Genomic DNA, 72,089 nt, shown 5'->3' with positions numbered 1-72,089 from the left:
ATTGTAGTAGCAATTCAAGCCGGTCTATCAGGGAGGGAGGAGGGAGAAACTTTGCAGGCGTTCAACACCTCACTGTGAGAGGAGGCAGAACAAGCAGAAGATGGCGGAGCTGCTCAGGCACTTCTGTCTTCTTGTGGCGCAGCACACAATGCCAGCAAGATGGCAGAGGACCAACAACTTCCGCCATCTCGTGACTCAGAGTGTCAGCCGGCTGTGCTTGCCATGCCACCTCCCCCACACTATCAATCCCAGGAAGTCCACCCAACTGCTTCTTTTGGCCGTTTAGGCCAGCCTGGGAATTCCCCACCGGAGACTTTATTTCCTTGGACAGACATATCCAATTTTACCCAGAACCAGCCCCCATAACTCCCCTATTTTTGTTATCCAAAAAAGAGCTCAAGGGAAATGGAGACTCCTCCATGACCTATGTTCCATTAATAGTCATATGAAAAAGATGGGAATGCTCCGACCTGGACTCCCACACCCTTCTGCAATACCCAAAGGCTGGCATGTTGCCATTATTGATATTAAGGACTGCTTCTTTTCTATCCCCTTACACCCTAATGATAAAGAGTATTTTGCCTTCTCGGTATGGGAACCTAACTGTCAGCTACCCACTCACCGATATCAATGGAAAGTTCTCCCTCAAGGAATAAAAAATTGCCCTACATTATGTCAAATGTATGTTGCCCATGCTATCAGGCCTTTACTTTCTAAATGCTTTTGCATCCATTATATGGATGACATTTTGTTGGCACATAAAGTTGTTGCCACCATGCAAGCCTGTTTAACACAACTCAAGGAAAACCTTGCAGTGCTGGCCCTCCATATTGCCCCTGGGAAAATTCAAATTAAAGCCCCTTACGCTTATCTTGGATACCATTTAGATCAAACAATTACCCCAAATTGGCCTAGTATTGTTATTAAACCCCAATATACTTTAACTGAACTACAACAATTAGGTGGGCATATTAATTGGGTGTGTGACTTTATGCGTCTCCCTACCCAGCAACTTCAACCTTTGTTTCAGTTACTTCAGGGACCCTCTGACCCAACTTCTCTTCGTGTACTTTCCCCTGATGCTATGCAAGTTCTACAACAGGTTGCTGACCAATTATGGTCAACCCCCTTGGTGTTTTTAGATGTCACTCAAGAAATCACCCTAATTATAATAAATAACAATGGCCTCTTGGTGGCCTTAAGGCAACCCCATGGTATATTACAATGGATACATCTAGCCACTTCCCAGTTACCAAAAATTAGCACGCCCATTACCATGCTATGCAATTTAACCATAAAGGGCGTGGAACGCTGCCATCAAACTTATGGCATATTCCTAGACCATTTTATCTGGCCCATAGAAAAAAACATCTTTAATTTCCTGACAACTAAAGAGAATTTAGCCTTACAGGTCATTCACTACTATTTTAGCATTGATAATCACATGCCCAAAAACCCTGTGTTAAGAGTTACCCAAGAGCTGCCACTTTTATGTCAGTACCCTTCCCGTCCAAAAGGGAAACCCATCACTCAGGCTGTTGTGCTTTTTATAGATGCTAGCAAAACTGTTTATGGATTTTATAATGCTGACGCTAAAAAATATGTGCTTCAACAGCATTCCCTGTCTGTTCAAGCTGCTGAATTACTAGCCATATTACTTGCCCTTGCATCCTTTCCCAATAAACCTCTTAATATTTTTTCTGATAGTCTATATGCTGTACAGACTGTTGCAATTCTTCCTGGAGCCTTATTAAGAGATAATGGTCATGATGTAACACAAATAATGTTCAAAATTCAGACTGTGCTGGACAATCGTGCCCAACCCTGGTACATTCAACACATTAGATCTCATACTAACCTCCGCGGACCCCTAGCTGCTGGTAACGAGGCTATTGACCATGCTGTCACCCCAGCCGTGTTACTCACCAATACATCCATGGACCAGGCCTGAGCATTGTATGGTCGCTTCCACTTACCAGCAACCACTATCAAACAGTTATTTCCTGATTTAACGCACCAACAATGCAAACACATGATTCGGTCCTGCTCCTCCTGTGCGCCTCTCTTGCCCTTAGGACCACTACAACCCATGGGAACAAATCCGCGGGGCCTTAGGCCCAATGGCACATAGGAAATGGACATAACCCATGTTCCCCAATTTGGCAGGCAAAAATACGTCCATGTGTGCATAGATACATTCTCAGGCTTTATAACAGCCTTAGCCCTAACTGGTGAAACAACAAAGTATGCCATCAAATCACTTTTACATGCCATTACAATTATGGGCATTCCTTGGGCCCTTAAAACAGACAATGGCCCTGCTTACATGTCTAGACAGTTTAGCGAATTTTGCGTCCTTTGGAACATTACACACCACACAGGTATCCCATATAATCCACAAGGCCAAGCTATTGTCGAACGCAGTCACAAGGAAATGAAGACCCTCCTTTTCAAAGAAAAGGGGGAAATGGAGGGGCTAGGACTCAAAGACCCCCAAATTTTTTAACATTTGCACCTACCATGCACGGGTCCCCGGCAGCCCTGCATTAGGGTCTCCTGAAGGCACCTACTCACAAGAAAATGGGAGGGCCCTGCTCCCCAAATGGCACAGGGGAGAGGATTTGCTTGTATCTTTCCAGACACGAGCGACAAACCTGTTTGGATTACAGCTCTAGATGTCCGACCAGCCATCACCACCCACATGCGATATGCATTGACTACGCTTGGACAGCCCACGGAGAAGAAGGCACAGACCTCGAGCTAGAGCCCATGCCATCACCTGGGGAAATTTAAAGGGATTGGTAGAACAGGCTCAAGCTATGGCCCCGGACCCAGACCAGGGACATGGTACTCTATTCCTCCTGATGTGTGCCATTATTACAGCCAATTCTAAATCTGCTGCAGGGCAGGGTAAGATAACGATAGTGCCCAGCCCTCCAATCTTGATGATGGTAGGAGAAGATACCACCATCTTCCCTCAAATGCTTTCTTCCAGTGGCACGGTTGGCCTCCCCTTTTCAGCAGATGCCTTCTGACATCAAAAGGCAAACCTCACCTTCGCATGGGGGGAGGCTATTTCTTTTTGCTTTTCAAGTGATTCAATTAGACAATTTGATGGCTGTACTATCCCCCTCGCCAAAGTGACTCATGGGACAGGATGGTGGAACTGCACAGGACCCTACCCTATTTGCCTCACTGGAAAAAATTGCACTCAGGCTACTTGTTGGGGACTCAGTTTTGGCCTTGGTGGGGGAAGGGCGACAAGAGCTCCTGAGAAGCTGCCTTTCCCCCAGCCCTGGGACAGTGTTGGGGCTAGCCACTCCCACCTTCCGGCCTCAACCGGAAGAGAAGACCCCACCCCTGGGGGAGGCAGACACGTGCGTGCCACCATGATGGGGGTTGTCCAGCCCACAAAGGAAGTTTCATGACATCACCTGATGGACACCGTCCTTTAGCTTATGAGTGGCCCTTTGGCCAGTCCCCCTCCTTTCCCGCCATTACCGCTATATAAACCCCCCTCCCAATTAAATCTTTTGAGATCCATTCAAACATCCAACCATCTCCCCGACATCTTTGTCCTGCGGCTCCTGACACATTATGGGGGGCCGAGGAAGGGATTTCGGCATCCCACTTCAGCTTAGAGCAGTCCGGTAAGGACACGCCTTACTCCTTCTGCCGGTATGAGGGGTAGGGCAGAGTTTCTTTCATAATTTGAGGTTCAGGCATTTCCCCGAGAAATAGGGGGGAAAGGGTACTCAGAGGCCCCAACAGCTACTGACATACCTTTCCATATGCGGTTATGTCCCCATAGGAAGTTTAATAGTTTTAGCAATGTTTCCACTCCTCTTGAGGAATTAGTGATTAGTTTTTGTGCCAGCTCCTGGCAAGGCAGGATGTTTGGAAGCCTCACTTCATCCCTACGCCCGGCTATATACAACTGGTCTGAGGCAAATCCCAAACCTCAAAATCTAAAGGAGTTTTATAACTCTTCAGGAGGGTGGTTGGGGGACCTAGGACCCCCCCATGCCAATCATTTGTTCATCACATTCCTGCCTGGACCTGTCTCCTTTTCTATTGGCCAACACTCATCGCTGCAACCTCTCTGCATGTGACCAAACGTCAGGGATGGTGGTATTTAGAGTCCCGTTCTTTTTTTGTCTAGGAGACAACTCTTCCGACACCTGCACCCTCAGTAATCACTGGCAACCAAGTGACACATATCCCTTTGCAGGATTGGTACGTGTTCCCCCGTTTATTGTTTTGACTACTAACAACTCTCAGTTTTCCCAGGTTCAACTGACTCATCCATGCCCTAGGAGAGGAATAGGACTGATCATCGCTATCGTGTCGGCAATCATCGCTTCAGTGGCTTCTGCTACCACCGCCGCTATATCGTTGTCCCAGAGCGTGTCCACCATGCATCAGATAAACCAACTCATCCCTCAGCTGTCATCCACAGAGCTGTAGCATCTGCAGGTTGCCAATCATCTTAAAGGAGGTCTTCTTGTGCTCCAACAACAAATAGACTTGCTCCAAGAACAGATTATGTTTCTTCGGCTGCAACAAGGAGGACTGTGAAATGCTATGACTACTTCTGTCTGTCAGCTTTCCACTCCCATGCCTAATGTCACTGAGCTTAGTGAATACATCCAAGGCCCTTGGTCCCTTAAGTATTTAAACTTTACCCAACGCTTGCTGCATGATATTACCCGCCAAAATCAGACCACTATACAGCTTATTCCCGCTGCCTCCTTTTTAGAAGATGTGCTTAAAAAGCTACAGCAATGGTTTTCGCCATCCTCTCTGGTTATCTGGGGAGGCCTTGTGCTATTAGGGCTTATTCTTCTGGGGATTGTTAAGTGCCTGCACTCCCGGCAGAAATGCCTCCAACAATGGGTCACCATAATGACAGTCCTTTTAAAAGAAAAGGGGGAATTTGTGGGTAGAGCTGGTCAGGTCTGGCTGAGCGAGCTGGAGTAGCAGTAAAAGAACACTTCCTGCTCATGGAGACGTAGCCCACAGGCACGTCTGCTCGGCTTGCCGGCCACGATCTGTCCACGCTCCCCACACTCCCCCGGGGGACCAATCAGTGCCGGCCACTAGTGCCTTACATCAACTCCCCGCTAGGTGATTGGCTGGAGAGGACTCAGGAGGTTGGGGTGCTGGGGGCTATATAATTCCTGATCTGCGCAACAATAAACGAGACCTGCTTCAAGCTTGTCCTCCCGGCATGTGTTCCTGTGCACGTCGTTCACGCTTACCTCCTGCCGGAGATCTAGCCCCGCATAGATTAGTAAAACTCCCTTTATAATAGGTGATATAATCATATAGAGAAAAATATTTAAGGATTCTCACAAAGGGGAAAAGTATCTCAAATGTTTAATAAATGAGTACAGTATAGCTTTGGTATCCAACATCAATAACAAAGAACTATATTCTACAAATTAACAACAAATGTTCAAAATAAGATTCATAAAGTAAATCATTTTATAAAAGCACCAACATATCTTAGAATAAACTGAGCAAAATATGTGCAAGACATATACCATGAAATTATCAGAAATTGCTGAAATAAAATAAGAAACCCTAAATAAATGAAAAGACACTGTGAATTAGGAGATTGGGTCAAATGAGAGGAGCATAATCTCCAGGGCAACATAAGTGCTCAATATTCAATGAGATACTTGTTAGGACCCATCCTGCCTTCTTTGTAAACTTGATATGATTTTTCTAAAATTCATGTAAAAATATTAGGAACGTAAGTACAGAAAAAAACTCTAAACTATGAGTAAGTGTCGTTGGTTCATACATGCAATCCTAGTTACTCAGAAGGTTGAGATCTGAGGATTGTGTTTTAAAGCCAGAACAGGCAGGAAAGTCCATGAGACAGTTAATTAACCACCAAAAATCTAATTGGAGCTGTAGCTCAATTGATAGATCACTAGCATTTAGGGGGCAAAAAAACTCAGAGAGACTGTCCGGGGTCTAAATTAAAAAAAAAAAAAAAACCTTACTGCAAAGCTACAGTACTGGCATCATGGGGAAAATATGAATTATGTTTTAGAGACAGAAACAAGCCATATGTCTCTTTAAGTTGACTACCATTCAGCTGAAAATGATATTTGGTGCAGAAAAGATTAATCACTTCAAAATTGGTGGTTGAATATGCCAAAAAAGGAATGTACATCCACTCACATTCTAAAAAATTACTCAAAGCCAGGAACCAATATCTTACAACAGTAATCCTAGCTATTCAAGAGTCTGAGATCTCAGAATCATGATTTGGAGCCAGGTCTGGCAGACAAGTCTGGCAAACAGCTATATCTAAATAACTAGCAAAAGACCGGAAGGGACATGGCTCAAGTGATAACAACACCAATCTAGAGAAAAAAAGGATGACTGAAATTGCAAGACTTGGAAAACACACACACACACACACACACACACACACACACACAAATTACTTAAGATGAATAACTAAACATAAGAATATGTTGGCTATTAAACAAAAGAAAATGAGGCAAACATTGTTGAATATGTACAAAAATGACTATTTCTGTACATATTTCTTATCTCAAGGGCACAAAAGGGTGCAACTATAATGAAAATAAATATTCACATATTTATTGATAGTGAAACACAAAGCTATCACAAGAATCAGGAAGTCCATTCTTTGATATAAACCAAAAAGAACTGAAATCAGGCATTTTAACAACAACAAAAACTCAAAAAGAAATGTTCGTGGAAATGCTTACAGACCAGATGTGGAAATCTCCAAATTGGATCAATGGACGACTGGATACAAAATTTCTAGAATACTATTCGTGCATATCCTGTATGTAAGGAATGCAATTCTGCTCTGAATTGTAGCAAGGGAGAACCATAAAAAAAACCATCACATCTGGGTGAATCGTGAGTTAATAATTGTAAGTGAAAGCAGGCATACAAAAAAAGCCAAAATTTCCTCTATGATTTGTTCTATTGTAATTTTTCAGCCCAGCCAATACTCCAAGGCAGAAATGAGACTAGTGGCTTCCAATAGATACAATGTGTGTGTGGTGATTAAGGGATGTGGAAAGACACTGCTTAATGGGTATGGGGGTTTGTTTTGGGTGTGGTGAATGTACTATGGAACCAAAGATTGTGACTATCTCAGGCTACACTGAACTTACTTGATACCACAGAGTTTGTGTGGTGTTCCTCAATCCTCTTTTCCTTTCTAGGATGCTCTGGTTACTGTAGAAAATGACAAGAGTTCTCTCTGTCAAGAGGAGTCAGAATTGATCCTCGCTGGGTTAAGGGTAGCTGCCACATAAGCATCCATCTTGGGGTGACATTATCTGAGCATGTGCTGATCTGCCCACCATTGACCAATAAGGGGTTGACTGGTGGTCTCTAGGATACCTAGTAGCACACAAAGCCAGAGCCATTACTGGAACAGCCAGCCTTCACCAACATCCAGGCAGGCAGAGTGGAGCCTCTTGAGCCACTTGGAGGGAGATGTCCCAACCACTGGCAGCAGAGAAAACCTGAAGGAACTTCATGTGCCAGGAAGCAGGCCCATTCCCCACCATAGCAGCTGTTCTCATGTTTTTTTTGTTTTTTTTGGGGGGGTGGGGCCAGTCCTGGGCCTTGAACTCAGGGCCTGAGCACTGTCCCTGGCTTCCTTTTGCTCAAGGCTAGCACTCTGCCACTTGAGCCACAGCGCCACTTCTGGCCGTTTTCTGTATATGTGGTGCTGGGGAATTGAACCCAGGGCTTCATGTATACGAGGCAAGCTCTCTTGCCACTAGACCATATCCCCAGCCCCTGTTCTCATCTTTTCTGTCTCTAAAGTGAAGAACAATCTGTAGGAGAGCTAGTGTGCCCAGTATCTGGTTTCTAGGACCTCTTGATATCTACTTGGCCACTATCCTAGAGTACACAACTCACACCTTGCTTTATGTAGCAGAACATGAAGCTCAATACAGCAACCTGAGGTGCATCACCCCTAAAGTCCTCGACAGAGCCATGCACAACAACTCGTTGCTTAACAAGTATTTTGTGAGTACCACAGTCTCCCATGTTGCCCCTGCCCAGAGCTAGCTGCACTTAATCTGGTACTGGGGCTTTGTCAGGACTGAACTCAGGTTCCTGTTTACAAAGATCCATCGTTCCTCTCACCCATCCACCTGCCCCAAGACAAACCCCTTCTTGAAGCTTCTTTTATTATTAAAATATTTCAGGAATGATTTTTTTTCATGTGAAGATGGTAAAGATGGTTTGAGGGGTCTAGAACTAGACAAATAGTAGGGGGGATTTGGAGTAGTAGAGAAAGAAGTAGTAGTGGGAATCAGAGATAACATGGCTCAGATAAGCGAGCTATCCAGGTGACAGAGCAAGGGATGGCCCTGGTTGGGTAGGATGGACTGGGATGGAGGTACCTTGTGGGTCTACTCTTTTGCTTCCTGAGTATGTGTTAAGAAATACAACATCTAATCTAACAGACCAAGGTTGATTCTTGAGATGACTCAAGGTTAAAGGAAATCTGGGTAGTGATGGAGATATGGATTAGGTTCTAAATGACTAGGGCTTTTGACAGGAAAATGGAGGTAAAATCAAGAATGATCCTGAAAAAAAAAAAAAACGCAAAGAAAAGAACAGCATCATGTAGTATCAGAAATGTAGTTTTGGTCACACTGGCATGACCAAGCTTTAAATCAGCAAAAGTTGTTGTCAGGCATTGAAGATTGTGATCAGGACTCTGGATATGTTTATGGGTGAATATAAGGACAGGCCCTATATCATAAACTGACCTTTGATGACTTAGCTAACAGCCTACCTCCTAGATTTGCATTTGATCCTGACATCAGGGAGGACTCTACCAACTACACTGATTGGCCTACACATCAAAGAGCTTGTCCATGTCCAGACACATGACTGTGTAGCTCAAGGCCCCTTAATGGTCTCTCAGTATATGACAGTACAGAGTGGAGCACTTCTGGTCAATGGTACAATTCAAGAAAAAATTATATACAGCTATCATTGGTTTAGGAATAAAACAACAGCAATATTCTGCTCAGAGGAATTACAATGTAAAATAGCTTTGTGATAAATTTTTCATAAGTACCCAAAATAGAAAGAAGTTCAGAGTTTTGATAACCAGAATCTTAGGACTTAGAAAGTTGATGTCAGTTTGTCAGCTTGCCAGCACCAAACAACAATGCACAACAGAAAAAGTGTGCATATTTTCGAAGAAAATTTATGAATGCTTGTGCTATACAAATAAATTTAGCCATTTTGATTCCTATAATTTGTGAGCATATTTATATGCAAATATTTGATAAAATTCTCTAGCAAACCACTCACTTAATTTCTCCTTACCTTCTCCAAAGAAAAGATCAAGATGACTGAGACAGGAATTAGGTAAGAGAGTTGCATTAAAATGATGAAGAAAAGTCACAGAGAAAATAGTTACACATTTTGGTTAGGAAATAAGCTGATGTCACCAAATACTTGATGATGGAATTTGGCTGACGTAGAACCACTGGATGACTTTAGGTAAATATTTTCTGAATTCTTCTGCCTTGAGATTTCTACTGCAAGAGGAACAATGACTTCAAATGCCTGAGGGTTCAAAGTAACTTAAGCAATTACAGAATAAATAAAAATCCTTCTGAATATCAATTTAGTATATTAGATTTAGATACTGTGGTTTCTAATATTAAAATGCAAAGTTTTTTAAAAATTTTGTTGCCTTGACTATATGAAGTTCAGATTACATTTTTTCTGCCAGAATAAACCTATCCTGTTAAAGTAAAAGTAGCAGAGTTCTCTATTGTTGTAAGCTTAAAATTGTCCTTGAGAACCTCTCAGGGTGGTGCATACCTATGTTTACCATGTTTATAACATTTCTCACATGGTCCAATATCAGTAAATTATATCTTCAACAAATCAACAAATTAATCAAAGTCCCTACATTTTTATACGTAATGTAAGGCATTCTAGAGCTACCAGATAATCAGCACCTTCAAGCCTGCATAGATATGTGCTGAGCCCTTCCCTCCCCATAGAAACTTATCTCTTAGGAGAGAAGAGGACACTATTCAGCACAGGGAAAATCCTGGCTTCTTCAATCACCTCTTGATTCATGGAATTACTGTGGAGCTAGTGTTAACTATTAAATAAAATATACCTGAGAAAAGAGAGAACAAATGAGGAAAGATAAATCAAATATTCTAATGTCTTGCTCCAATATGAGTTTTCAGAATAAGGGGAAAATTCCAAGCACATACTGTGTATTGGGTGCATTACAAAGATCAATGCACTAGGTTGTTACAATATATCTGGTAGCACTTTTGTAGGTTAGAAAATCTGAAGGTGGGTACTGGTGGCTCAGGCCTGTATTCCTACCTACTCAAGAAGCTAAGATCTGAGGATCATAGTACAAAGCCAGCCTCAGCAGGAGAGAACATGTAACTCTTATCTCCAAAGAAACACCAAACAACGAGAATAGGTGCTGTGGGTCAAAGTAGTAAAGTGCTAGCCTTGAACAAAAGACCTCAAGGACAGCACCCAGGCCCTAAGTTTAAGCCCCACAACTGATAAAAAAGACAAACAGGAAATCTGAGAACTAAACTAAAATTAAACCGTTATTCGAGAATGATGTTTGAATTGAGGTCTGCCTCCAAAGCCACTGAAGAGGCAATTTATAAAGTAACAGTAGTTAGAACTATGTAACATGGGTAGCAGAAAACAATAGCAAATACAGAAGATTTTTTTTTTTGGCCAGTCCTGGGCCTTGAACTCAGGGCCTGAGCACTGTCCCTGGCTTCTTTTTTGCTCAAGGCTAACACTCTGCCACTTGAGCCACAGCGCCACTTCTGGCCATTTTCTGTATATGTGGTGCTCAGGAATCAAACCCAGGGCCTCATGTATACGAGGCAAGCACTCTTGCCACTAGGCCATATTCCCAGCCCCCAGAAGATATTATTGACCAAGTCCTATGATTTGACTAGTGTAATGAACAGTGACTCTAGCCTGAATTGGGTCAAGAAAGCACATTTTTATACAAAGTGAAATATCAATTCAATGTACTGCATAACAATTAGAAGCTTGTACTTGTAAACTTTTTTTTAATTTATTTTTTTGTCATCAGTTGTGGTCTTGAACTCTGGGCTTGGGTGCTGTCCCTGAGCTCTTCAGTTCAAGGCTAGTGCTCTACCACTTGAACCACAGAGCTACTTCTGGTTTTCTGCTGTTTGATTGGAGATAAGATTCTCATGGACTTTCCTGCCCGGGCTTGCTTTGAACCATGATCTTCTGATCTCAGCCTCCTGAGTAGCTAGGATTACAGGTGTGAGCCATCAGCACTCTGCTTATGCTTCTAACCTTAAAAATGTAATAAAAGAAACTATACCGGGTGAACTTCAAGTAACATGATTCTGAAAAGCACTCTTACTGATAGAAAATTTCAGGAAGTAGAGCTATTTTTATTGAGGCTGAAGGTTAAAATTATTTTGGGGATTTGTTCAGGACAATAGCAATGTATAGCATGTAAACAGCACATTTCCCATGGTTGAATGCCTTCATTTAACCTTCAATAAACAAATCACCACCCCGAAATATTTTTTTCTAGAAAACAAAGGAAATTCTGAGAGTGCTAGTTAATTTGCAATTTCCAGACTTAGCAGCTAGAACATCCTGTTGAATGGTGTGCCATGCCAGCTTTCGTATAACCTAGGAGGAACAAAGAAGTACCTGAGAAAGCAAAGGGCAGTGAGCAATGTTAAGGCACATACTGCTGTGTCTGTTCTGTTCTATGCCAATTTTCCATTATGTGCTAATTATGAGAGCAAATTTCAGAATATTTACTGTATACTGGATGCTGAATGCATTACAAAGATTAAAATACTTGATTCTCAAAAATAACCCTAAAAAGACAATGATTTCCCTTTTAAAGATAATGAAAATACAGCCTCAGATAGTTCTTTTTCCCTTTGAGAGTTCTCACTTGGCTTTTTGCTCATGATTCAAGTTCTACCACTTGAGCCATGAGGGCACTTCTGGCATATTGGAGATAAGAGTCTGATGGATTTGTCCTAACAGGCTGACTTCCAACTGCAATTCTCAGATCTCAGTAGCTCAGATCTTAGGTCTAACTAGCTAGGATTAGAGGCAATGTGTAAACTTAGTTTAGATGAAACTACTTGGAAATTTGAAATTCCACTGAACTTAAAATCTTAAAGAGAAGCCACATTTTGGTAGGTCAAATCAGGAGTCTTTATTAGAAGACCAGTGACCACAGGCAAACTCCTGTAGCAAAAACCTGCAGCTCTGCAAATACACTTAACACTCTCAGAAAATCAAGCCATGAGGGCAGGAGAGGAAAGAAAGAGCAGAAAAACAATACCAACAAACAAAATCAGTTCCAATCGGGAGCTGAAGTAGGATGCCATATTGACCAGAGTAAAGTCAGGAAACAGAACATGAGCAGACAGGACACACATGGCATGGCCTATCCCAGCCTGAGCTGGGCCGGGGGCAGGGTCACAGGGAGCTTGAGATTTCATGACCTAAGACTATCAGGCCCAGTAACATATTGTCCAAGTCCCTGCCCCTGTCTCTAGGAATTCAGTCACGCCCATCACCTGAGAAGTGAGACTTCCCTGCCTCCATCATGAAGACAATATAGTGCCAGTTAAACCCAATGCCTTATCATCTACCATATGGCCAAGATGGCACTGATTCTATTCCACATCCCTACTTCAATACAAAGTTTCAAATACCAATAAAGTAACAGCAATGGTAAAATCAATTTAGATAGAGGGTTTCCACAATTTGAAAAAAGAAGTATATTGGATAACAAGATTTAGAAAAGAAAGCAGATAGAGAATACCTACCTAATCAATCTTTGTGGTTTGCAAGGTACATAGAACAGTGACACCTGGCCTGAGCAAGGATAAGAAAGAATATTTACTATAAAGAACAATCCATGTGCCTTAAGTTGGGGCCACATATTCTTGTGTGCGAGCTGCAAATAATCAAGTTTATACAAAAATTCAGTATTATCCAAATCAGCAAGCAATTCAGTCTGAAGGCTAGGGATAATGGGCGGCAGGTGCCCTTACATTATTTCAAAAGGAGTAAGGCCAAGCTGATAGGGAGAATTTCTTATTCTAAAAAGAGCAAAAGGAAGGAGTGACACAGTCTGCGCCAGTCTCTAAGGCCAATTTAGTTAAGGTCTCTTTTAGAGTCTGATTCATTTTTTCTACCTGTCCTAAACTCTGGGGTCTATAAGCACAATGCAATTTCCAATCCATCCCCAGTGCAGGGGCTATTCCCTGACTTACTTTTGAGATGAAGGCCGGTCCGTTGTCTGACCCAATGGTGGATGAGAAGCCATACCTGGGTAGGATTCGCGGTCTCATACTTTGTTGGATAAGCTTCATCCCATCCTGAAAAGGTCTACAAAAACTAGCAAATATTTGTATCCAAATTTTCCAGGTTTAATTTCTGTGAAATCTACTTCCCAATACACACCTGGCCTAATCCCATGGAGGCGAGCTCCTTTAGTAACTTGTTGATTGGGGGCATTGGTGAGCTGACAGGCCTTACAATTTTTAACAATATCTTCAATAAGTTTATTTCCTTGTCTAATTTTCACTTTGGAGTGTTGGAGCAAGTCCTGCATTCTTCGGGTTCCCATGTGAGAAGCTCGGTGGATTCTCTTAAGGATTTCCTTACTCAGCCCTTGTGGCAAGATAAGTTTCCCTTCACAAGTTTTTCACCAGTCATTGTTTCCTTCTCTGTCCGGGGATTTGTGGGCCATGGGAATTTTCTTTATCCACTCCAATTCTTCTTGGGAATACTGGGGCACAGGAGGTAAAGTTCGTGGCTCCAGGTCTACTAGAGTCAAACTTCTGCTCTGGACTGGAGGGCTGCCTCCTTGGCTGCCTGGTCGGCCAGATTATTCCCTCTAGTCACTGAATCAACTCCCTTTTGATGACCACGACAGTGCATAATGGCAATTTTTGCTGGTTCCCATAGGGCCCAGATGAGGCTTAAAAATCTCCTGTTTGTTTTTAATGGCCTTTCCTTCAGCTGTCAGTAGCCACCTCTCTTGGTAGATGACTCCATGGACGTGTACGGTGGCAAAAGCGAACTAGCTGTCCGTATAGATAGTCTCTTTCCTTTTCCCATCTGTAAGGCTTTTGTTAATGCTACTAGTTCTGCTCTTTGTGCAGATGTTCCCTGGGGGAGTGATTCTGCCCACATTATCTCAATGTCCATGGTGACCGCCGCACCCGCATACCTTTTTCCATCCTGAATGAAGCTGCTGCCATCGGTGAACCAGGTGTGCTCGGCATGTGGTAGCAGCGAATCCAGCAAGTCTGGCCTGAGGCTGTGTGCTTGGGCCAGGATCTGCTCACAATCATGCAGTGGTGCTTCCAGATCTGGATCCGGAAGCAGAGTAGCTGGGTTTAACGCTGTAGGTACGCAGATGCTGATACGTGCAGGGTTAAGTAACAAGGTCTGGTAATGGACCATGTGGGCATTGCTCATCCACCGGTCAGGCGGTTGTTTTAGCACCCACTCTGGGGCGTGTGGAGTGGCCACAGTCAAGTTCTGTCCCAGAGTCAATTTATCAGCATCTTTTACTAAGAGAACTACTGCATCTATTATTCTTAGACATGGGGGTCACCCAGCAGTGACAGGGTCTAATTTTTTTGACAAATAGCAACTGGCCGCTCCCAATGTCCAATTGGCTGAGTGAGCACTCTTTTTGCTATTCCTTTCCTTTCAGCCATGAATAATGTGAATGGGTTGTTCAAGTCAGGTAAACCCAAGGCAGGAGCCTCCAAAAGGCTTTTCTTGATTGCCTCAAAGGCTTTTTGCATCTGCTCAGTCCAATGAAACTCTGGGAGGTTTTGGGGGGCTTCATATAGAGGCTTGGCCATCTCAGGGAACCCAGGTATCCACAGCCGGCAAAATCCCGCTGTTCCCAGGAACTCTCTGACTGTCTGGCTGACTTAGGCACAGGGATTTTTAGCATGGTTTCTTTATGTGCATCCGACAGCCAACGCTTGCCCTCTTTTAATATGAAGCCCAGGTAGGTGATTTCAGGTTTACAGATTTGTGCCTTTTTAGTGGAGGCCCTATAGCCCAAGTTGCCAAGAGTCTTTAAGACCCTAGCTGTTCCCTTTAGACAGCTATTTTGGTCTGGAGCAGCTATTAACAAATCATCTACATATGGTAATAAACTTATTCTAGTATTTTTGGAGCAGTACTCACTCAGGTCTTCATGTAACGCCTTGTCAAAGATGGTAGGCGAATTCTTGAATCCTTGAGGCAGCCTGGTCCAGGTCAATTGACCGCTTCTCCCGATCTCAGGATCGTGCCAAGTGAATGCAAAGTAGCTTTGGCTCTGTGGGGCTAAGAGCAGGCTAAAGAAGGCATCCTTTAGATCCAACACAGTATACCACACATGGCTCGGTGACAGGGAGCTCAGCAGGGTATACAGGTTTGGGACTGTTAGGTGAATGTCCATTACTCTTGTTAACTTCTCTCAAATCTTTCACTGGTCTGTAATCATTAGAATTAGGCTTTTTGACAGGCAACAGTGGAGTATTCCAGGCTGACTGGATAGGCTTCAGGACTCCTAAATCTAACAATTTTCTGATGTGGGAAGTGATCCCCTTCTTTGCTTCTAGTGACATAGGGTACTGGCGACCTTTTACTTGGTCGGCCCTGGCTTTGAGTTCCACAAAGATGTTTTGCCAGTTCCATTCCCCTAGTTTCTGCCCATGCTTGGGGAAATGCCCGTAGCAACTCATTTTCCGGAGACTCAGGCTTGGGATACTGGTATAGCCTATACTCCTCTTCTAACTTACTAGTTATCAGTATACTAACAGGCTTTTCTCTTGAGTTCGTCACAGAAGCCCCACTGCCTGTGAACTGTATCTGAGCTTTCATTTTTGTTAAGAGGTCACATCCAAGGAATGGAAAAGGGCAGTCAGGGATGACTAAAAATGAGTGAGTTACCCGGCCCACTCCCAAGTCCACTGTTCTTTGGGTAGTCCATTTATAGGGTTTAGTGCCTGTCGCACCTTGGACCCATGTTGTTTTAGTGGACATCGGCCCTCTCGGGGCTAGTAATACTGAGTTTTCTGCTCCCATATCTTCCATGAACATGACTGGATTCCCCTCCACTTTCAATGTTATCCTGGGCTCAGGGAGGAGGTCTGAGCCCTGACTCCCTCAGTCACTGTCCTAAGCCAACTCTAAGGCTAGCAAAACTCTTGATCCTACTTTCTGTTTTTTCTGTTTTTTCTGCTTTTTCTTGACTAGCTCTGGGCAGTTTTTGATCCAATGCCCCTCCTCCTTGCAATAGGCACACTGATTCTTCCCCACTCTTGATTGGGGTTTGGGCCTCTGCTCCTTACTTGGAGAAGAGGACTGTCTAAAGTTTCCTGCCTGCACGGAGGTCAGGATTTCCCTGAGGTCCTTCTTGTGTTGTGCCTGTTGTTGCTCCAAAATTCTAGCCAAACTTATTTCCTTAGATCTGCCTCTCTTCTCTCACTTGATTTCACATTCTCTGTCCTTCCTTTCCTGTCTTTGTTCTTCTCTCTCTCTCTCGTCATAAACCTTTTCCTCCACTGCTACTAGATCCCTAACAGATTTTTCACCAAGCCTATCTAGAGCCTGTAACTTTGGCTTTATGTCCGGTGCAGCTTGATTTATGTAGGCAAACATAATCATCTGAGTAGATTCCTTGGCCTCAAGATCATACAGGATGTATTGACTAAAGGCTTCCATGAGCTGCTCAAGGTATGCTGCCGGACTTTCACTTTCTCCCTGTCTAATATCATAAACTTTGGCCATATTGGTAGGTCGGCGAGCCGCAGCCTTGAGACCTGCCAACAGAGCCTGGCAATAGACAAGGAGTCACTCCCTACCTTCAGCCATATTGTAGTCCCATGCTGGTCGGGTCTCGTGAAAATAGGTAGCCATCAAGGCACGATCCATGATGGGCGCTCTGGGGGGGCTGGGGACAAGTCTCCAGGCCGCTTTCTGGATACGATCTTTCTCCTCAGTAGTGAAAATGACCTGTAAAAGCTGGCTACAATCATCCCAAGTGGGCTGGTGAGTGAAAAGTATAGTTTCAAGCAAGTGAATTAAATCCTGGGGTTTCTCAGAAAAGGGGGCATTTTGGGTACATCAATTGTAAAGCACTAGTAGCAAATGGCCAGTATTGGAACTGTTGTGGACCATCTGCATCCACAAGACTTATAGGGCCAAGGGGAAGGGCAACAGAATTAATTCCTTGGCACCGGTGAGTTGACTGGGCGAACCCTCCGGAGCGGAGGGCACAGCTGAAACATTTTCCTCAGAGTCTTCTTGTAGAGTTAACTGGGGTGGGTAGCATGGAGGGGGAAACATTTCCTCCTCTGTGTTTCCTCCCTGGAGGACAGGTGGGTACAATTTCTTCTCTTCCTTCTTGGTTTCTCTCTTGTCACCCTGTGTCTTTTGAACGAATATTGGGGTAGGGGAAGGAGTGGAGGAGGGACTTGGTAAGAAAGGCCGAACCCAAGCTGGAGCGTCCCTGTCAACGAGTTCCCTCCATGTGTCTATATAAGGAACCTGGTCTGGATGGTCCAAACAAGGAATGTAAACTAGGCATTGTAAAGTCTTGATCTTACCTATGTCAAAGCTCCCCTCGGGTGGCCAATTAGCTCCCTCAAGGGTGGGCCATTCTGACTTGCACAAGGTGATCCACTTTTCCTTCTTAAGGGCCACACCTTGGTTCTGAGCCATCTCCTTAACCTCCCTCCAGTGAGCTAGGGTCAAGTCTAGGGTGTTAGATGGAGGTCCCCAAGATAGAACGTTACCCATAGCTCTGATCAGATGTTCAGTCCAAAAGGGTACAAAAAACAAAACAATTATAACAATACCAAAGGAGGAAAACACACAGGCCTGAGAAAAATAAAAGCTATGAGCTGGAGATCTCCTAAGTTGGTCCGCTGACTCCTGTAAACTAGAAACAGAAGGAGCAGACCCAAGTACAAGGTGGGTGGGCTGAGTCTCGGTTAGGAGGCCCTCCCGGTCAGTTCCGGCCACAAAACGAACTGACTCACACCCTGCAGGTATCAAGGTGGGGCTGCAGGGGTCCCCTTTCAAGGGTGGAGAGTCTGGGGTGTTCCCCAGTCCCTCCAGGATTGTCGTGCAAGCGCGTCCGCTTCAACAACCCCTTCAAGAAATACGAGTTGGAATGGCCATCCTCAAGGTGGAAGCAAAACAGACAAACAGACAAATGACAGGACAAGACAATTCAACAGCACTGTTTTCTTACCTTTGAAGTCTGGAGTCTCAAGGGTCTCTGGGGCTATCCCGGACGAGCCCCCAACTGTTATGCCCAAGTTGTGAGAAGACCACCAATAAGACCACCAAGAGCCAGATGTTCCGAAATGCAAAAGCAAGGCTTTATTCAGGCGAGCTACAGATCAGGCCTCGTTCTACCTACCAACACAGCAGAGGTTAGGAGGAAAGCCCCAAGCTGAGATTTCACAGGGCTTATAAAGGCAAAAAACCAAAGTTATGGCAATCAGGTGTTCAAGCAAGATTAGGATATGGGTACAAATCTGATTGGCTCAGGGCTCGAGGCATTCCGAGGTGATTAGAGTTAAGCATTCCCAAGTGGTTAGAATTAAGCAGGGAGTTGTTTCCTGACTGGGCCCTAATAAGCTTGTCCTGCTAGCCGGGGTAATTGGTGGCCTGGGTTTGCTCACAGGGCCTGCTTATCTCAGGTTTGCGTAGTAAAGTAGTGCCTGACTTCAAAATGGCTTTAGTCTGGCTCTTCAGCTAATATCATGAATAATCCTAACCATTAAAAATTTCCCTTTAAATAATTCTGATTTGCAATCTGATTCTGAGAATACATTTTCAAGGAACTAACCATGAAAGAAATTATACTTCCTAATGCTATCTTCTGTAGAAACAGTCATTGAAAATATTCCCTCTAGGATTCTAAGCATCAAGTGTTCATAATAAAAGTGACTTGAAGCCTGTTGCCTGGCCACAAATTACGGAGTTACAAATCATTCATGTCTAGGGTTCTGCTTTAAAAAGTCATGATAATTATGTCTGAGGTCTATTTCCTAAAACCTTTGAACCCCAATTAACAAAGGCAAAAGCAACTCACAGTCCCACACACAAAACTTTCTGACATAGTCCAGGAAGATAATATTTACCAACACTAATTTTCCACCAATAATAATTACATTAAAGGGTATCAGTACTCTGGTTCTGCCAGCTTGTCCCCTTCTCCTCATCAGTGGCCACAACCCAGGGGAGGGCTTTGGGTCTTGCCATGTATCAGGCCAAACGCTCTTTTCTCAGACCACCACCAAGAAGGGGGTCTAGCCTGTTTCAAACAAATCAATCAGGAGTACAGGCTGGCCTGATATACTGTGGCCACTGCCTGGAGAAGATCACATATAACCAATCATAATCTGACGTATTGGCTGGAGGGAGAAAAAGCAGGGAAGATAGAGGCAACATAAAACAATCACCCAAGGGACGACATAGGAGAACAACTAGTTGATTTCTAGGTCCCATTGCTCATTTTTTCTGATTGGCCTTTACTTTTTGTGCTTGCTGTTCCTGATATTTAAAAAAAAATTGTCTGAGAACAAGAACCCACCATGCTCCTGTCTAATGCATCAATATAATCAATGATTTTGATTCTAGAAAATATATACAATTCAAGACAAAATCAATAATAGCCCACTTAAACAACCAGCAGTTCTTGCCCATGGTCCAACCAGTCATGAGGTTGAGGTAAGATTATGTTAGGACAAAAGTTTAAAGCAATATGCTTAAAAAAAAATAAAATAAAGAAATGCTAGCATTTGGCGCATTTCTGGAGATGTCTGCGGGCCTAAACAGATTCACAAGGAACCAAGAGGGTGAGAATTTTTTGTTATTATTGGGCCCTAGAAAATTGTTGTTCTCCTAGTTTGCTATATTTTTTTCTTTTTCAACTGAGTAACCACATTGAAGAATAAGGAGCTACAAAAATTATATAATAGTAATGTAAAATAATTTGAATTAGAAGTATACAACATGACTTCCAAACATCATTGAGTATCAGAAAAATGAGTTTCACTTTCTTGAGTAATAAAAACCAAGGCAGAATTAAACAATATGATCCCAACATTCAATTGTTAGAGACAAAATTATAAAACACTTTCAGTGGTGCCTGATGACTGGCACATTTTCGTATTTGTTCTCCTACAGTAAGTGTGCTCACTATTCAGATGGTTAATATGTGCATTCTGCACTGGGAACACCACAGAACCTCCCTTTAACTAGAAAAAGTTTTGTTAACATAAAACATTTAAATTTTTAGAAAAATGAGGCATATAAGAGCAAGTATAAGACAATAAGAGAGGTAAATGTGAGAAAAGAACACAATAGGTACATATACTATCACACCGAACCTTCTTTACACAATATTTGCTAATTTTAAAAAGCCTTTTACTATCATAAATTGACAAAACACAAAGTATTTAAGTGGCGATTAGGAACGATGAGGACTCATAGTTGATAGAGTAATGTCACAGTCTTGACAGAACAACTTTGTATAATTAAACTCCTTCAAATCAGGCCCAGAGACACTTAATGTTTACAAATCTTTAAGGACATAGGTAAATGACTACACTTGAGCCTTGTGCCAGTGGCTTAAGCCTGTAATCCTAACTACTCACAACAACTCATGAAGCTGTGATCTGAGGATCATGGCTCAAAGCCAGACTGGGAAGGACAGTCCATGAGGCCCTTATCTTCAATTAACCACCAGAAAACTGGAAGTGCCGCTGTGGCTCAAGTGGTAGAGCACTAGCCTTGAGCTGAAGAGCTCAGGGCAGTGCCCAGGCCCAGAGCTCCAGCCCATAACTGACAAAAAAAAAATACTACACTTTTATTTGTAAACTGAGAATTTCAAAACACTTAGTTTTAGGAAAACATATCAGAGATGAAACATTAAAAGTTTAGAACAGTAAAATATTACCAATTATAAAATATACCCAAATTAACAATTCATCTCCTTAACTGCATATATGTATGAAACACCAGTGAAATATACAATGCCAAAATTTATCTCAATATAATAGGATAAGTACAACATGCAAAAAATATTTTGCATATACAAATATTGACTGAAAAAAGGATTAAAGCATCTACCCAGGTAGAAAACCTTGAGTATACATACATAGTACCCCACTTACATGAAATTGTAGGAAAAGCATGAGCACAATATATGGATGAATACAATATTAAATATACAAGCATAACGCATAATGAAGCAAAAAAGCATCAAGATACTTTAAGGCTACTTGAAGTCATCATTTAGTAACTCGTGGAACTATCAACAGGTATTTTCCATTATGGAGCATGAACTCAGTGCCTGTGAGATGTCCCTGAGCTTTTTTGCTCTCTACCACTCTAACACTCTGCCACTTTGAGCCACAGTTCCACTTTGGTTTTCTATTACTTAATTGGAGATAAGAGTGTAATGACCTGGGTGTGAGAAAATCCACAGAACCATGGTTAAAGGTGAAAAAAGGTTTGATTAGTCAGTCTGCAACTGCCTTGTCCTGGCTACCCCAGAACTAGGAGCAGCCGCAGACTCCAAGGGGCCAGATTTTTTTCTTTCTTTTTCTCAGCAGGACTCTCTGCTCTGCTACTGGAGTCACCACTCTGCAGGTCTCTGTTCTCTGCAGTCCAGGGCTTGGGCCTGTCTGCAATGCAGGCCCAGATTTGGGCCTCTCCTGTCCACAGGCTCTGGCTCTCCTCAGGAGGCCGGGCACGGCTCCACTTCAGGAGGAGCCTCTTGCTGCCTCCCTTTCTCTGAGTCTCTTCTGCCTTCAGAACACCCCCCAATCCTTGTATCCCACCACCCATCCCATCCTCCCCACCTCCATAGATTGATGGTGACCTCAGTGTGGCAGGACCCCCTTTGATGCCCACTCCCTCAGCAGGGTGTGGACATGATGTGAGGGTGGGGACTGGACTTCACCCTCTACCTCAGATTCTCACAAGAGTCTCATGGACCTTCCTGCCCATTCTGGTCTGGCTTTGAACCATGATCCTCAGATCTCAGCTTCCTGAGTAGCTAGGATTACAGGCATGAGCCACTGGCAACTGATATACAAATGATAGTTTGTGGGGTGCACGGTCTGGCCCCACCCATTCGCGCCCCAGAGGTGTGTGGCTGTTGCGCCTTGGGAGTGAGGCCCTGAAGAGCCCCGCCTGCCTCAGTCCCTGGGGGCGTGCTTGTTTGCACCGCCTCCCGGAAGAGGGATCCCGGTTAGCCCCGCCTGCCTTCCAGGTCCAGAACTGGAAAGGCGGCTCTAGCTGGCCACACCTCCCAGCCTTAAGACCACGTGCAGCAAGATGGCTGCTGGCAGTAACCTGGGGGTAGTCCTGCTAGTAATGACGTAGACTTAGGCCGCCCCTTAGGGAGGTCCCATGGCCTTCCGCCCTTGACTGACAGCTCGGACCGCCAATCATAGCCCCTGGCTAGGTATGTTACACCTTCCTCTTCCTGCCATTGCCCATACTTAAGATCCGGTCCGCACCACTAAACTGAGAGCAGTCTTGAACTTCTCCTGAGTCGACTGACTGTTTAACCGCGGCAGAAAGGTTGGGTTGGGCTGCCTGTGAGTGACTTGCAGCTCAGTACCTATTCTGGGTTCACCCTCGGCGGGGTGCGCTTCCTCGCCTCTCCTGCTGGTTGGGAGAGCGTCTGGGGTGCAGGGACCCCTGCAATAGTTTTGTTTTGTTTTGCCAGTCCTTGAACTCAGAGCTTGAGCACTGTCCCAGGCTTATTTTTGCTCAAGGCTAGCACTCTAGCACTTGAGCCACAGTTACACTTCCAGCTTTTTCTGTATTTGGTGCTTAGGAATCAAACCCAGGGCTTCATGTACACAAGTCAAGCACTCTACCACAAGGCCACATTCCCAGCTCCACAAACAATAGTGTTTGTTAAAGGACATAAACAACAAATACACAGAGCTTCTCTTAAAGACCATCAGACAGTCATTAACTCTCCTAGTCACTTGCAAGATGCCTCTGTGTATGCTTAAAAAAGTAAGCAGATTTCTACTGCTAAGACTAAGATTTAAACAAGAACAAGGCTGCACTAACTGTATAAGGATATGACATAAAATAGAAACCTGTTCCCTGGCAGTCACCCAGCTGTCTCTGCACCTTTAGAACATTGTTGCCCTTGCTGGCCTTCAGTGCTCAATTCTCCTGTCTCAACCTCCCTAGTGAGGAAATTATATACATGCACTGCTGCATTTTTAAGTTTAAACATTACAAAACTGTGAAACCAGTTGCAGAAGTGACTATAGTCAATATTAAAATAAGCAAGATATTTAAGAGTAATCACTTTGTAACACAGCACAACATTGTGGCCAAACATAGTTTAGCTACCCAAAACATCACAAATAACAAAACTTTGCAGACTTTTATAATATACCACTAATTCTGTATTGTCATCTCTAGGAGTATAACATATAGACAACTATCAGTAACTAGTAAGTATGAAAGGAAATTAACCTTACCATAGCTTCTGGAAGAAGCCTCTACAATGTAATAGAATCCTGAGGTAAATATTGAACTTCCAGCCCACTCCAGGATGATCAAATGACACCAACAACTAAGGGTTTAGTTGCTGTTTTGGGGGTGGGGAAGTGAAGATGAGTTGATTTTACAGTCAGTCTATGACTCTATCTTGATAAATCCTAATTTGATGTTACTGAGATAATTTACAGGGATATTATCTACTCCCAGCCACTCTGTAACTGGAAGATATACCCTTCCCAAGGCAATGCAAAGAATTGATGAAAATCTATGGCTCCTAAAAGTATACATTTCAAATTGCAAGAATTGTGGAAATTATATGATAAAACTACTGCATGGTATCTCACTTAACTTTTTCTAATTGATCCCCCAAACTCAAACATTTGAAATTCAAAGATAAATTTAAAATCCCACGACATCAGAGAAAAGAAAAAATATATTATGGAAAAGATAGTCACAGAGGTATATGTCTTCAAGCACTGTGTAGAAGAAATTTACTAGGAAAATGAAGACTTTTTAGGAAGACAAGTTTTACAATGAAATGGCCAAGAACGTGAGCTACTTGATTCCAATGATGAAATTACTTGCCTTATTAACAATTTGCAGGAATGACAGATAAAATTGCAAACACAAAAATAGGAATATAGGATAAATTATAGATCCTAAATCATATTGTGATTGGAGCGGTACAAGATTAATAATTTGAGCCTAGCTCAGATGGCTCACGCCTGTAATCCTAGCTACTCAGGAGTTTGAGATCTGAGGACCAAGGTTTGAAGCTACCTTGTGCAGGAAAGTCCATGAGACTCTAATAAACCAGCAAAAAAGCCAGAAATGGAGCAGTGCCTCAAGTGGTACATTCCCAGGCTTGAACAAAAACTAAGGGACAGTGTTCAGGCCCTGAATTCAAGCCTACTGTCACATAAAAAGATCAGGAGAAACAATGGAGGGAATATTATGAAGGACAGACTATTAAAAAGAGACCAAAAAGTAATTGTATAAAAGAAAAACAAAAATTGCAAAAGGTATAAATTAATCACTGTAGCACATAATAACAATATAATAACAAATAATGCTAAGAATAAAATGAAGTGGTAGGTATAATGCAATGCATATGTAAAAATTGAATAATGAATTTAAAATAACATAAAAATTCAGAAAATCTGTACTATACATTATGTGGATTGGGAAAATTATGAGATGATCCTAAATTGACACTTACATGTTGTGCATAAACAATTAATGGGCTGGACACCCATGGCTCATGCCTGTAGTAGCTACACAGGAAGCTGAGACCTGAGCATCACAGTTTCAAGCCAGCCTCGGGAAAGGAAAACAATTATCTCCAATTTTTTGTACCAGTCCTGGGGCTTGAACTCAGGGCCTGGACACTGTCCCTGAGCCTCATTTGCTCAAGGCCAGTACTCTAGCTCTTGAGCCACAGCTCTCCTTCTGGATTATTTTCTTAATTAGTTGGAGATAAAAGCCTCATGGGCTTTCCTGCCCTAGATGACTTTGAACCATGATCTTCAGATCTTAGCCTCCTGATTAGCCAAAATTACAAGCATGAGCCATTAGCATCTGACATTATGTCCAATTAAAAACACCAAACACCTAGAAAGAAACACCTAGAAGAAAAAAGCTTATGGACAGCAACCAGGCACTGAGTTCAAGGCTCAGTACTAGCACGTGCGTGCATGTGCACACACACACACACACACACACACACAGTTAAGGGACAAATCTATAAACAGACCAAATGAGAATTATGATGAAAGTTCCAGTCTCAAAATAAAAAGTATAACTGAGATGATTATGCATTCCAGGCACCCTGGTGACCTAGTATGTTCACCTTGTTTAGGTATTAAGGTCATGCAAGTCTAAGTATAGTGAAAAGAACAAACTGACACACAGATATGAAAAAGTAAATGTTCTGTGGCTATGAGTATATAAACAAATTATTTAGAGGAAATACTGATGAAATACAGGAGAGAACTATGAAGTTATTTATGGGACATAAGAAAATGCAAAAAGAAAATTAGTATACTAATTGGAACAAGTGCTTAATTGCTCAGGAGATCACTTTGTGAGTTCTCTGAATTCATCAAATTCTAGTATGACTGAGTTACCTGCACTTTAGAGAGCATTTTATTAATATATAAATGGCGAAAGAGATTTCATTATCATAGTAAGATAACATGCAATAAGCTCTTTCACTATATTCCTCCACACCACTACATTGGTCCTTCTTTATAAAATTCCACTGGTTTGCTGCATGAATTCATTCATGCAAATAACTTCACATATTCATTCCACCCCCCAAAACCCCCTCTTTCCCCAGTACTCCATCCTACCCCTGTTGTTTTTCTCTGCTGGTTTCCACTGGTTTCCTCTCACAATAGTCCTACTTTTACATATGATATACCATAAAATTTGGACAACTGATTTTGTTTTATCAGTACTTGGAAACAAGAGTTTCATGGATTTTCCTGCTCAGTCTAGCTTAGAACCACCATCCTTAGTTTCAGCCTCCTGCCTGGCTAGGATTAAGGGCATGAGCCGCCTGCACTCAGATAATATGTTTTTCTTTTATTATTTCTCTCATTTGCTTTTGCTGTTAATGACTATTGCCTTTGGTTGCAGAAATTTTGCAGTTTTATGTAACCTCATATTTCCCTTATGCTGTTAGGGTTTGGTCCTAAAACCCTGAGACTCTTTAATGTAGGGAGGAGGTAGAAAAAGGTTCTGACATTAGGGAGCTGGGAAGTTTGCTCCAAATAGAGAACACTGGTGTTTGCCATGTTTATGACTGAAGTGCTGGAGAGTGATCTAACCACTTACATGCGACTATAGTCCTGGTCACTCAGGATGTTGAGACCCAGAGGCTCTCAGTTCAAGGTCAGTCTGGACAGAAAAGCTCACTAGCCAACATCATTAAACAACGCACACACACACACACCACCCAGAGCTAGGTGCCACTGCCTCATGCTTGTGAATCTTAGCTACTCAGGAGTATGAGATTTGAGGAATGTAGTTTGAAGCCAGCTTTCGCAGGAAAGTCCATGAAAATCATTTCTTCAATTAACCAACACAAGGCCAGAAAAGGGATGGTTGATCCAAGATGTAGAAAACCAGCCTAGAGCAAAAAGCTGAGGGACAGTTTATAGAAAATTAATATTTGCACACAAAATAATAGTTGAATCTTAACCTGACAACATATAAAAGATTCTTTTTTTTTTTTTTTTTTTTGCCAGTCCTGGGCCTTGGACTCAGGGCTTGAGCACTGTCCCTGGCTTCTTCCGGCTCAAGGCTAGCACTCTGCCACTTGAGCCACAGCGCCGCTTCTGGCCGTTTTCTGTATATGTGGTGCTGGGGAATCGAACCTAGGGCCTCGTGTATCCGAGGCAGGCACTCTTGCCACTAGGCTATATCCCCACCCCAAAAGATTCATTTTAACAGGTCAAAAATCTAGATGTAAAAGCTAAAACTATAAAATTGACAAAATCAGATTAATATTCTTGATCTTAGATTTGATTTGTAATATTTTCCCATTGTCACTTTATTTGCATTTTCCCAGAGGTAATGATATTGTCTTTAGTGTGATAAATTGCAATCCACCTAGCTTGGTACAATGTCTCTGTAAGCAGTCTTAAATATTTTATTACTTTTTTTTCTCTTATTATTGAACGTGGGAAGTTTTCAATAAGTTCTGGTGATAATATATTTTGTTTAAGATATATATTATGCATATATTTTGTTTCTTCACTTGTCTTTTGCATAATTCTCTTTAAAGATTACACATTCTTTGTGTTTGCCAATCCTGGGATTGAATTTAAGGCCTGGGCTTTGCTGTCTGAGTGTTTTTTGCTCAAGACTACTGTCTACAACAGCTCCACTTTCACTTTTGCAGATGAGTCTCATGGATTTTCCTGCTCAAGCTGGCTTTGAACCTCAATCCTCAGATCTCAGCCTCCTGGGTAGCTAGGAGTATAGACGTGAGCCTGCAGCTAAGAATACACATTTTAATGCTAGTCAGTAATACTATATCAGTTGCTTCTTTAATAAGTAATGACTTTCTATTATAATTAGGAAAACTCGGGCTCATCTAGGAACTGAAATGTTATTGCCTCAGATGTTTTGAGGATGCTTATTAGCCAGGACCCATTTTTAGCTAACTTGTTTATATTGTTGACACCTGGGCCAAGGAAGTGGAAATATTGAATAATTGAGAAAACTAGAGTTCCACAAGAAAATCTCCTTTGAAGTTCAAGTATGTGCCAGGCTGAACGACATGTATGCACTCAGATATTAATTTCATCTTTGTTATGAATGAAAAGCAGATGAAAAAATGTACAGATATGAAGTAGAATTTACTCCTAAGTATAATAAAAGATCAGTTAATGGACTGCAATCATTTCATGCATAATAGTACTGAAATGAACTTACGAATGCAATCTCAAAAGAACAAAAACCACCAGAACACTCATATTTAAAATACATGCAAATACTAGAAGATTCATGAAAGAAACATTGTACCTATATCTCTAGGTACCCATATACAAATTGTAAGTTGGCAGGCTCAACTCCAAATGCCTCAGAAATTTAAAAAGTGTAACAAAAGTGTATTAGGAGGAAATGGTAAATTATTGTAGTGGATTCAGCTGGCTAAAACATACTAGGTAAATGAGGTATAGACAACATAAAATTGTGAAGAAGATATAACATCACAATGACTCAGGAATCAAGATTGCCACAGGTTACCTGGGTCAGGAAATGATCAGCGTGAGAGGTACATGGTGGAAAAGCAATCAGTGCCCAGGCATTTCCTGTTTCCACAAGTACATTGGAATTGAGCCTCTGGTATGAAAAGGCATCCAAATGAGGCATTCAAAGTATCACAGGCTCAGCCTGTGAAAGCTGCTTAAGGGTGGCTCTGACACTCATGTGGTTGTCTGGACAGACTACACAGAACAATGTCAGGATTGAAGGAAGCAATGTCATAGTAGTAAAGACAACTTGTCAAGAAAGTCAGGGCAGGCTCCTGTATGAAAATGAGCCTTTCTAGTCTCAAATCCTTCAACTTAAGTTTGAAAGCAACTTGCTACTACCTCAAGTTAACTGGACATGCAAGAAGAAGATGCGTTTAGAAATCAATATAAACATAATCAGAAAAAAATACTCTATATATTATTGCATAAAAAGGCAAGAGAAGGTAGGGTGTCGATGGCACATGCCTATAATCCTAGCTACTCAGAAAATGGAGATCTGAGGATCGTAGTTGAATGCCAGCCCAGGCAGGAAAGTCCATGAGACTCATGTCTAATTAATCAGGAAAAAGCTGGAAGTGGAGATGTAGCTCCTACGGTACTAGCCTTGAGGAAAAAGCTCAGTGACAGTGCACAGGCCCTAAATTCAAGCCCAAAGACCAGTATACACACACACACACACACACACACACACACACACACACACACACACGAGGAAAAGAGTAAAGGAAGGAAAAAGAAAGAATACTGAGACTGGTAAAGAAAAAGGGCCAACATATACACTAGGCAATGTATCCCAAATAATGTTAGAGCTCTCAGCTGAAAATTGCAAAGGTAGAATAGAATGAATTAGTATATGTCAAGCCTTCAGAATAAATTCCTCTACTTAGTAAAAGATTGCTCTACTTACTAGTATTTACAAAATAAGTAGCCAAATTATGGAATCAATAAAGCAAATATAATATTTATACACACTGGAGTTTTATTCAGTCTTCTAGAAGGAAGTTTTAATTTGTAAAAAAAAAAGATGAAAGGGAATATTATCTAAGTGAAATAAGACACTCAAAACATGTTCATGCATTTTGTTTTATATGTGGGATCTGGGGACATAGTAATGAAAGTAAAAGGTTATTAGAACGGATTTGTGTATAGAAAACCTCATATTATCATGGCTTTTTAAAGATATCCTTTGAAATTTAGGAAATTTCCAGTGGAGTTTTACGTCTAGATACTGGAATGTAGACAGAAAAAACCTTCTGGAAAAGTCATACTGGTAGAAAAAATTGGCAGACATTTACTGAGAAATAAAAAGCAAATTGAAATAGGTGGAACTAGAAATCTGAAGGAGAAACAATAAGCTATCTCTGGATATACAAAGCTTTCTTGGTATAAAGTTGAATAGGGGATTTAATCCTAATTCTTCATATAATAAATATGCCTCTTTGTTCTTGACCCCTGATAATTTCAATTTTGTTAAAGTGTCTTTGTCAAGTAGTTGGTAAAACAGTTGTTTCACACTTGTTCATTCTTATTCATCCTTTTCAATCTAGATCCTATGTTGCCTAATAAAGAAGAAAACTCTGACACTTCTTTCTGAGACAAAAGCATCCCTGAGAGTGAAGACCAGGTTCCTTTCTGCTCATTCCTTCTGGAAGTGAGTGTTTATTAACAACTATAGGAAATGGGGCTGTTTGGTGGAGTAGAGGTATGCTCCTTTACCTCTCCCATTTCAACCAGGTGACCTAGGTGTGGCTCTAAGATTTGTCCTAGTGAAGGAGGTAAACTTGGTGTTTCAGGATGGGGGGAAGCAATGGTAGAATGTTGTTCTGATGTGGGTCGTCACCTTGCCTGTTACTGCAGGCATGGCCCCTAGCAGTTTCACATGCATGTGACATCTGCATTGCCCTGGAAAATGTGTGTGTGTGTGTGTGTATGTGTGTGTGTGTATCTGTGTGTGTTACTGTGTGCCTCCATTTGCATATATGTAAAAATATTTATTTAATAAACTTAATAGTAGCTTAATAAATTTAAAGCCTGAAGAAGAAAATCACCAAGTAAAAAGACCAGTTCCACATCTAACATGAATCAGGCTTTCTGGCACTAGCAAATGTTCAGGTATACAGCATGGGTATTTAAATGGAAATAACTGGACCAGTGGTCAGTAACCCCAAGAAATGATGAAACTTTATTACCAGTGAGGGCAGGAGAAATTGCATTTTAACTGTCAGAGAATATAACCTTTAAAAGTCTCCTATGTCATCTGTTTCTAAGTATCAATCTTCTTTCAAACTACCTCTTTTTTGGCAGTCCTGGGGCTTGAAATCAGGGCTTAGGCACAGCCCCTAAGCTTTTGCTCAAGACTAGCACTCTACCACTTTGAGCCACAACCCCACTTCTGACTTCTTATTTCTGTGTATGTGGTACTGAGGAATCGAACCCACTGCTTCGTGCTGCTGGGCAAGCACCCTACCAGTAACCCACATTCTCAAATTAAATTTCCTCATTCTTATTATGAAATATTTCTGTGCACACATGATTCTACTAACAGTGACTTATTAAGAGGAAATCTTGATAATTTATATATCATTTGACAGTAAAAGAGGAACTTGGAATGAATACTGGTGCTATCTTTGGTGAGAAGGTGCAAAACACATATGCATTCTCAGTGCAGGGACAGGAAAGAATACAAAGGAATGATCTAGGTACACTAGATATCTGTTTTTTGAGAGGTCTTGCAAGGATGGAAGCATGTAGAACCTGAAGCACTCCAGAAGCTGTACAGACACAATAGGAATTTTTGTAGAGTGTGTACAAATACCTGTTGTTATAGGTTGCTTTGTATGTTGTTGTATGTATTCACATCAGAGAACAACTGGCACCTAGGTTGGGCTTCCAGCAGCTGTGCATGCATGTTCATTGATATGGGAGGAGATTACAGAGACACCTTGGCATTATCAAGACAGGAGGTCTTTCTCTGAATGGATGGAGGTAGTTGGTGATAGCAGGACTTGTCCATTTGTGCTTCCATCCTAAATAGTAGGGACTTGCTCTGTGCCATATGGTCATCTGTTAGCCTGTGGATCCATGGAGGCTAGGTGAGAAAGAACCTGGCTGAGCTCATGACTGAATGCCTGGGTTGTGTTGTAGGATGCTAGTCCCTCTACATGGAAGCAGAAGCCCTTGTGTACATACCTAATTGCAGTCCAGACATTAGGGTACTTGTTGCTCAGTCCCATTATCAAAGCTTCTGTGTCCACAGGCTGGATGTTGAAGCAGGGAAGAGGAAATGGAGTTTCTGATTGAAGCTTGCTGTTTGCATGTACAGAGGATGGCCAAGTGCATGGAAATTGGCCTATGATGCTTTGGAGTCCTATGCTTAAGAAAGACAGAGTATTGGGGAAGATGATTTCATATGGCTAAGTTTCTCCAAAAGCTCTTGTTATTGGCTACAAGGTAACTCACCAAACTTTGAAGTTCTCCAAAGAATGTGCAGCAACTGGGAGTTGCTTCTGACCTTCACAAAGTTTTAAGCCCACCTGAGACCTGAGTCCCTTCATTTTTAAAGTTTCTTCTTGGGATTGAATGTTGGTCTTGGAGGCCAGAGATTATTTTTCTTGGCACATTCAATATTTTTGGCTTTGAGTCACTGAGACCTCCTAGTTCCTCCACAATGTTCTGTGATGACCAGGACTGGAATCTAGATGTGTACCCTTTCTTGAGTGTGCGTGATGCTTTCCTATTTCTCCCTTCCCTTCTGCATGCAGCTGAGAATTCTTTCAGGCATGCAGTGAATTGTGAGACATTGTAGATGGTAATGTCCCTCCTAATGTCCATCCTCATGGCCCTATGGTAGATGTATGCTTTAAACACAGATAAGAAAATTCTGTTAGTAGCAGACATTGAGAGGCACTGGTAGACTCTTCTTTTCATTCATTGTAAACCCCAGGGAAATATTTTTTAAAGCTCCTTGCTTCTGGGGCAGCTGTCTTATTATGTGCATTAATAGTCTATACCTAATCAGGCTCTAAGCACTGACCCTATGCCTTTCAGTCCAGCATTTCATCCCAAAGACCTACTTGAGGTCAGCTATCAAGGGAAAGCAGATTTACTGACACTCCTCCAGATGCCACATTGATATTCTCTCTGTCTATTCCTTACATGCACTTAGAAATGGAAAGAAAGAATGATGAGCCTACCACACAAAACTTACCAAGAATAAGGATTGCGGTCAGGTAATTGTCACAGAATTGTGAGGTGTTCACCTATGAAAAACAAGGCTGAATGCAGATGGAAAAAAGGCTACTGTCTCCCCTGCTATTTGAGAGGAGCCCAGGAATATTTATCCTGTTGGTATAATAATAATGGAAAATCATCAGAATGTCATTCAACTTTCAGCTAAAAATTCAAGATAGCATAACATGGATTAAGGTAGTTCAAGCTGTGAGAGAAAATACTTGGCACCCAAGATTTTTCTTTTCAGTACTATTGACAATAGCTAAATCATTAAATTATCCTGGTTCAACCAACAACCAGATAAAGAAAATATAACATGTATATACACACTTTAGTTTTATTTAATAATTTATAAAATGATATTATTTGTAACAAAATGGATGAAACTTCACCTTGTGTAAGTGAAATAAGAATCACACAAAGCATAATCATATATCTTACTTATATGTTGCCTTTACTTCTATTAGAATTTTTCTCTATAATTTGATATTGTATATTCTGGATGACAAAATTACCTCACAGTTCTCATGGCTGTAATAAATGTAGTTGACGAGAGCCAATTAACATCAAGAAGTCACCTGGGTAAACAAGCCTTTGCATTAAATACAGTTTATTTGCATGTAAGGGTGACAAATAATGAACACAGCCTTGTGATAAATACTTCTGGTTGCCAGTAAAATCTGTGATGCACTGAGCCACTCTCTTATTGATACAGTTTATTCTTAATAGGCCAGATCTAAAATGATCACCCATTACACAATTCTGATGAATTTCAATATTCATTTTCTGATGGACTACTTGCCAAAGAATAATAGGCTGCCATGATATACAATAATCAGTAAATAAAAATAAAATCAAGAGTCTCTCTATCCTGGTACCTTGGCACAGAAAGTGAATTTCATTACTTTCACTTGGTTATTATCCTTAGGGAAAAATGAATATCTTATTCTATAGTGACTCCAAATAGTATTTGTTCTCAGGGAATTATTTTTTACTAAATATTAAACATTTGAGAAGGAATTTGATAAATATTATTTAAATAATATTTGCTAAGTATTGAAATTTATGGAGTTTGTGTAAGACTTAATTCAGAAACAATAAAGTACTATTTTAATCAAATTCTTTATTACTATAATGTTGATCTCTGAATCTATGGCTGCTGATTTTAATGACATATTTCTTCCACATGTACCCTGCTTCATTTTCCTCCAAAACAATTCTGGACCCTTATTCTTAAGGGCAATTAACGGGTGATGGTCCATTTTCTATCTTTCCTTCCAGCAAAGTAGGGCTGATGCCTTGCCTATTGAGGAACCAAGAGTCCTCTTTCATCTTACTAGCGATTACGTGGGAGAATCTGCAATCAAACTGTCAGGATTAGATATCACTGGGACCATTACATGGCTTTTATCCAGAAATAAAAACACAGGAGATAGTGAAGCGGAACTTATTCCATGCAAACAACATGAGGAAAATAATTGATCATCCTCAGATATGAATATATCAAGGGTAATAAACATCTTTTCCCACCAACAGTGTCCAGAAAACCATGAGGCAAGTAATTCACTTAAGTGAAGTGTAATGTCTTGTGGAGCGCTAATCAGAATGCACATTACTTTCAGAAATATAGAGAAACCATTTAACCTTAATAACAGAACAGGTTCCTCTTGTGCTGCAGTAAGAATGTCTAAAGATATTTTGCCTTGGAGAACAGCCTGTGCCATCATTTTTACCTTTGATTTTAGCACAGTTTCCTTATGCATCATTTTCCAAGGCTTACTCACTATCCTGCCTGAAAGATTCCATGTGTTAGGCCAAAAGACTGAATGAAAACAAATATTAGGTGATCCCATACATAGAAAGCAGATCTAGCTTATCTGTGTTGTTATAATATGGACATTTTATCAGGTTTTATCAAAGTTGAGACTCATCTCCTTGCATGCAGAGAAAACTTACTGTGCAGTGTCCAATCTAATTCATGGTAGTCAGAGCTAGATTTTGGACCCATACAGCCCAATGGGTGCTATTTGTGCCTGCTTAACAGATACTTAATCTGAAGGGACAGTAAGTTGTGTAAGTCAGTATTCATACATGTTATGATAGACTCACAGAAAAGCCCAGCTCAGCATTCCAGTTCTACTTTTCTATTTATTATGAATATTGTTTTGTTCTCCACAAGACATTCTTTAGCCAAGAATGTTTAATAGTAACTTTTCACCAGAAATATTTGTCCCCTATCTGGTAATATTTATCAAAATGTTGGTGATTACTATCTCTATGAATATGTATCTAAAGACATACATTAGCTGATATGAAGCATGCATAATCCTATGCTTGATAATCAGTTGTAGTGGGAGTAAAATGAATATTATGACCTGGATGATGAATGCTATGGATGATACATAATTTTAAAATTTTATATTTAGTGGCATTCCTTTGGGTTTTGCTTCATGTCTAGATTAGAAAATTCAGGCTAGAATGCCTAAACCTTGAATTTGTCCAGTCAGTGCCCTGCACGTGTGATACTGACAAACAAAACACCCTGACTTGCCACACCACAAATCTATAACTACTTTCATAAACCTTTCTGGCCCAATGCTGAGCCCAACACTGTAATGAATTGATTTGAATTATATCACAGGGACTAAAGATGCCAAGAATTCACAACAGTAGCTTATGTATCTTTTGCTTAGATAAGAACATAAATCCACAAATAATTACCAAAGTAACTAAGAATGCTGCCTATGATTGAATATACCAAAATAGATAAGTATAGATGAACAAAATTTGCAAAGCCTAACCCATCAGAAGACTTTTATGAGAACTTGAATAAAGAAAGTAGTATAACAAATATTAAATAAACCAGGCTTTATCACACAACAATCTTATTGAGCCTTCTTTGTATTTTGAAGATGAATTTCAAATCTTCCAGGGGTTTATAGACATAAAAGTCCAGAAAATCCTTGAGTCTAGACAATATGAAAGATGTAATTAAGGATGAGAGATAAAAGTTTAATTTTAATGATGAATGTCCAAGAGGAAATGCAACACATTTTTGCAACTGTGAAAGTGTAGAGAAGCCTGGCATAGGTGTCCTTTCATCTATGAAAATGGCAATATGAAGGAGGGTTTGCTAAACCCTGGTATGTGTGTGGCCTTTCTATAGAAAAATTGAACTGTCATTAGCTAGAATTGAAAGGACTTGAGTTCCATGGTCTTTTAAAGTCTCCCAGAGGGGTTCTGATTTTATTATGTACTTTTTGATGCTTTGTGAATTGGAATTGCACAGGAGGTCAAAGATTAGAAAACATTGTATATGTAGCGCTCCAGATGTGCTTAAAGAAAGAAACAGTAGAGGAGCAGCACTAACTTGTATTAAGCCAGTAAGAAATCATTTCAACTAAATTTCCAAGATTACTTTGTATTTCTAGTCAGTGTCATTTTGGGTGTGAGATTAATTTGTTAACATTCAGCTGAGCTTTGAGGAATTCCAGCAAATTGTTTAAATAGATTTTTTTAATCCCAGGGCTTTGAAGAGGTCTTCCTACATTTGTGAAATAAAGGTTGCATCATTATCAATTTGTACTGATGATGGTCAGAAAACATATTATTTAAACTTCTTTTATTAAATACTTTTTATCTTTATTAAAGGGATTTGTTATTAAACAAAGCAGTTTATGGATATAATGCATCTTGATCAATGTCATCATTTTTAACAAAAGGACAAAAATTTCCTGTATATTCCAAGTGTAGGACATGAATGGCAGAGTCAATCCTCCAGGGCAGAAATGAAATTAGTAGCTGCCTATGGTGTGTGGTATGGTGTGTGTGTGTGTGTGTGTGTGTGTGTGTGTGTGTGTGTGTGTATAGGGGTTTGTTTTGGGATAGTGAAGGTATTTTAGAACCAGAAGACTATGAACATCTCACCCCATACTGAACTTACTTGACAAAATAGAGTAAGGCCCATCTTTCCCCAATCTGTTTTTTCTTGGGGCTGGGGATATAGCCTAGTGGCAAGAGTGCCTGCCTCGGATACACGAGGCCCTAGGTTCGATTCCCCAGCACCACATATACAGAAAACGGCCAGAAGCGGCGCTGTGGCTCAAGTGGCAGAGTGCTAGCCTTGAGCGGGAAGAAGCCAGGGACAGTGCTCAGGCCCTGAGTCCAAGGCCCAGGACTGGCCAAAAAAAAAAAAAAAAAAAAAAAGAAAAAAAGAAGAGGTAAAACAGGCAAAAGGAAGAGAAGAGGAAGAGAGAGCTCAACACCAGGACAGGTATGTTTAAAAAAAAGAACAAATACAAGTGGGAGTCTCCCGTCAAAACTAGAGCTTCATTCCTAGATTATAATCTAAAGTATTTATAGTAGGTCTAAAAAAAAAAAAGTAAAATTGATGAGTGAGCATGGATGAAAACTTACTAGTGGTGGGACAAATGGTGGGAAACAAGGTATAGAAGTGGGGTAGATGAGCTGGACTATCTGCTTAAGGTCCTAACTGGGAGTAAATTTTGATCTGGTTCCTTGGCTGCATTAGCTTGTCTGGTCAGTGAGAGAAGGTAAGGCAGGAATGTTTCTTGCTTTACACAGGCTTGCTTAACACTAAACTTGAACGACCTCCACAAGTTCTCAACTGACTCCAGAGACACTATGGTTCTTGATTTATACAGGCTTGCATGGACTGGAATGATGCCACAGGTTTTAGGCACTGTTGTAGGCGGAACCACCCTCGCCAACGCCACACTGGCTCACAGGAACATGGTCACGACCCCGCTCACTATGTAAGGACTGCCACGTGACAACCCTGGAGGAGATCCTCTCACCACGTGTTCCTCCTCCATCTTACCTCTGTGGCTGCTCCAGCTTGCGGCCACATTGTGACATTACACAACCCACATTGTGACATCACCACGCCATCACAAGACTCGCCTCACTCTGCGGTCCACATCCAGGCCCCGCCCCTCCAGCCACCGTTACACCGCCAACTTAGCCCTGGTGGCGACCGCAGTGGTGGCGGCAGTTGGCAGTGACTCCAACCTCTTTCTTTTGAATTCTGTGATCCAGAACAAAGCCAGGCCTCTGCCAGTCCTGTGGCCTCCATCGGCCATAGCAGTGCTTTGGTGTGTGTGCCTTTCTGGTGCTCACCATGGCTCACCAGCAGTCAGGTAGCAAGAAGTGGAGGGCGCCTGCCAGCAGGCATGGTGCGTCTTCGTTGCAGGCCCAGGAGCTCGGTCAGGACGAATCCGCACTGCTGCCCAAGAGGCCAAGGCAGTCGCTGCTGCGCCACGCGTTCATTTATGGCCTGCAGGGCCGAGAGTTGGGCTCATGGGGCCAAAGCGAACCCATTGGCTTTCAGAGGCAGGTGAGCAACTTAGCTGTACTGAGGCTGCCTCACCTGCTCAAGGTTCGCCACCTGTGCCTGGGAACCATCAACAAGGTGTTCGCTTCTCAGTGGCTGAATGCCAGGCAGGTGGTATGTGGCACCAAGTGCAACTCGCTGTTAGTGTTGGACGTGCTGTCGGGCTAGATGACGCACATCCCGCTCCTGAAGGACAGGCTCCAGTTCCCAGCACATGCCTATCCTACCAATGGCATCCATGCCATCGAGATGAATCCCTCCAAGACACTGCTGGCCACCAGTGGGGAAAACCCCAATAGCCTGGCCATTTACAAGCTGCCTACCTTCGATCCCGTGAGTGTGGGCCACCGCCAAGGCCACAGGGACTGGATCTTCTCCATCGTCTGGGTAAATGACACTGTGGCAGTAAGTGGCTCCCGCGATGGCACTTTGGCAATATGGCACGTGGACTTTGACTCATCCGGTGTGAATCTTGTCATCGGCAGGAGTGTTGACCTTCCTGTAAGTGGTCATACTCGTCCAAGGGGAATGCACGCTATCCCTGCGGGGTCTTCCAGCCCCAGTGCCTACAAAGCGCAGGCTTTGGCTTTCAGTGGCCAGAACCAGGAGCTGGGTGCTGTGTCTCTGGATGGCTGCTTCCATCCCTGGAAAGCATGGGACAACCTTTCCAGACTGTTGACCATAAGGCTATCCTACAGCCAAGAAAATGTGTGCATGTCCTACTGCAATGAGCTGTCTATGCAGTGGGCTCCCAGTTTCATGTCTCCTTCCTGGATGTGCGCCAAAGTCATCAGAGAATTCCACACCTCTGCTCCCGTGATGGCATAGGTGTGATCATCTATCAGAACCTGGTTACCGTAGGCACAGGCCATGGTCCTCTATTCTTCTATGACATCCGTACCGCAAGTTCCTTGAAGACCAATCCTCTCCCAATCCGGAGCTTCCTGTAGACCCCGCAGGGAGGAAGCTGAAACTGATGTCTGGCCCAGGCTTGGTCAAAGAAGATGAGCCATACCCAAAGAAACATGGATTTTATGGTCTCCCTCATAGGGAATAATTAGCACAGGTTTAGGCTAGTCACAGCAGAGGATCACAAGAACCCAATAGCTATACCCTTCTGAACACATAAGATGATGCTAAGTGAAATGAACTCCATGTTATGGAAACGACTTTTATATCACTGTTGCAATTACTTTCAACATGTGATGTGAAACCGTAGTTCCTATTGTTGATGATTCTCTTGTATCCCCTTCCTGTGGTTGTACCTGCACTATCACTGTATCTCATCTGAGTACCCTGGATACTGTATATACTGGTATTAGAACTAGGGAAGTGAAAGGGAATATTAAAGTCAAGAGACAAAGGATAAAAAGACAAACCACTCCAAAAGCAATACTTTAAAACCATTTGGTATAAACCAACAGATCAACTCATAGGGGGAGAGGGAAAGCAGGAGGAGGGAGCGGGGAATGAGGGGAGGAGGTAACAAACAGTACAAGAAATGTACCCAAGGTCAAACATATGTAACTGTAACCCCTCTGTACATCACTTTGACAATAAGTAATTTAAAAAAAAAAAAAGAAAAGAAAAGAAATCCTCCTGAGCCCAGCTCAACTCAAGTTATCTCTAAAGAGGAACTCCAGCTCAGATACTCCAGTAACAGTTCCCAGACTGTGTCTGGAAGGGGAAACTGTTTCTTGTATACTTACATGAAAACTCATGCTTGACCCTTCATACATGCCAGTAATGCTTGCAATCCAAGCTGTTCTAATTTAAAGTGGGGCAGCTGACCTTCCCTGGCAACAACCACAAACAATATGGCTTTTTTTCTCAGATTTGTTTCTCAAATGTTGCTGAGAAGTTTATCCAATCCTCTCTACAAATATAAATAGTGCTAATACTAAGTTCTCATCTAACAATCACTTTCTTTTTTTTACAGATATTAATTCTTTTTTATTAATAAAAAAATTTTTGACACGGTGTTGTGCAAAAGGGGTATAGTTACATAATAGGGCAGTGTATACATTTCTTGTGATATCTTACACTTTGCTTTTCTTTCCCTCCCCTAGATCAGGTAGACTCTGTACATCAGTTTGATAATAAAAATTTGAAAAAAAAAAAAAAAGACAAGGATAAGCAAACTCTATTGTTGATGATACATTTGAAGTCCTAGGTGAATTTCCGTTGGCGTAGGCCACGTGGCTACTGTATATGTTTTTGGTACACTGTGTATTGTATATATGTCTAACAATCACTTTCTATATAAATAAATTTCATCCTCATCCTCTAATTACCTCAGTTTATTTACTTTATGTGTATATCTATGTTTTTTTTAACTTTTTATTTTCAAATAATGTACAGAGGGGTTACAATTGCATATGTAAGGCAATGAGTACATTTCTTATAAAACTTGTTACCTCCTCCTTCCTTTTATTCCCCACCCTCCCCCTCCCCAGTTCCCTCCCCACCCTCCCCTGAGATGCATAGTGGTTTATAGCATATTGTTTTGTAAGTATTGCTGCTCCATTGGTTCTTTTTTTACCCTTTGTCTCTCCATTTTGATGTTCCCCTCCCCTACTTCCAATAAACCTACCTACAATACCCACTGTAACAAAGTCAGTTACAGAGACATCAGGGATAAAACCATTGGGAAGAAAGACAAAAGAAAAGGCATAATTTCATAGTGTAGATTTGAAATAACAACAGCAAAGACAAACCATTTATTTCCAAGTCTCGTACTTCATTTCACTCAGGATCATCTTAAGTGATCATATGTACATTACTATTGAGCTATTGTGCTCCTCTGCTAGGACTATCCTAGACAAGTACTAATTGTTTCCAATGAGTGAAACCATACAGTTTATGTTTCTTTGGGTCTGGCTCACTTCACTTAATATGATTTTTTTCCAAGTCTTTCAATTTTCTCAAAAATTGGGCTAAGTCATTCCTTCTAATAGACACATAGAATTCCATTGTGTATATGTACCACATTTTCTTATTCCACTCATCTAGTGGTAAATTGCACTCATTTACATGGTAAATTGTGCTGCAATAAAGATAGTTGCACTGGAATCTTTTTTTTTTTTTTTTTTTTTTTTGGCCAGTTCTAGACCGTGAACTCAGGGCCTGAGCACTGTCCCTGGTTTCTTTTTTGCTCAAGGCTAGCACTCTGCCACTTGAGCCACAGCGCCACTTCTGGCCATTTTCTGTATATGTGGTGCTGAGGAATCGAACCCAGGGCCTCATATATACGAGGCAAGCACTCTTGCCACTAGGCCATATTCCCAGCCCCAGCACTGGAATCTTTAGTGTGATCTTACTTGTAATCTTTTGGTAAGCGCTGAAAAGCGGGGTTGCTGGGTCATGAGGGAGCTCTATGTTTAGCTTTATGAGTTACCTCCACACTGCTTTCCAGAGTGGTTGAACAAGTTTACACCACCAACAGTGTAGTAGGGTTATCTTTTGGCCACATCCCTACCAGCATCTTTTGTTGTTAGCTCTCTTCATAATGGACATTCTTACTGGGGTGAGGTGGAATCTCAATGTTGTTTTGATTTGCATTTCTTTTATGGCCAGTGATGTATTTCTTCATGTGCCTCTTGGCCATTCTCATTTCCTCTTCAGAGAAGTCTCTCTTCAAGTCTTTAGCTCATTTATTGTGAGGGTAGTTGATTCTTTCAGAATTTTGGGGGGAGCACTTATTTTTTTGAGTTCTAAGTGTATTTTAGATATGAGGCCTTTGTCTGTTGTACAGATAGTAAAGATTTTCTCCCAATCTGAGGGCTTTCCATTTTTATTTGCTGTGCAAAAGCTCTGCAGTTTGTTGAAATCCTATTTGTCCAACATTTCTTTGATTTGCTCTGTTTCTGGGCCTTTATTAGAAAGTTTCATCCCATGTCAAGAAGCCCTAGTGTTTCTCCTATTCCTTCCTGCAATGTTTTCAGGGTATCTGCTTTTACTTTGAGGTCTTTGATTCATTTGGAATTGATTCTGGTGCAGGGTGATATATAAGGATCTAGCTTTAGTTTTTTACAGGTGTTTAACCAATTTTGCCAGCACCCTTTGTTGAAGAGGCTGTCTTTCTTCCATGCTTTCTTTGGCTCATTTATAAAAGATTAGGTAGCCATAGGTCTGTGGGTTCATTTCTGGGTCTTCAATTCTATTTCACTGGTCCTCAGGCCTGTACTTTTGCCAGTATCAAGCTGTGTTTTTTGTATATGAGTGTGTGTGTGTGTGTGTGTGTGTGTGTGTGTGTGTGTGTGTGTGTGCATGTGCATGCTATTTCTAGGGCTTGAACTCAGGGCCTTGGCAATGTCCCTGACACTTTCATTTTCAAGGCTAGCAACTCTACCACTTGAGTCATAGATCAGTTTCAGATTTTTTGGTGGATAATTAGAGATAAGACTATTGCAAACTTTTCTGCCTGAGCTGGCTCTAAACCACAAATCTCAGCTTCCTGTGTGGCTAGAAATACAGGTATAAGCCACCAACACCCAGATCAACACGTTTATTAACTGTGTGTTGCAGGTGGCTATTAGGTTCTCCAAACTGTTTAATTCAAAGAAGATTTGAAGGCACAGTAGGGATGGAGGATCATGATTTATCCAAATAGATCTCTTTATGGACTCAATAGTGCCAGAAGTATATAGATAGCATAGCATAGATGCATAATAGCACTTTGTACAACAGCCCATCCCAGCACAGACTCTCACAGCCTCTCTTAATTTCATTCTCTTTACAGATTTACAATCCTGCTTCCCTGTGGGCAGCTAATATTCTTTACCATTTTTATGTCAGAAACATCCTCATAATTCTACAGCCTGTGGGCTTGTTATTAACACTCTCATAATCACATCATATGGTTTTAATTATAATTTCTAGATTTTTAGGCAACGTTGTGCTGATAATAGTCATTTGAAAGTTCTAAAAACATGCATCTAGATGTAGATATAAATTTTCTTATCTGGATATAATGAAGGTTGTGGGTAGAGTTGGTCAGGTCTGGTTGAGTCAACTGGAGTAGCAGTAGAAGAACACTTCCTGCTCATGGAGATGTAGCCCACAGGCACATCTGCCCGGCTTGCTGGCCACAATCTGTCCACACTCCCCCGGGGGACCAATCAGTGCCCACCACTAGTGCCTTACATCAACTCCCCGCTAGGTGATTGGCAGGGGAGGACTCAGGAGGTAGGGGTGCTGGGGGCTATATAATTCCTGATCTGCGCAACAACAAATGAGACCTGCTTCAAGCTTGTCCTCCCGGCGTGTGTTCCTGTGCGCGTTGTTCACGCTTACCTCCTGCCGGAGATCTAGCCCCGCAGAAGGTAATTTTAATTTTGTTTATATGTTTTGTTTTGGTGTTCCTAGGGACTGAACTCAGGGACTGAAGCTGAATACTTGATCTACCACTTGACCTAAAACTCTATCCATCCCTCCTCCTTTTTGAAGATAAGGTCTTGCTTTATTTTTTGGCTGTTTTGGTCTCTAATTTTCCAACTTGTGTTTCCCTGTGGTCATGCACACTATAGCACCAACACATTGTCTTTCTTCTGTTGGTAGAATAACCAAATGCCAGTGTACCCAGTGACTGTTAATATGGTGTCTCTTGCACATATTGGTAGGCTGATTTTAAAATAAAATCCCTTGATCTCCATTACGAAGTAGATAGGCTTTAGCCACCACACCCAATTTTGAGTGTAATTTAAAATATCACCTCATATTTTCAACTAATATTGGAAATGACTTTTATTTAGGCACTTCATTCATTCACATCAATGATATCTTTTTTATATCTTTCAGCATGAGCTGGGCGTCAGTGGCTCATGCTTTTAATCCTAGCTACTCGGGAGGCTGACATCTGAGGATTGCAGTTCAAAGTCAGCCTGGGCAGGAGAGGACATGAGACTCTTATCTTCAGTTAAATACCCCAAACCCAGAAGTGGTGCTGTGGCTCAAGTTGTAGAGCACTAGCTTTGACCTGAATTGCTGAAAGACAGAGCTCAGGCCCAGAGTTCAAGTCCCAAGACTGACAAAAAAAAGTCTTCCAATATGATCCTGATATTTTATTTTGCCGCTGAAATCTATTTAACACAGATTGCGAATTTTCCTCTAAGTCCGTCAAGTAAATTGTTCCACAATTTTATTTTGTAGCTTTACCTACTTTTGGTATCATAGTAATTTTAGCTCCGTAACGTAGGTTTGGCAGTGTTCCTCCTCTTTCTACTTTATGGATTACTTTGTGGAATATTAGCATTGGTTCTTGTTTAAAGTTATTGTAGAATCCAGCAGCCAAACTGGTTGTAGGCTCTGAAAATATGTGTCTTCTGGTATTTTTATTCATATTTGAATCCTATGTTATTATATCAACGATTTATTATTACTATATCAATATTCTCAGGGTTGTCTCTTAATATATTATTGCTGCATAAAAATTAATGATCTTTAAAGCCATTTCATCATACAGTAATTTATAATTTGCTTTTGGACAGAATTTGTATTCATTTGGCATATACAATCATATTAAAATTTGGTCAAATATTTAATATTTTACACAAGCTCTTTCTTTCAGGAAGTTATTAACATCCATCTTTAGGAAACTGGATGGGTCAATGGTTTTAGTGCATTCTTTTCACACAAAGGGCTTCTCTCCTGTATGAGATTTTATGTCACTGAAGGCAACTATGACATTCCCAAAAGTTTTACATATCATTGATTTATAGCTTTCCTCTCCAGGGTGATGCCTTTCATTTAAGCAAGGGTATATGTGATGTGTAGAGGCTGTATGACATTGTTTGTATTCATAGGGCTTTTCTGCACTATGAATTCATTCATGTGCTCAGAGTTATCTGTGATAGCTGAGGGCTTCATAATACTTTTATATTTGTAGGGGTTTTCTCCAGTATGAGTACTTGCATGTCATTGAAAGGAAATACCATATTTGAAGGTTTAACTATATTGTTTACATTCATACTTCTTTCTTCCAGCATGAGTTCTTTCATATAATGAAAAGTGTCTTTGGTGGGGGCCGGAAATATAGCCTAGTGTTAAGAGTGCTTGCCTCGTATACATGAAGCCCTGGGTTCAATTCCTCAGCACCACATATATAGAAAAAAGCCAGAAGTGATGCTGTGGCTCAAGTGGTGGAGTGCTAGCCTTGAGCAAAAATAAGCCAGGACAGTACTCAGGCCCTGAGTCCAAGGCCCAGAACTGGTGCAAAAAAAAAAAAAAAAAAAAAAAAAAAAGTGTCTTTGATGACTGAAGCCTTTACTATACTCTTAATATATCTGCAACTTTGCTGTAATTCTTTTCCGGTTTTGTACATTCTTAAAAGGATTATGTAGTTTGAGTTCTTTCATGTATTCTAAAGGATGTATAAACCTACCACACCGTTTACAAGTACAGTGCTTTCCCCCACTGTAAGTCCTTTTATGTAATCATAATTATATAATGATGACATGTGAAGGCTTCAACAGTGTTTCCAGTCATAGTTTGTTTTTTTTTTTCCGTCAAGAATACTTTTATGTATTTGAAAAGAGCTGGAAAAACTAAGAGCATTACCATGTTGTTTACATTCATATCACATTTTCCTACAGTTTAAGTTCCTCCCTTTATTTGATATGTACGAGAACAAACTATAGCCTTTGCATATTGTTTGCATTCATAAGATATTTTCCTTGTGTGAGTCTGCTGACATGTAGGAAATTAAAGTAGAAAAAATCAAAGCTTTCAACACCTTACATTCATAAGGTTCATGTACATCGTGAGATGACATGTATCCTCAAATACTGGTGAGGGAAATGAAAGTTTTCCCACAGAGTCTACATTTGTATTGCTCCTTTGTAAACTCTTCATGTTCACATAATTTCTATCCACAGTGGGTTAGGATGGCATGGCCTAATAACAGATAAATAAAACCTGAAAAATTCCCAAGCAAAATGCATTCACATGCTTTCATTTCAACATATTTTCTTGTATATTAACATTTGGAATAGAGGTAAACTTTCTCCACAATGGCGTTAAGTTTTTTTTTTACTTTACCTGTCTTTCCATACATCTGTAACAAACTGATGATATTTGTGGGTTGATCTTCAATGTTCACATTTCCCACGTATTCTCTGTAGAATTAAGCTTCTTCATGGTAGTATCACATATCGATAAAATTTATTCTTAGAAGGACTCTATAAATCCCATGCTCCAGATCAAGTAAAGTTCAAAATAACATCCTCAAAGACCATGGAGTATGTTCTTTCCATTTTTTCATAGTGTCCACAGTGAGTGGATATCACACCATAATGAAGACTGAGCACACCACATTTCTCTGCACCTGAGTTGGAGTCTGGAATGGATTGTTTTAAAACAATCTATTATTATTATTATTGAGTATTCCCACATACATTTCTCAATATAGTGCTGTCTTACAAAATTACTGATATTTTTGTTTGTGAGCAGTGTTTATTGAGTAGACTTTGGTAAGGCCATTTACACATACCATTAATCTTTTGATAGAACACATCTGATGGTCCAGTAATTCAAGAAAACCTCAATAAAAAACCTACACATTTCCTCTCACCTCAAATGCTAACAGCTATTTCATTCTATTTATATTGAAACCTAATATTTTGAAAACCCATCCTACTCTACATATGTAGCAATAGTAATTATCTGTTCCACCTCTCACCAAAAAAGTGATTAATCTAGTGTTGTTTAGCTTTTTAAACTATAAATTAAGAAATAGCTCATCAGATTTTCAAAAAGGGTATTTTTCTACAAGGAGACACATAAACCAATTGATAAAATGCATTTGTTTAGGCATTAAATTACTACAGGCCCTTGATTTTTCTTTCAAGTTAGGCTCTCTATCCTAATATCTTACCTTCATAGCATTACCGAGGCAGTTACAATATTGAAAATGGAACTCAAAGTTGTTGGCTTCTATTTGTGAAAATGTGCATTATCTTTTTTCTCCTTTTGTGCTGGCCTTAGGACTTGAACTCAGGGCCTTGTGCACTTTCTCAGCTTACTTTCTTATAGCTGGTACTCTACCATTTGAGCTGCACCTCTGGCAGAGCTTTTTTTCTTGGAAGTGGAGTCTCATGGACATTTCATCCTGTGCTGGCTTTGAACTTTGATTCTTCAAGTATTAGCCTCTTGACTACCTAGGATTTCAGCATGAGCCATTGACACCTGGCTGATATTATTTTTTAACCTACTTTTTCCAATATAATTCACATTTTCCTAAGAATGAGTAAAATCCAATTAGCAGCTTTTTTAAAGGGGAAAAGTGATAATGTTCATATTAAAAAACTGCTGTAAAATAAAGAAGAGATGAATAAAAAATAAGATAAACTTAAAAAATAAATAAAAACTGTAATGAATACTTTTACCTAACTGGCATTTATTCCATTTACTAAACTATGCCTATGTATTCTAACTATAAGTGTTTTCCTTTTATAGGCAGGGCAAGACATGTCTCTTAAGAAATCTGGCTGGAAGAAGTCGCCACACACACACACACACACACACACACACACACACACACTCATTCACTGGAGCTTTCTGGACCAACCCTGTGTAGAGCCCAGACCTTCCATTCCTACCAAGGTCGTTAGCTTGATTATGACGTCTCCTGTGGCATATCCAGAACTTTGTTGTCTGTCTTCAAAGCATATTGTGGCAGTCACACATGTGCCATGCAGATTCTCTTCAAGTGCTACCTGTTAAAAAACAAATGGCTGGGCTGGTGGCTGGGCTGGGGATATGGCCTAGTGGCAAGAGTGCCTGCCTCATATACATGAAGCCCTGGGTTCGATTCCCCAACACCACATATACAGAAAACGGCCAGAAGTGGCGCTGTGGCTCAAGTGGCAGAGTACTAGCCTTGAGCAAAAAGAAGCCAGGGACAGTGCTCAGGCCCTGAGTCCAAGGCCCAGGACTGGCCAAAAAAATAAAAAATAAAAATAAATAAAAATTAAAAAAAAGAATGGCTGGGTACTGGTGGCTCACACCTGTGATCCTAGCTACTTACAAGGCTGTGGATCTGAGGATCACAGTTTGAAGAAAACTCACAGTTTGGCAGAAAAGTCAGTGATACTCTTACATCTAATAAACTACCCAAAAATCCCAGAAGTGGAGCAGTGTCCTAACTGGTAGAATAATGGCCTGAAACAAAAGCTCAATGATAGTACCCACTTCCTGAGTTCAAGTAACAAGACTAGAATGAACACACACACACACACACACACACACACACATACACACACAAAAAACACACAAATGGGCACAGCTCACTAATTTTTAAACCAGAAACTTCCTTATACCAGTTGTTTTCTCCTATATAAAAGGATGTATTTATCAGTTGTTACACTTTTTTTTACTTTTTGTTTATTCTCCCCAACAGTTTACATACAAGTTGTGCATGCTGCAATGACAATCATTGCTATTTTCACCCACCACCAGTAAAATGGCCCAGCGTAGTTGTGGCGACAATTGGAAATGTCTACTATGATCTTGTAATTGGTACTCCTGCCTGCTCACACAAACCAGCTGGATTCCAAGTCTGCTTCAAAGTGAGGTGCTCAACTGCTTGAATCAGCCCTGGCTTCCCTCCACTCTAGAATAACTTACAGGACTGTATTCTTGTATGAAAATATTTTAGCTATTCTTTCCCTTGAAAAAACTTTTTTATGAATAATTTCAAATCAGAGTATATACCTTCAGTGCATTGAGAAATTCAAACCCTACATACATATGTAAATCACAGGAACCACAATTCAATCATTCTGGGCCACGATATTATGTTCTCATTCAAAAACACATCCTAGGGGAATGGTTTAATCTGTTAAAAATGTAGTTCACAATCAACATTCCCAAAGCATGATGTATTACAGTTAAGTTTTCACAAGTGGTACAAATCCCTAATCAAATATGTTTAATTACAAACATGTGAGGTTGATCACTTAGGGAATAAAATAAACAAACATAACCATGATTTCAAGTCTACCCTTAACTTTATTATACATAAATCTAGATGCCTACATTATTTCTGGCAGGAAGTATAGAAACTCACAAATGAGTTCTAAAAACTCAAAACTGGAGAATAAAAAAGGAATACTGTTCATTTCCCTTCACTAAAAACAGGTTGCCAAGTCCACAGATAAGCAATAGTCTCTGATATATAAGCCAGCCAAAAGGTCAAAGCCTACAACAGGTCAAATCTCAAAATGGCAGTCTGAAGCCTGTCCAAATTCTTTTCTGTATTGAATATTTTGAGACATTTGAAATCACTGCCAGGGGTTTAATACTTTTGTTACCCAGGGTTTTGGCCTAACAGGATTTGCCACACACTGCTCATTTGCTTAGGTGCTTATGATGCAGTGATGATCAAGGCTATACCAGGATATTCAGTCCGACTGTTGACATACCTGCAGAGTTCTGGTGTTGTTTATATCCCTTTCCTTCAGAAGAAAAGTTTACAAGAGCTTGCCTCAGAGCTGCAAGTCCTAACAGTCTGTGCTAGTTATTCCTTGTGTATAACCACCTTTCAAAGGATGGCATAATATAAGGGTTATGTTCATTTATTGGATAACTCCAATTTTAACACTCATATATGGCTAACTTCTGCTGATATTGCCAGAGACATCCCAACAACAGTCTGCACGTGTCCATGTGTCCAAGGCTCAGAACACTAGTTTGGAAGCCAGCAGGACATTTCTGTAGTGTATAAGATGTGTTTTAGATACAATTTTCTGACAGCTTGGTTGATCTGATGCAGGATAACAATACTGCAGCTAGGTGATGAACCTGAAGGAGATCCTGGAGTTGCTGAAAGTGAACTGGCTTGGAGGGCTGGGAGGCTGTCTAGACCACACCTAGTTGGGGTGATTGAGAGCCTGACTGCTCTGTGCTTATGGTTCTTTCACATCATTACCATGAGCAATCAATAGGTGTTCAATGCAATGTACTAAGAAATCCTGGGGTAAGCATTAAGGTGATGCAGTCTTGTAAGCCAATGTTGGAGAAAGACGAAGTATAATTCTTAAGGAAACCACACACACACACACACACACACACACACACACACACACACACACACACACCAGCTACTAAAGAAGCTGTATAATTTAGAATGAGATAATGTTGCAGGAATACTTCAAGAAAGTAGTCTGTATATCTGGCCTTGTAGAGTTTTGGCTTTGTCTAAGCAAATCATTAGACAATCATCACAGATATGTGTTTCATGTATAGCTTCAGAGAGATAATGGAGTGAGCAGCCATAGGAAAGGAAAGTTTCTACTGGAAGTTTTATAATAATAATTCCATATGTAGCAAATTTTGTTTTATTTGTCAACACAAATCATTGTTTACTAATATATTACAGGTTCAAAACTCAAGAATGAGTAAATAGTTGTCATTGATAAGGTACTTTTAAATAGAAAACTAAACATGCAAATCATAGTAGGTATAAAATATTTCCACTCTATTTGACATATTTTTTTTGAAAAGGAAACTATGTAATGCACACAGTGTTCTTGTTACTATTTAGTATAAATGACCATTTAAACTCCATATTCTAAAAAATGTCTTCAAAAGAAATAGTAATTGGAATTCCAGGAAAATGGCAAGGAGCATCAGATCCCTGTTTAAACTCCCTCTGAGAACCCAGTTTTAGTACTCCAGAGAAACTTTTACTCCTAGAATGACAGCCCAACTAGGTTATAACACTATAGAGATTCTGCCCAGAAAGGAAAAATCGAGGCAGCTGGCTTGAGAAAACAGATTTGAGCTCTGGGAAGTATCCTGCCTCCAGTCCAGCCCCCGTGGAGCACCCCGCACTCCACGAACCTACAGTACTCAGCAGCGACCATGAAGAAATCCTCCAGACAGGTGGCAGACAGACACAAACCACAGGCTGATCATGGATGGAACAAAATTCCAGAGAAAGCATGAGTACCCCATGAAAAACATTCTCCTGCCCACACAGCAGCATTTGGAAGGTAGCCCTTCCCCCACCACCAGAGTGATGCACCATCTTTGACTCTGGCATAGACTAGGCCAGAACAGAATGGAAATAAAGCAAGCCAGGGGAAAGCAAGGACAAATGAAAAGGGCAAGAGTAACTGAACAGTGAGAGCCAGCTCAGCCCAGGAGAAGTCCCCTCCCTGACCCCTCCCTTCCTCCCCCACCCCCACTGCCCAGGTCGAAGGGTCTTTCCTCAGGCTGAGGCTCACAGACTCAGGTAAATTTGGCCAGAGGCACCCTGTCTCGCACTGCCCAGCCCCTCCCTGCCCATCCCTGACTCGCCCAACCCCTCCCTGCCCATCCCCATCTCACCCAACACCGCGCAGTTGTCTACTCCTCAGCAGCTGAAGTTTCTAAAATCAAACTGAAAGCAGCAGCAGCTACTGGCAACACAGAACAAATAGACAGGACAGGCAATGATTCCAGAGACTGATCAATGTTCCCATTACAGAAGGCACCCAAATCCTACCAGCAAACCAAAGTGAACCACACAGCCAGCTCTGCCCAAGAGAAGGTCTTCCCAGGCGGGAGGAACTTCCCCAGGGCAACCGGCCCTCAGCCCTAGGTAAACAAAGCCAGAGGTGCTCTGCTCTGCTGACTCCACAGTATAACCAGAGGCAGAAGTTAAAAGCAGCAGCCCCACACCAGGCAGGAGGAGCCACAGTTCCAAGACTGTTCGGCATCCCCAAATTACAGAAGGCACCCAACTCCTACCTGCAAGCTGTGCAAACGACACAGTGCTATGCTTTAACTAACCAGAAAGGAGGGTCAGAGCATACCCACCCCCTGCAAACTGAAAGCAAATCAAAGCAGCCACGACTCAGGAAAATAGACGATAGACCATCAAAAGGAAACCAGAGGCAGGAAAGAGCCTACCCAAACATGGAAGACAGACTTTTTCCTTCATTCCTCTTTTTTATTTTGTTTTTCTGTATTTTTTTCTTTATTTTTCTTTTCATATTTTTTCTTTAAAATTACTTCCGTTTAATTAATACCTTTGTTGATTTTTGTTGACCCTCTGCCATATATCATTTTAATCTTGTTCTTTCTTCCTATTCTACCCTTTTTCACCTTTCCATTTCCTTAAAACTAAATCAAAATCATCATCCCCCATTCTCTGCATGGACAAAGGCCTCATATCTAAAATATATGCAGAACTAAAAAAATTACCTTCCTCCAAAACAAAACCGCAAAGAACCAATAGCCCCCTCATCAAGTGGGCTAAAGACTTACAAAGAGACTTCTCTGATGAGGAAATCAGAATGGCCAAGAGACATATGAAAAAGTGCTCTACATCACTGGCCATAAAAGAACTGCAAATCAAAACAACATTGAGATTCCACCTCACCCCTGTAAGAATGTCCATTATCAAGAAAACTAACAATAATAAATGTTGGAGGGGATGTGGCCAAAAGGGAACCCTACTTCATTGTTGGTGGGAATGTAAACTGGTTCAGCCACTCTGGAAAGCAGTATGGAGATTTCTCAGAAGACTAAATATAGAGCTCCCCTATGACCCAGTAGCCCCATTTTTGCACATCTACCTAAAAGACCACAAACAAGAACACACTGCACACTGGGATTCCAGAGAGCACTCCTGAATATAATCAAGGCAGTCTATGACAAACCAACAGTAAGCATAATTCTAACTGGTGAAAAACTAAAGCCATTCCCTTTAAAATCAGGAACAAGAGAGGGATGTCCGCTCTCTCCCCTTCTTTTCAACACAGTACTAGAATTCCTAGCCAGAGCAATTAGGCAAGAGGAAGACCAAAAGGGGATCCAAATAGGAAAAGATGAAGATAAACTCTCTCTCTTTGCAGATGACATGATCCTGTACCTAAAGAACCCCATAGACTGTACTCCCAAGTTACCTAACCTGATCCAAAACTTTGTCCAAGTAGCAGGATATAAAATAAATGCTCAAAAATCAATGGATTTTCTATATGACAACGACCTGAAGACCGAGACTGAAATCAAGAAAACAACTCCTTTGCAATAGCCTCAAAAAGCATGAAATATCTAGGAATAACCTTTACCGAAGAAGTGAAAGACCTCTATGATGAGAACTTTAAACACCTGAAAAAGGAAATTAAGGCAGAACTAAGGAAATGGAAAATCCTCCCATGCTCCTGGATTGGGAAGATTAATATAATCAAAACAACAATATTGCCAAATGCTATCTACAAATTCAATGCAATACCCATTAATATCCCAACACTATTTTTTAATGAAACAGAGGAAGCAATCCAGAAATTCATATGGAACAATAAAAGTTCCCAAATAGCAAAAATAATCCTAAATAGAAAGAACAGTGCTGGAGGAATTACAATTCCAAACTTCAAGCTGTATTTCAAAGCTATAGTAATATAAACAGCTTGGTATTGGCACAAGAACAGGCCTGAGGACCAATGGAACAGAATTGAAGACCCAGAAATGAACCCACAGAACTATGCCTACTTAATCTTTGATAAAGGAGCTAAAAAATAGGATGGAAAAAAGACAGCCTCTTCAACAAATGGTGTTGGCAAAACTTGTTCAACACCGGTAACAAATTAAAACTAGATCCTTATATAACACCCTGCACCAAAATCAATTCCAAATAGATCAAAGACCTCGAAGTAAAATCAGATAACCTGAAAAACTACAAGAAGGTATAGGAGAAACACTTGGCCTCCTCTGCACAGGAAGAAACTTCCTTAATAAAGAACCAGAAATGCAACAATTCAAAGAATGGTTGGGCAAATGGCACTGCATCAAACTGCGGAGTTTCTGCAGGGCAAACGACATAGCTTGCAAGATAAACAGAAATCCCACTAACTGGGAGAAGATCTTTGCCAGCCACACAATGGACAAAGGCCTCATATCTAAAATATATGCGGAACTAAAAAATTTAATTTCCGGGGCTAGGATATAGCTCAGTGGCAAAGCACTTGTCTAGCAAGTACAATGTCCTGGGTTCGATCCCCAGTACAAAAATAAATTAAATTCCACCAAAACAAACCCTCAAAGAACCAACTGTCCCCTCAACAAGTGGACTAAAGACCTAAAAAGAGACTTCTATGAATAGGAAATGAGAATGGCCAAGATATACACCCAATCAGGTGTGGGTGGCTCATACCTGTGATCCTAGCAACGCAGGAGTCTGAGATCTGACTAGTTAAAACCCACAGTCAACAGAAAAGTCCATGAGACTTTCAACTACAGTCAACCAGCAAAAAGCCAGAATTGGAGGTGTGGCTAAATGGTCTGCTATGAGCATTAGGCTAAAGCCTAAAGGAGACTTCCATGGCCCTCAGTCAAGCCACAATATTTTTCTGAAATTTTACTTTTAACAGCCATAGGAAGCATATTTATGCTGAATACTAACTTGGGGTTTGTAACAGAAACAACCGATGCAGTATGGGGCATTATTGCCTATAGGTTCTGCCTCAGTAGAAGAGTTGGATATTCATTCAACCTCATGCAAATTGATTGCCTAAAAAAGTGCATAGTACTAGATGGATTCACAGATCCTCAGTTGGGAAAAAGAGCTCAAACCTATACATGTTCTCATGGACCGTTCTTTATTATTTGGGAAATGATTGCTCACACTGACTACTGACTACCTGTTTTCTGTTCCAATCTCACTCATTAAAACACTTTGAGAGGAGACACACTAGAAATTCACTGGAGAAAGACGGAAATGAGGGATCCCAGAAATTGGAGTTCAAAGTGTAAGTCAAGCAGTTGATGAGGGCAAAGCTGAGAATGCCTTCATTTTAAAGGATTTACCCCAAAGATATTCTTTACTTATTGCGATATCTGAGCAAGTAGGTTAGTCATTAGATCTTACTACCTCTCCTACATATGGTGAACATTGTTAACCCTTCATTTAGTGGTGCGCATGTACAAATCAAACCCAGCTTGGCAATTGCTTTAGGGATGGCATGGGAAATACAGCAGTTTGCCTTGCTCTAAATACCCACATCCCATGCAGTTCTAAGGATGACTTCAATATTATCTTATGAGAGCTGACAGACAAGCGACTGACATTCAGTGTTGAGGTAGTAAAGGCTGCTAGTGGTTTGAAGGTAGCCACAGTGGGAGTACTCAGACCATGAGAAAGGACAGTGACAACCAGAAGTATGCCCTGTCTCAAATACCTTCACTCTTTAAATAAACAATACATAAATCTCAAGTCACAAATTATTAGTGCTCTGCACAATTTCTCACTTGTTAATACTATTTAAAAATAATAAGTGGCACAATAAAACAAATTTTCCCCTAAATAATAGGAAAAGTAAATGTGACAGGAAATACCATAAGTACAAACTTCCCATTTTCCTCTAAAAAGATTTCATTAGAATGTGTACTTTGAATAAATTGTTAATACAGTATTAGTTCCCTGCAGGGTATGCATATTTCTAGGTAAAGCAATTAGTTTACCAATTTCTGGTTGAATAATAGTGACAATTGTAAATTATAAAAGTGAAAATTCATTCAGCAATATGTATAATTCAAAAAATTTTACTGGCTGGGAATATGGCCTAGTGGTAGAGTGCTTGCCTCATATACATGTAGCCCTGGGTTTGATTCCTCAGCACCACATATATAGAAGAGGCCAGAAGGGGCACTGTGGCTCAAGAGGTAGAGTGCTAGCCTTGAGCAAAAAGAAGCCAGGGACAATGCTCAGGCCCTGAGTTCAAGCCCCAGGATTGGCAAAAAAAAAAAAAAAAGAATTTTACTATGTGGGAAGTATTGAATAATTTTAGATATGTAAACACAATCTATTCCATACAAGTTTGGAAAGAAAACCAATATTTTCCCCTTCAATGTCCATAGTATTCACTGTTACCATATGACTTACCCCTCCATCCCCCCACACCATTGGTTCAGGTCCTGGGGCTTGAGCTTAGGGCTTGTGTGTGATCCACAAGCTTTTATTCAAAGGCTACTGTTCTACCACCAGAACTATATCTCCACTATTGGTATGGAAATGAGTCTCACAGACTTTCCTGCCCTGAATGGCTGTGAACCACAATCCTCAGATATTAACCTCCTGAATAACTAGAATTAAGAGTCTGAGTGACCTGCACATGACTTATTTATGTATTTGTTTAAGTTTGTACCTGTTTATGTCAGCCATCTTGATGAGACTTATGTACACCCAAGTGTTTTTACATGGGTATGGTATGGAATAAATTAAGTGGGAAATAAAATAACTGGAAAATTAGGCATATTCACCTGATAACCAACAGAGTTGTGACACCAAAATGAGTAACATTTAAAATAGCAGAATTAATACCATCTTCCAGGAAAGCAAAACATAAAAAAAGAAATTATCAATTCATTTCCACACTGTCCAGATTGGATATATGCTATTGTCATATTTGTTGTAACCAGACACTTGTCTAAATCTATGGAATTCTTTCTAAGTTTCATTCAAGGAAAACATCTCTTCATTTATAAAAATATATTTAGGCCAAAATATGTGACAATAAAATCTCATCTTTTCCATTGTCATGAGCTTACCAGGAGATACATCTAACAAATTTGTCACAAAGGGTTTTAGGATGAAATAAATGTATTGCAAGCTGATGGTTATCTGTTTTGTTCTCATAACTCCATGCTGATCCCATGGTCTACTGACTTCCCTACCCTGGGGCCCCTCCTGATTCTCAGGAAAACATCACACCTAGAGAGAGTGGGACACAAGTTGGGACCTGGGAACCCTCTCTAGATTCCCTCTTGAAGACTAGCCATTCTGGGCTTGAAGCCAGACCTAAAAGCAAAAAAAATTTATCTGCTTTTGCAAATAAATTTGACATCAGTATCAAATGGACAATGGTTAAATTATAAGTGAAATTCTCATGTGTCTTGATAAACCACTTAGAAATTTGGCCTCAGTACCAACTAGATAATAGCAATCACTGGTCTGAATACAGCATTTTTGATGCCACAGTATTGCAAGACATAAATTTCTCCAATAGAATGGCAAGTGGTCAGAGGTTCCCTAAGCCCAAGCTTTTTTTTTTCTTTCATTGCTCCTGTAAATATTTTCCTTTCTGTAGTCCAGATTCTTTTAGCTGAAACTGTCCATTCTTTCTAAGAAAACTCTCTCTGTCAACCTTTGCCCCTGTGCCTTCCAGGACTATGTGGGTAACACAGGGTGGGAATGGGCATAAGCCTCCAAAGATAAAACACCTTTCCTTGTCTTACAAATGTAATCATAACAATAATCTAACAGTCCTACTTGAACTCCGAAAGCAAACGCAGGACCCCCAATTTACCCAACAAGAATTATTTAAGTGGCCTTCAATGTCTTTAGCATCATTATCAGGATGAAGAAGCAAAAGAGGAAAAAGAGACTTCCTGAACTCTGATACCAAATCTTTGCTACTGCCATGCAGCTCCAAAATGGGCTGTCCTATACAAAGCCACCACTCAAACAGGCCTCTGCTCTGGCTCCTTCACTAACCTATCACTGACTGTGGTTGGCTGACAAACACTCTTGAGGCCAGTTTCTCTGTCTTACTTGAATGGTCTGGTCCTTTTTCCTACCATAAATCCCATAATGGAAGCAGTTAGACAGCATACCCCAAACACCCAAAACAAACCCTTTCTTTTGTCTTTGGGACTCAGACAATAATCCATTCCTTTACTCTTTCCTGAATCTACTCACTTCACAATCTGGATTCTTAATTTCTCCTTCAAGGCAAAATCCTCTAGCAGACTATGAAAGGTACCCTGGAGGAACTCTTCCCTCCCTCAATTCTCTATGTAGGCCTTGGTAACTGATACCCACCTGGAAAGAGAAGGCCACATGGTGGATTTCCACATGACCCCCCCCCCACTCTTATACCAAGCTTACCCCTCCTTCAACCAATCTAGGTGTTCAAGGTCAATTCATATGCTAATATGTCTCATTACTAAAATTGTTTTAAAGGTTTTTTTCTTCTTGTGATCAATGTTTGTTTAAGCATGGAGATTGTCAAATTTTATTGTTGGCAAAAGTTTTGTGTCTCAAATTTTGCCTTGGCGCTTCCTGTTGGTCTAGCAGTCTAGCATTGTCCATGTGGTTCTATCATGTAATGGGCAAAAATATATTTTACCACTGGAATTCTAGAAAACTTATGGCTGATTTTCATTTCTCAAAAACCTAATTATTTGTTAAAACTTTGTGCATGTGTGTGTGAATATGTTCAAAACAATCTCATTGTAATACATAAAAACTACCATCATAATGTAAGAAAAAGTAGTCTTTTCTGTCAAACTAAAGTGCTTCTGTCTTGAATACTGATTTTTTTGGTACTGATATTTGCTGAATTTATTAAACTCAAGGCCTGGGCACTGTCCCTGAGCTGCTTTTGTTCAAGGTTAGCACTCTACCACTAGGGCCACAGCACCACTTCTGGCTTTTTCTGTTTATGTGGTACTGAGGAATTGAACCCAGGGCTTCATGCATGCTAGGCAAGCAGTCTACCACTAATCTACATTCCCAGTCCAAAATTATTTGCTTTTTGGCTTTAATTGTAAGTATTTTCTGTGCTGCTTGTGACTAGTACCAATGTGAGGAATGCGAACGCTGTGTTGAAGGAGTTCATTACCATGTGTGCTGCTTATTAAAAGGAGAAATCTTTATCAATGGAAATACTAGAAGTAATGAGAACCCCTATAGAGTGGGAGCTTTCTACTGACCTCATCAACTTCCTCCATCTAATGCCTGCCAGCCACCCTGCTCCCAACCCCACTCCCAACCAGTTGTGATGGAGAAAACTAAACCTACAAAAAAAAATAGGGACTAGCCCTTTTTCTAATCTTGGTCATCTATTATACTTAGAATGTGAGCCAAATTCCTTGACAAGGAGGAGGAACAGTTTAGATTGGGATTAAAAATCTAGCAAACTGCTTTGCCTGGGCATCCTGGCTTGAGGTAGAATAACAGTAATGACCTTGAGGACAGTCATTGTGCATTTCTAAAGTAACCAAGAATTAGCAGGTTTTACAAACCAAGGAAAAAAAAGGTCAGTTTAAACTCAAATCTCAAAGAAGCTAACTCTTCAGAATTGGGTGAGGAAAAAATGTGTCTAAGAGTTCTGACATTATATTAAGAAAAATTATTTTATTTGAATTCAGAAGTTTTTAATATGAGTGAGTCCAAAACACTAATTAAAGAAAAATAGGTACAGAGATTAGAAAATATAAAGGGGTAAGTTAGTAGAGGAACTCTTGGGAAAGGAATCGAGGAAACACAACTAGTTTCCTCGGATAAGAAAGGATTTGGGAAGTAAGAATTGTCCTACATGTTTGTTCCAAAAAGGAAAAAGGAATAAATCAAGACTAACCATAGAAAATTCCACTAAGTAGCAGATTAGTAATGTTGGTGAAGTTGATATGTAATTAATTTGGCTATTATTTAAAACTGGTCTAAAGATTCTTCCTAAAGTCTAGGCTAATACAATGATGTAAAACCAACATTCTAGTGTTTATGCCCATCTATGAAATAAAGTAATTGCTTAAGGGTTCATGTAAAGGTACTCTAAATGATCCGCTTTTAAGTAAGTATGCAAGATTAAAATGCTATTCATTGCTGTTTAATATATGTTTCCATGTATGTAAGCTACCTTGGATACAGAGATAAAAATCAACTCCTACATACTTTATTGAGGTTTAGTGTCATCGACAATATCTTAATCTCAATTAGTATCCTAAATTATTATATGAAATTAAGTATAACTATATTGTTTAATCAGTTACTGTTTTAAAACTTTAATAATAACTATTGTTAAGTCTTTTGTTATTATAGATTTGATCCTACAGCATTTATACTCAGATTTACAGAGGGACAAATGAATCTTAGAAGTTTGTCAGATTTAACTTTTATTCTTAATAAAAGGTAAACCCTGCTTAAAAAGTATTTCTATTGATCTTCTTGTTGCTTCAGTTGAAAATGAAAAGGGGCTTTTGGAATGGACTCTCACTTGATCTGTCAATCACTCCCCCTCCAATATGGGGCATGTCATCAGTCAATTGGGATATGTCATCCCAGCAAAGAGCAAAAGTGCCAACTGTGATAAGCTATGGAAACAATGAGCAAGAAGTGAGATCCTATACTCACTGGGACAGAGCTACTCCTGGTGATGAGAATCACCAGAGGCAGTTAGAAAAAAATGCACATATAAGATGGGATGGTGTCAGATCCTAAATGGAGTCACTTTAAAAAATTAACCAAAACCAGGAGGTCAAAAGAAAATAGTTCATGAGCATGCCTATCTAATGTCCACACCTGTCTGCCTTCTAACTGGACAAGAATTTATATCCTTGTCTTTGTTACCTGCTATTACTACTTATAGTGAGTCTTAGACTTGGGATAGTTTGCTTTGGCACCTTCCTGGGTCTTCCATCTATACTCTATAGTCCAGACAACTATAGTCTAGACATCTATAGTCCAGTTACAGGAAATGATCAAGGCCTCTCACTGGGCCCTCAATCCAGCACTAGCTCTGCTTATTCTTAGCCAGCCCACCATGCTCTCTCCTACACAGTTGCCAAAAGCTCTAGACACCTCCTTCCTGTCCCTAGTCCAGTTATTTGTAAATTCCTCCTTCCCTATAAAGGGCCACTACTGGGTTTGTGCTCCAAATGGAACTTTTCTGGCTTGTGAGTAGGGTGTACTTTCCTGTGTCATTTGTATCAACTGTACCTGCCACCTTGTCAGCATTTTGCCTGATATCCACTCAATTTGCAGAAACATCTCAATACATGAAGAGAATCACTCCAATGGACATCCTTGTAGGATTTCCTCTTATAGTGGTTCTCCTGGTTGGCCCCTCAATTACTATCTTTAACAGCCATCCTTTTTATCTTTCTTCTTAAATGCTGTTTTCTCACCTTTTTCAAAAGTTTCTCTTCAACAAGATAACAGCCCCCACTCAGGACATTACCTGGGAGCAAATGAAGGCCATCCTATTATTGCAGGCAACTGGAGGCTTCACTTACACTACCCTTCCCTGTCCAGCACAGACCTGGACCTTGGAGACTCCAGCCCCAGTGATTCATCCATTCCCCCAGGTCAGCAGGAAATAACCAGAAAAGCCACCAATATACCTCTCAACTTTTTACACCTCTTTAGATATTCGAATGATGATTATCTGCTTTGTTCTTATAACTCCATGCACTTCACATGGCTCACTGACCACCCTCCCTCAGGAGCCCCTCTTGATTCTCAGGAAAACATCAGACCAGGCCTTACTTGAATGAGCCTCATGTGAAAGAGCAGGAGTGCAAGCATTAGGAGGATACCCCCACCATAAAACCTGACAGACGGGACTGTTTACACTGTAAACCCCAAACCAGACAGTTCAGGCAATAAACCCCAGAAGGGCAAGATAAAGAAATTCCAGAGACTTACCCTAGGATATATAAAAACCTGCAATCCTCCACAGGCCCTGCTCTTTGTTTTTCTGACCCTGCTTGTTACATGGAGTCCCTCTACAGCAAGGATTAAAGCCTATTCTGGTCTGTTGAGGTTTCTGTCTCCTTTCTCTTCTTTGGTCCCCTGGACTCAGTTTCCTAACACCACCTGTTGGGAGCCTGCAGCAAAGCTCATCCTGACCTCTGGCTATGTTGTTATCACAAGGACATGGGAGGACAGGGCTTGCTGGGAAGTCAGTACTAATTGGAAATGCTTTACTATGTCCACAGAAGTCCATTCTTATGTTAACCAACCTCATCAGTCTTAACTGCCATCCCACGTTGCCGACTTCAAAGCCTTTTTGTGTTCTTGAACTTCAGTAACCCTATGCTATTCCTTGGTTCCTAAACTGCATATAAGCTGGAAGTTAAGAATAAACTAAACAGGGTTCAGTCTTGAGCTACAGGCTTGAGCTGCAGACCTCCCGAACCCCATTTTTTGTCTTTTGTCTTTTGTCGCTTGTCTTGTATCTTTCTTTTTCTTTAATCCTCGCCCCCTCAATCAGGATTCCCTTTCGCTGCTGGCTGGCTCTGGCAACCACCCATAATAAAATATAGCTGGGCACCAGTGGCCCATGCTTGCAATCTTAGCTACTCAGGAGGTTGGGATCTGAGGATTGCTGTTTAAATCCTATCAGGCAGACAAATGTGAGAGACTTATTTCCTACCTTATTAATCAGCAAAAAAAAAAAAACCCAACACCCCAAAAAATCATAACTGGGGCTGTGGCTCAAGTCATAGAGCACTAGCCTTGAGCTTAGGGACAGCAACCAGGCCATGAATTCAACTCCCAGTACTGGTAAAAAAAAAATCCAAACACAATGGACCTGACCAAACCAAAGAAAATTCCTCAACAGCAGGGCAAAGGACTGAGAATTTCTCCCAATGACAAAGTCAATAGATGAAGACGAATACCCCAGGTTCGTAAGTCTTATTGAATCTCTGACTTGCATCTTAAATGCTGCAAAAAAAAAAAATTTACCTCTATGGAGCAAGAAAGAGAACAAGGGAAACTCATTAAATAGGTGGGATAAGGAGTTCAAGAGTAATCACCCAAGGTTGGATACAGTGGCATGATTCCTTTTAAATCCCTTTTCCGTTTCCCAAAAGACTATCCAGACTATCCTGAGTCTGTAGTACCCAGGAAAATCAAGAGAAGTGCCCTGGAGCTCTATCCAGCTTAAGCAGCTGCTACTATGTGTCCTTGTCTCTCCTCTTCTTGCATGCCAACACCTCTGCTGAAACTACCCCGAGACTGACCTAGAGTGGTGTTTCTGCAACCCCTATGGCATTTTTCTCCAGGAGATAAAGTGAGAAATCTCCCTGACTTACTAAGTGGTTACCAGATTTAACCAGAAATTTAGTCCCTTAACAAAATATCAAACCATAAGTGATGAAACTAGGCTTTTGGAGAAAAGCAAATACATTTTTTATTAATTTTTAAGCAAACATTGTTAACATGTATAAAACAACAATTCTATTCCAAGAGGGGAGGGTGAAGGGATTTCACATAACGTCTAAGAAAAATGGGTTTCTGAAAGTATATGACTGGGTGTTGACTTTGGTAAAGAATGTGGCCTGGAACCAGTTTATTTTTGATGTACTATCATTTCTCAAGTTGTATTCCTTCCTTCATGTCTCAAATATTCTTTAACTCTTGTAGTTTGCAAGATAAGGAGAACACTGTGGTGAACCTGCATGAAAATGTAGAAACATTCTTGAGTGCTTTCACATGAAAGAATGGGTGGGAATGTAAATACTACTAATTGAGTAGGCTGACTTGCTCTACATTGTTCAGGTGCCCTTTAGTATATGCTGGAACAAACTACAGCTTAATCTTGCCAGAGCTGATTCTTGGGACTCATTCATTGCCTCTCAGCATTCAGCTGGCTGTGGAGGATTTAAGGTGACTTTGGTGGGAGCATTAACATCAGGGGAGTGGGACAATACTATCAATAAGAAGTATGCCCTCCTTCTCCAGAGCCCTTTCCCGTTATATCTCTGCATGGAACTAATCATAGAAAGCTTTTTTTTTTCTTTTTTTGCAAGGCCTGGGGCTCGGACTCAGGGCCTAAACACTGTCTCTGGCTTCTTTTATAGCAAGTTATTTTAAGTCTATACAATGTGGTTCCTATAAATCTTATTTTCATTTGAATATTTTCTCTAAATTTGTAATTCTGTACACAAGTGTGTACATAATATAAATTGCATCTTATATGCTTTCTTGAAGAAGTAACCTAAACTTCCATGCTGTGCTTTCTATCTTTGCAGAGTGATACTGACACACTGAGACTACAGTGAAAATTACTTCAACTTAGCTGGGACCTGGTTGTTCAGTCAAATGGTCCTAGCTACTCAGGAGGCTGAAGACTATGGTTCCAAGCCAGCCCAAGTCCATAAGACTATTATCTCTAACTACAGAACCTAGGCCTAATTTCAAGCCCTAGAAGCTACACACACACACACACACACACACACACACACACACACACACACACACACACTGTCATCTTTTGTAATAAGAGTTTGTTGACAGCTAATGAGGAAAAACTCATCATTACTAAAAACAAGCTAGACTCTCCTTACATACAGTTTTGGAATTAGTGTGAGCATATCATTCAAGGTTTCACTTGAGATTTTACAACAGTGGGATCTGGATATGAACAAAGAGATGCAAATTACAACTGCAATTTTTGAGCCACATTAGAACTCTTAAAGCCAACATTAGGAGAGTTTCCTCTCACTGAGGTTAAGCTTCAAACATTTACAAGAATAACAGATATATAAGAGACTGTTGAACACCAGTCTCTTCGCTAGTCCTTTTTACTACAGGAAAAATGTTAAATGTGTGTTTACTACTTAGGAAACATAATAGATCTTGCAGAAAATAAAATACTAAATGCCTAAATCAGTTTTTTAATTTTAAACACACACTACTTACTCTGTCCATTGAAAGTTATGCTTACAAGGAGCTCATATTTTGTTGTAATGCATTGTTCTCAGTATTAAGTTCATCTTCATGAAAACTTTCCAGATCATTAAGGTTCTAAAAGGAAAAAAAACATGTTCAGTCATAAATCATCAGTGTTCATGTCAAAAAAGAAAACCCATACTCAGTTAGAAGTCACCAATTTTAATTTCAAAACAGTAACATTTCCAAAGGTATAAACAGATAAATTCAAGTGATCTTTGTCATTTATTGCAAATGTAAATATTCTGAATACTATTTGAAGATCAGCATATACACTAAAGCAAAACAGAAATGAGTGACTGAGTGAAATATTGCTATCATAACACTTTCCACAAATAGAGTAACGGACTATTAGTGTGAACTGGAATGAATAAAGGAGTAAGATAAAATTATTCTAAAATGCACTATTAAAAATGCATAGCATGGGGCTTGGAATATGGAATAAGGCAAGAGTGCTTGCCTTGTATACATGAATCCCTGGGTTCAATTCCCCAGCACCACATATATAGAAATGGCCAGAAGTGGCACTGTGGCTCAAGTAGCAGAGTGCTAGCCTTGAGCAAAAAGAAGCCAGGGAGAGTGCTCAGGCCCAGGCCCAAGGACCAGGACTGGCAAAAAAAAGTATAACATAATAGGTGGACAAAGAGGGAAGAGGATAATATTAGGAGAGAGAAAGTGGAGGGATATAGAGTACACATTCAGAGATTAATGTGTTTTTCAAGTTGTGATAAGATTCACAGATAAGATTCACAATTTCCATTCAGAACCTGTCACTTCTCTGCTCACTTTTTTACTCTGCTATAGGTCTAAGTTCTGTCTTATCATTGTAAGTGCCATATAAAGCAATTTGTTTGGTACTCAATAATATAGAAAAAAAATGGACCATGGACTACTTAGGAAGTACATATATGCAGGATTCTTACTCTCATCTAATAATGCACAAATAAAATATGGTATCTGGAACAAAGAAGTATAAATAAACTATTAACAGTGCCCATTATGTGGCAGTGACCATTATAATGAATCGTAAAATTGAAAATGAAGTTAGCAGTATGTCAAACTAGAACAACACTGCCATGAATAAAATGTTGAGGAATTTCAGACATATAAAAATATAATTTTAAACACAAATTTAGAAAGACAACCAGAATTTTCTCCTACATTTATAATATGCTTTGTAAAAAATACTCTGTAAAGATATAATACAAACCTTGAAGTGACACTGGCATATTTTTTGGAAGGCTTCCATTTTCTGGTTATGAGCAATTGTATATCGTTGAAAAGCCATTTGTTGTTCTCGGAAAATAACCTTCAAGAACGAAAAGATGAGATCTAAAAATTTAGTAAAATACATGGGTTGGATTTATGGCAGGCCTATCCTCCTGGGCCTCTCATAGTATCCCCTGCCAGAGCAAACTGTGTCCCCAACCATTGCCTGGCCTCTGTCTGCAGGCTACTGGGACTGAGGAGGATTTCACAGAGGAAAAAAAATAGTAAAAAGTTAACATTGACTAAAATTAATTACATTAAATTCAAACATAATTACTTCTGATTGATATAATCAATTTCTGATTGCCTATATAATCCTAGCTACTCAGGAAGCTGAAATCTGAGGATCGAGATTCAAAATCAGCCTAATCAGAAAAAGGCCACGAGATCTTTATCTCCAATTCACTATTAAAAATATCCAAAAGTGAAAGTGTCGTTCAAATAGTAGAGCATTAGACTTGAGCAAAAAAGTTCAGGGACAGTATCCAGCCCCAGGTCCTGAGTTTAAGCTCCAGGACTGGCAGGAGAAAAATAGAAGTTTTCTTCTTCTAAGAAATGTTATATCCAAGTTTATATAACTTCTGTTTTCCAATGCCATATAAAATGACAAAATTCTGTCTCTGATTAATGAAAATTACCCTTTTTTTTAACGTTTTCTTCAAATTTTTGAACGGGTTCAATTTACACAACTTATCTCAATCAGTAATCTCTCCACCATTCACCTCACCTCTCTCATCCCACACATTTCTTCAACTTTTCAAGTTCAGCTTTCTGTTATGTAGATTGAGTGCTATTAGCTGCATCTGCTCATCTTCACTCCCTATGTATGCCTCTTTTTGTCTCCACACTTATAAGCCTTTCTTAACAAAATTCACAACATAGGATTCAGTCCTTGAGGACATCAAAATCCACACATTTGATGTTTTTAATGTTGAATTTTTTTCCTCTTTCAATGACCATGAAACAGCCCAGTCACTAAGTCACTAGCCCTTAGGTCTCTTACATAGAAACTTACTACATATCACCACTCCTAATAACTTCTCAGGAAACATGATTCTGAAGCCATTTAATAAAAATTATTGAACAGAAACTCATTTAATGTAAAAAGAAACATTGATAATTTCAGGACTCTAAGCATATCCTTTTTCAATGAGAAAGAAACAGAGACTTATAACTAACTTGCCTGTGGCTCCACATATAGCAAAGTTCAATGGATGTCAAACAGTGGGGTCCACAGTCAAGGCTCATGGGTACTATTTATTAATTGTTCAAAATTTGTAGGCATTAGTTTCCTATGGCAATAAGCCTCTTTGTCCAGTACTGATTCTCAGTAGTCTCTCAGGATGTGGCTTTCCTTGGAACAATTTTCAATGCTAAACATTCAGCCCCACATCCTCATTTTCTCAATAACAGCATTAAATTCATGGCCATTAGTCTCTCTCTCTCTCTCTCTCTCTCTCTCTCTCTCTCTCTCTCTCTCTCTCTCTCTCTCTTTCTCTTTTATACACATACACACTCACACACACAGTACTCTGTCCCTCTGTCAACATATTTGTGTGTGTCAGCCTCTCAAAGCTGTGTGAATATAGTTCAAGTGATAGAGTGCTTGCCCAACAAGCAGGAACCCTGAATTCAATTCCCAGTTTGTAACCAAAAAAAAATCTTCACTACAATCTCTGAAGTTTGAATTTTCACCTGCTTTGCCAAATCCATACTTACTACTTTAAATTTAAATTTAAATACATCATCACTATGATACACTGGTAGGCCACATTCCAGTGGTCCACTTTAGGAAGCGACTCTGTGCCTCAAATTCTTCCCTTAAGGCAGCATTGTTTGTTCTCTATTCTTATGACCCTGATATCTTTCTAAAGACATAAAATCAACACCAAGAGTGTGCCTAGTATCCTATCAACTCATCCCTCCTACATGTCCGTGTGAACTACTGTTACAAAGAACTAATAGATTTGTGAAGGAGAACATTCATCTGGATACCAACAGCTAGTTTTTCTGCTTCTGCCTTGATTTTTGCCATGTCTTCTCCAGAGGTATTTATAAATGTTCCAAACTCAATAGCGTATTCTTCATAAATCCTTTCTCTGTTAAATAAGAAGCAAACATGGTGATGGATAAAAACAATAAGAAAAATGAAACAATACTCAAAGCACATTTGATTTGCCATGCTTTTACTATAAGTGGAAGAGGGCAAATATCAACTAAAATAATCTAATGGAAGTAAGAAAAATTAAACATTTTACTTAGTCTTACTCTAAGAATAATTGCTCCTACTTAGCTGAGAGTAATGTTATCTCAACTTCCTTAGCTCTAGAAAATATTAAAAGACTTCTAATATTATAAATATTCCACAAAACAACTTAAGGATCACAGTAAGTTTAATGTTAATTACATTTACCTTAGGTAAGGTGATTCAGTGAGAATATTATATCCATTTATCATCTAAGAATTCCACAGAACACTATTTCATGGTTCCCAATTTGTTACAATGAGGATTTTAGTGAATTGATACATGATTGTGCCATAAAATTTCCTATTTTTTCTGTCAGTAAATACAGTTAACTGACGGTTTAATTTTTTGACACATTTAACTTTAGTGTAGAAAATGCATTCATTGAATTATGGCAACTTTCTGGGCACTAAAATTCCAAAATTTGAAAAAGAGATTAGCCTTTTCAAGTTCAAGGAAATGCAGCACAGTTCAATTATAAGATGAGGGTACTGTATAAAAATAATTATTTTCTGTGGAAAAATCAAGACAGATCTGTGTACTGGTAAATAACTATCATCCTAGTTATGGTGGAGCTAGAAATTAGAGGATCATTTTTCAAGGCCAAGTATGCTAAAAGTTAGAGATATGATCTAAAAAATCAATCTTTCAACAGTGTCACTTGACTATAACTTCAGGTATAGAGAAAGTGAAATTAGGGAGATCACAGTGTGACAAAGGGATTGGACTAGTACAAGATGCTAGTTGAAAAATACATAAATGAAAGCTCTAGGCATACTATTTAAGCACTTACCTAGCTAACAGGATGCTCTGAGTCAAAACTCCATTACCAAAAAAATTAAAATAAAGCTTGAAAGAAAAATCTAATCAATATTTTGTGTTAATAGTGTAAATGCTGGGAACTGCTGGAACACACCTATAATCCCAATTACTCAGTATGCTGAAATCTGAAGATCACAATTTAAAGTCAGCCTGGACAGAAAAACCTATGATCATCTCTAATTATTCATCAAAAAGCCAGAAGTGGAGCTGTAGCTCAACTGGTAGAAGGCCAGCATTGAGCAAAACAGCACCCAGGATCTGAGTTCAAGGCCAGTAAAGCACTAAAAATAATTAGTGTGTACAAAGGATTAACTTACAAATGATATGGCCCCCAAAACCCTAACAACCTCACCTGCGCTTCTGCTGTGATTTCAGCAACGCATCCAATTTTTCCTGAATGGCTTTGAAAGATGTATTAACTTTCAGTTTCACATTTCTTCTCTTGGTGGCAAGCAGCTTCATAATGTCCCCTGCATTGAAAATAAATTCTCTTTAGTGTTTCCTTTCAAGTCAGTAAGTACAAGGAACGTTAGTGTAGCTTTATTGGAAAGATCTATACATCAGGCATTATTTTTAAACACAAAATTATTTTCTATTTCAGCAAAAGTTTACAATAATTGACAATTTCATTTTGAAACATTGCAAATATAATTCATTTTTAAATTTTAAATATAGATTATAGATAAAACTATATTTACTAAAATTTACAAAAAGGATTTCAAAGCAACTTTTAATTTTATTATGAAAAATATTTGAAAAGCTAATTTTTAAGAAATCAACAATATGTTTCAAATTATGGACATGTATAGAAGTACCATGAATGGATTGTATTATGTAACTAAAATATTCCACTTGTAATGTTTAGTTCTCTACCACATGTGTTACTTACGTATTATATCAACCAAGTACTATTTTAGAGGAATACATCTGTACTAATCTCCAACCATGGAAAAAAAATAAGAAAAATATACAAAATAACTGTAATGAAAATACAAACATCTGTTTGTTTTGTCAGTTGTGGGGCTTGAACTCAGGTCCTGGGCACTATTCCTGAGCCTCTTCATGCTCAAGGCTAGCACTCTACCACTTGATCCACCATGTGCCACTTCAGGATTTTGAGTGGTTAACTGGAGACAAGAGTACCACAGGGACTTTTTTGCCTAGGCTGGCTTCAAACCACAATCTTAAGGTGTCAGCCTCCTGAGTAGCTAGGCCTATAAGTGAGCCACTGGCACCTGGCTCAAACATTTATTATTTTTTAATTATTTTTGCCAGTCCTAGGGCTTGGACTCAGGGCCTGAGCAGTGTCCCTGGCTTGTTTTTGCTCAAGGCTAACTACTACTTGAGCCACAGCACCACTTCTGGCCTTTTCTGTTTATGTGGTGCTGAGAAATAGAACCCAGGGCTTCATGCATGCAAGGCAAGCACTCTACCAATAAGCCATATTCCCAGCCCCAAACATTTATTTTTTTAATGTACCATTTGTCACAAAATATGTGACTAAACATGGAATAAAGAATATACTATCCAATCCTAATATTTCAAACTGTAGAAAGTCAAAATACCACTCTTACCTCACTGTTAATTCAAGTTCTTCACATCAACAATTAGAACAGACAAGTCAGAAAATCTAGACCTTGTGTAGTGGGGCATGCCTTGAATTTCAGCCCTTGAGAGACTCAAGTAGGAGGACTGCAAGACAGAGGCCAGTCTTGGCTACATGTCAAGAACCTTTTTGAAACAAAATCAATCAAACCAAAAAAAATTAACAACATATAAAGCTGTGTGATGGACCTTTAACATCTGTGTGTAAGAACAAGCCATCAGAAACAATCCTCAAGGGTCACTAATAAACATTTTTCATATTAACTTTGTTTTAAAACCAGTTTTTTGAAATACAAGTGTCATAAAATTACCTTGTAACTTCTGAAACATGTCCTGCAATTCAGTTCTGTAGAAAAATCACATTAGGTTTTTAAATAAATGGAAGAGAAAACACCGTGCTTATTATTGAAGAACTATTTTATGCCAAGTGATTTCCATAGAACACAGAGAAGTGGACTTTTCTGCAGTATTCTATCATCAGACAAAAATTACTTTAAACAAATTACCTTTCTGATGCTTCTGCTTCTGAGAGTGTCTGAGTGCTCTCCCTAATACGAATGAGTGGGTTGTTTGCTGCATTAAAAGGAAAAAAGAAAAGAAAAAGAAAGTTACAGGAATTTTCCTATTTTGATCATCTCTGTGGAGTGTTTTATGATGTTCTTAGGCACACTGACATCCAAAGTTGTCAAAACATACATATGAGGATGGAATCATTTACATGCTTTTCAGATATAATTAGGTCAGGGCATGGGAACAGTTTACAGAGAAATTTGTCCAACCACTTTTATAAAGGGGAAATCTGTTTAACCCACGTCCTACTTAGGAGACATGTAGGTAAAGACTGCATAATTCCAAATCTAGTTGGGAATTCTATAGCTCTGCTCCACCCCAATTTTCATGAAAAACTCAAATCCCACAAATACCATGGGACTGAGAAATAGTATTCCATATTTAAAAAGGCTTGGAATCCCAAGCAACGATCCTAGACCTGGACTTGAGTTGAGCATTGTGTTCCATGTGGCAGACTAGGAGACAGGCTTTGTCTGGGCAGGCATTGCCTTATAGTTGTGTGCTAGGTTCACACTACCACATGTACACACGTTTCATGTTTTACCTGTGTAATGGAGGTTGGGGGGGGGGGTCACCTCCTGCTGATCATGGCAGGTAGAGATTACCTCCTGCTGATTACCATGGTTGGGGGGCACCTCTTTCTGATTAACATGGTTCGGAGGCACCTCTTGCTGATTACCATGGTTGGGGGTCATCTGCTGATCACGATGGCTGGGGGTCCCCTCCTGCTGATTGCTGGTGGGGATCTTCTCCTGCAGATCACAATGACTAGGGGTGCCCTCCTGCTCATCACGGCCACTGGGGGGGACCTGCTGCTGAACATGGCAGCTAGGGGTCCCCTCCTGCTGACCATGGCGGCTGCGGTTCCCCTCCTGCTGATGACGGTGGCTGGGGATCCCTTCCTGCTGACCACGGCGGCTAGGTGTCCCCTCCTGCTGATTACGGCGTCTGGGGGTCCTCTCCTTCTGGTCACGTTTAGCCACCTGGCCAGCTAGCCTGGGATACTTCCTTGCTCTGGGTTCCATCGCTGTGGTCTTTCTGTGCTTAACACAACAGGAAGGCTGAGAAGGTTGAGAGCATGCTGACTTAATTATAAAGAGATGACTTGGGAAAGGCCGGTTGATTTGGGGGCCATGTTTATTTTTCCAGTGTTCT

At 40.3% G+C, this 72,089-nt stretch overlaps 1 non-coding gene and 2 pseudogenes across 1 annotated transcript; 2 read left to right on the top strand and 1 right to left on the bottom strand.

Annotated features, from left to right (window-relative positions):
* Window positions 1-37,767: 37,767 nt before the first annotated feature.
* On the top strand, window positions 37,768-42,829 carry LOC125343025 (annotated as a pseudogene).
* Window positions 42,830-49,572: 6,743 nt separating this feature from the next.
* Window positions 49,573-68,149, bottom strand: LOC125343024 (annotated as a pseudogene).
* LOC125344403 lies at window positions 65,774-65,905 on the top strand. Its single transcript, XR_007209526.1, has one exon. It is a non-coding gene; the product is annotated as a small nucleolar RNA SNORA42/SNORA80 family (small nucleolar RNA).
* Window positions 68,150-72,089: the final 3,940 nt, after the last annotated feature.

This window comes from Perognathus longimembris, chromosome 28 (assembly GCF_023159225.1).
Source record: "Perognathus longimembris pacificus isolate PPM17 chromosome 28, ASM2315922v1, whole genome shotgun sequence".
In the NCBI taxonomy this organism is placed as follows: Eukaryota; Metazoa; Chordata; class Mammalia; order Rodentia; family Heteromyidae; genus Perognathus; species Perognathus longimembris.
Note: the sequence above shows the minus strand (reverse complement) of the source record. Positions and strands in the feature narration are given on the sequence as shown.